The sequence below is a fragment of the Amblyomma maculatum genome, chromosome 3, assembly GCF_055883805.1.
Source record: "Amblyomma maculatum isolate TAMU_Amacu chromosome 3, ASM5588380v1, whole genome shotgun sequence".
NCBI lineage: Eukaryota > Metazoa > Arthropoda > Arachnida > Ixodida > Ixodidae > Amblyomma > Amblyomma maculatum.
Genome location: NC_139346.1, coordinates 68,032,366 through 68,104,454, shown reverse-complemented (window position 1 = coordinate 68,104,454; position 72,089 = coordinate 68,032,366). Strand labels below are relative to the sequence as shown.

The following is a 72,089-nucleotide window of genomic DNA, read 5'->3' as shown; positions in this document are numbered from 1 at the left end:
TGCGTCACTACCTCGCTGAAGCTCTCAATTGAGTAAACATCTGCTCTGACGTCAGTTCGTGATGCATATGTGTAGACGATCATAGAATCAGCAGGATGAACATATTGAAAGGGGCCTATAAAGGTAACGGAGTGCGGGGTCCGTGTCCCGTATGCAATTTGAGTAGATCTGATAGGCTAGGAAGAGAGTCCAGCCTTGTCCGATTTTCGAATAGGCTCCTCGCGAGTCGATAATTATGTATTTTGAGTTTGAGGCCGCGTAAGCAATCACGATCTCTTCTGGGTGTGTTGTACTGTAGGCTGTATAGGTGAGACCATTCACCGTTTTGCTCTTGTGAACTACAACGGTCGCGTACCATCCCCCGTGGTGAGGGTCGGAGGCGTCCACGTAGTGCACACCTGTTTTGTTGCCATAATGGTAGGCTAGGGCTTCCACTCCTGCCAGGTGCCGACCATTGTGATATTCGTGTGACATATTGGCAGGAAGAGGTCTCACACAGAGGGCGTGTCTACGCAGTTCTGAGATGCGAAACCTGCTTTCCATGAGAGTGGTGTGTTTGATACAGAGTCGAAGAGTCGAGCAAGAATGCGGCGATCCGACTCCGTTTGCATTAAACACGTGTACTGGTTGGTAAGATGCGCCTCCCGAAGCTCCCGGGAAGTATTCACCACTCCAAGGGCCATAAGACGGCTGTTTGAAGTAGTGAAGGGGAGGTCCAAGGCACGCCTAATACTTTTGGTGAAAGATGACCTCGAGGACATCCTCCTTTGTTTACGTAGGTGCAGATAAGTGTCGAATAGAAAATCCGACTGGTCACGAAGGCGTTTGCAAGCCGCAAGGCATCCTCACTTCGTACCCCCGCGTTTGTTTGAAACCCGGCGGACCATGCGGCTCACCTGGTCCCCCACCTTACGGAGTTTGGCCAATGTAGTGTCTGCCCGTCTTCGTTTGTGGATATAGAGTCTGAGTACCGGTATCTCGTCAGCTTCTTGTATGGGACCAGTGTCTAAAGAAAGAGTGATTTGTGTTGTGCACTTGGGCGAGGGGCGGAGGCGCACAAATTTTGATTTTTGTGGGAACACTGAAGACCGCAGCGGCGGGCGTAGCGGTCTATTATCGTCGGCGCTGTTTGCAGGCTGGCTTCAGTGTCCCCTATGCTGCCATGCGTGGCCCAAAGGGTGATGCCATCCGCATACAGGGTGTGCTGCACATCAATGGCACCATCGAGCTGGGCAGGCAGGTGCATAATAGCCAAATTTAAGAGAAGCGGGCAAAGTACCACGCCTTGGGGAGTTCTCCGCGTGCCGAGTAGGTAGGAACCATGCTCACTATCTTGGATGCGAATGTAGGATTGATGATCCTTGAGAAATTACCTTATGTATTGGAATGTGTTGAGGCCACAGTCGGTCTGGCTTAGGTTAGTGAGTATGATCTCATGTGTTACGTTATCAAATGCCCTTTTGAGATCTAAGGCGAGTACAACCCGGTCATCATGGGGGCATTATAGAGGGTCAATGACTTCCCGATTGAGTTGCAGGAGCACATCCTGAGCGGATCTTTGTGGGCGGAATCCGAACATGGTGCCCGCGAATACATGTTTTCTTCAAGATATTCAGATAGCCAGTGTCGCACCATCGTCTCCATGAGTTTGCTCGCGCAGGAGGTGAGAGAGATGGGGCAGAGGTTATTTGTGTTAATTGGTTTGTCTGATTTAGGAATAAAGGCTACCAGAGCCGTTTTTCAGTCGCTTGGCAGGGGGATGTCCCCACGCCAAATTGCATTGAAGTAGTCGAGGAGGGACTAGTAGGCCGAGTCAGGCAGGTTCGTCAGAAACTTGACGGTGACATTTCTTATCCCTTCCCGGGCAGTGTCCCGTTTCATTTTGGCAAGAGCCGCCCACAGACCATGGAGCTGGAAATGTTTATCCAGCTCTGTGTTCTCTCTGCCTGTATAAGAGTATGCTGATCCACGGGGGTCTTGGACTGTACACAGATACGGATCCCGGAGATTCCGTGCCGGCTGAGTCGTGGTGCCACAGAAAGTATGCATGGCACTCGCAAATGTTTCTGCGTTTCGGCTCGTGTTTGGGTGGGGTCGATGATAGCTCGAAAGAGGCGCCATGCATTGCGGCTGGACATTTGCCGCGCGGCCTTGTTGCATTTATCCACCCAGTCGGAGTAGGCGAGTTGGGCAGCGTACTCAGCCGCTTTCTGGGTGAGCTGGGCAGTTCGAGCTTTAAGCTTGCGATTTTGTGCCTGGTGTCGCCAACGGCGGACAAGGCAGCGACGGGCTTCCCAGAGGTATAGGAGGTGGTTATCCACGTCCGTGACCGCCTCTGAAAGCTGGATCTGTGTTTCTTGCGAGCGAAGGTGTGTCAGCAGCTGTTGGGACCATGCTGAGTAGACCTGCTTGGAAGTGGGTGTTATCAAGTGAGTCAAAATGTTGCCTAAATTTTGTCCAATCTGAGCTACGGGTTTGTGTTGTTTGACGTTTGAGCCGCCCTGTGAGTATTGTACTGTTAAGGATGCAGTGGTCACTACCGAGGGTTTCCTCGGTGTTGAGGCAGTCTGCATGTCTTACGTTTCGGGTGAAGGTTAAGCCCGGACACGTATCCCGTGTCACGGAGTTGCCTAACCGTGTTGGGTGGATGGGGTCAGTGTGCAGGGTAAGACCCAACGTGGACGCAAGTTCCGCCAGCTTACGTCAGAGCGACTCCTGCTTGCGATGCCCTTGCAGCTGACTGCGAGTGTTAAGGTCGCGCACGATCAGGAGAGGATCGCGACCAGCTACTCTTAGCACGCGTATGAAGAGTTCCGCGAATGTCACTCGCTTGAGTTTGGGAGAGCAGTACAAATTGAGTGCTTGCAATGGCGGGGTCCTGCGGCGGAGTGGTACGATGGTCACTATTACATAGCAATAATGTAGTTGAAGATCGAGATCCACTAAGTTCGCTGTGCATGCTTTGTGTACGAGGAGACAAGACGCGGAATTCTTTTGGAACGTCGTGTAATTTGAAAGTGTGGCGCCCAGGCCTTGCTCCTGAAGGGCAATCACGGCTGGTACAGACTCGAAGATTTGAAGGTAGAGGCGGAAATCGGCCCGCTTGCGGTCCATGAAGCCTCTGCAGTTCCATTGTGTTATTAAAGTTGAGATGGCCGAAGAGGATGTGGGAGAACTCCTTTCAGTAAGGTGTCTCACCATGAATAAAGATGCTACCTGCGGCACCGCGGAGGTGGTGACAGGAGCTGGGCAGCTGTCCTCATTGTCAGAATCAACAATCCGACGGTTGAATTTTGCAGGACAGGATACGTCCCTAATTGGCGTCGACCGACAGAGAAGATGGGGGCTGTTCGAGATATGTTTTGAGACCACCTCGGGTTTGGCACTTATAACCGTGGTGAAGATCTGGTCCATAGCGGTCTCGATCATTGATCGCTTTTTGGAGGATAAGCGTTCCCCCGTGGCAGCGATCGCTGTCACTAGGGCAGGCAACAGCTCTGCGTCCCTCTCCATTGCGTCCGAGATTCCGCGGGCTCGGAGCTGCGGACACCAATTTTGATTCTAAATTTTGAATTTTGTTGCCGGCAGTCGGGATCGAACCTGAGTACTCCGGCACAGTAGTCGGGCGTCTTACCACTGCACAACCATCGCGGGGCTTATTCACAGGTTTATTGAGGTTTCGAAATCTCAAACAAATGCCTCGGACTGGTTATCAAGGTTAGAGCCCTTGGTTCCGCTTAGAGAATTTTAGTGTGTCAAAGTCATACTCGTAGAAGTTGGCCTTGGGTAACTTGAGTCCCTTCACTGCAGTGCCCGCATGCAGGGTTGTGTTATCCGTTCGTAATTAAGGATAATCAGTAGGGGCTAAGAATGCCTTTTGTTTGTAGGTGTCAGTGTCATGGCTTTCGCCCGGTCCAGATCGGGATGAGAGCGGGGGTACGTGCATCTTAGCTCGCAACAAAAGTTTATGTCCGCGTATGGGCGTGGAGCCGCGACGGGCGCGTCCGTTCCCGATAGATCTCCCGTTTCCCGGTTGGTTAAGCCTCGGGCTAGAGGTCGACCCCTTCGTTTCCGGAGTTACCCGCGTGAGTCGGAACCCATACAAGATTGATATTGTGATTGAGAGATTGGTTGCGCTATGGCAATGCGCCAGTCATCCCCTCCAAAGACACTATTGCCAGCTCCCTCAGCGGAGGAATGGGACAAGTTGTTGTCCAGCCAAAAAAAATTGCCCACGATTACGTTACTTCCTAATGGGAAATTTGAGCGCAGCTCATCAGCTGTTTCACCTTTTCGATAAATTGCGGCAAATATTTTGAGCAAGACACGTATGTACAATTACATACAACTTTTATTAATTTTTGCACGCGTATTGTTTCAAGAAACACTCCGCTAACAGTTCTTGGCTGTCATGAAAGAAGCTTTGTGGTTGGAGAAATGGAGAGAAATTGAGTTAACGGGAGGTTGCGGGAGGCAGCGTGTGGGTCCATAGTAACGTTGCCCAACGAACAGGTAGCAGCAATTGACTGATGCCGCTGACGCCGCTAGCGAGTGAGAACGACTTGCACCGTGATCCGCTGAGATTTAGTGATTTATTTATAGGAAGGTAAAGGCGTGGTAACTGTCTCACTTGTTTTCTGTGGACACCGCAAGCGCGCCGTAAGGGAAGGGAGGAAGGTGGGAGTGAAAGTGGAAAGAGATAAAGAGGAGCCGTAGTGGAGGGCTACGGAGTAATTTCGACCACCTGGGGACCTTTAACGTGCGCTGACATCGCACAGCACACGGACGCCTCTTCGTTTCGCCTCCATCGAAACGCAGCCGCCGAGGTCGAGTTCGAACCCGGGTACTCCGGCCACGGCCGCTCAATGGAGGCGCGCGTCTCCATTGAGCGGCCGTGCTCCGGCACAGTAGTCGGGCGTCTTACCACTGCACCACCCCGGCGGGGTGATCCGCTGAGAGCACCCTCGCCTCCACACAGGAAGAAGGGGCGGACCCCCTCCTCCTCTTTCTGCATGGCGACGACGGCATTGGACGGTGTTGTACGCAACACTATATAGCAGCACGTTGTCTTTACTCGCTAGAGGCATCAGCGGCATCAGTCAGTGCCAGCGCTGCCTCCGGCGACCATCCCTACCCCCTACCCCCCACCCCCGCTCCTTTCCTAGTGTTCTCCGATCGCCGCGCGCGCTCCTGCCCCCATCGTTCGCCACTGAGTGTACCCCCCCCCTCTTCCTGCGAGGCTTCGGTTGCTAAAGCGCCGGCTCGCATTGGGGGGCTGAAAGGGGGGCGGAACTGGTTACGAGGCCAACGCCGACGCCGCCGCGAAACCCAGGAATGGGCGCCAAAGAGCTGCGCTCTAAAAAAAAGAAATTACGCAACTGGATTTCGTTATGGTGGCTAGACACCATACCCTCGTCACACGAGCTCAAGAGGTCGCCCCCGACTGGAGTAATTCCTTGCATTTTGTAGCAATAAAAATTGTTACTACCCCCGTAGGAGCTGGCGGGCTTTTTGAAATGAAAGCTCATTGGCCGCGATGCAGCGATTCCGCCTTCGCACCAATTTTCACCGCGGTTGCGCTGCTCTTTCCACTTTCACTCTCCCCTTTCTCCCTTTTCTTGCGGTACGGTTCAGGTGTGCACTCCCCGCTGGGGTGGTGCAGTGATTAGACGCCTGACTACTGTGCCGGAGTACCCGGTTTCGAACCCGACCGCGGCGGCTGCGTTTCGATGGAGGCGAAACGAAGGGGCGTCCGTGTGCTGTGCGATGTCAGAGCACGTTATAGATCCCCAGGTGGTCGAAATTATTTCGTAGCCCTCCACTACGGCTCCTCTTTCTCTCTTTCCACTTTCACTCCCACCTTCCTCCCTTCCCTTACAGCGCAGTTGCGGTGTCCACAGAAAACAAGTGAGACAGTTACTGCGCCTTTCCCTTCCTACAAATAAATCAGTTTAATCCACAGAGCAAGTGTGACATATACTGCGCCTTTCTCTTCCTGTGAACCATTATTATTATCATTATTTTTATTTAATATGCAAAAATATGAATCTTGGCCAGGTTAGGTGTAGGTGTCCACAATTACGTGGAGTGCACTCAAAAGCATAAGGCTCTTTCCTTCCCCTAAACCTAATATAAAAGAATTATCAAAACGCGGATTGAAAACATGATGTTAAACAGGCTATCGCTGCACACACAGCTTTCGCTTTACGACTAGGTTCAATCCATGCTTAAAACCCCATAATTTTTTTTCTGCTATGTATTGTGATGTATGTATTTTGGGGTCTTTTAAAACATGGCAATAGGTAAAAAAACGTGTGACAGACACATACGCCTTTCCTTTCCTCTAAACGAATTTACCTATTTATCACCACGGCCCCAAAGCTACATCTTAGTTATGGTTGCATTGACCAGAGGTCGTCGGTATCAATTCCTTAGACATTTTAAAGCTAGGTTCGACCAGCAGTTTGCGTGCATTAAACCTACAATGGCGTTTATTTAACACCGGTTCGAACCTCGGGTGACTAGTGATTGGACCAAAATTTTGACTCAAATGGCTTCTTCCGCTTAACCCCCTACCCTGCAGTGTTCTAGAATGTTGTAGTGCGCTCACATGACGGCGCCTCGTGATGCGCTTAATTTCGACACCGGCAGATGGCGCGCTTTCCAGCGTCACCTGAAGCTAGACCGCGCGACGAAGTAGAACGGGTACCGTTCACTGCTATATTTGCCGAACGAAATGAAATATCCATGACGTCTGACACATGATACATCTCTTGCTGCATTTTGACAGTATGCAGTGATCCATGGGGCAAGATAACTTTTGCAGCGTAGATAACGGTGAAGGGTGCCTTTAGGATGTGCAATGAGATTTTGATAATATAACGGTAAATGTCGCCGCGTTCTCGCGGTGAGAATACCTCAGGGCCAATTTAACGTAACCTTTTTTTTTTCACAACTACCGCCGGCTGCGGAAATGCATGTTATTAAGTAGCGTTCTTCCCAATTTATGCGCGCGAAATTCGACTTTAATGCATCACTGCTTCGAGAACCTTTTTATATGCATCGTGTCGCTTTTAACCTAACAGAGCATGCAAAGGAAAGAAACGCGAGGCACTCTTATGTAATAACGTTTATTTTAAGATTTAGAACACGTGCAGCAGGAAACTCTGGCCGAATATTTATACATGGACATAATCATTCACCATGCAGACTAGGAAGTTTTAGCGATGTTCTTTGCATGATTATCTTTCTTTTTCGTTTCTCTCCGAGTTAATTCTCTTTGCAAAAAAAATGAAGCTGCGTTGTGAGGTAAAAGCTGATCACATTCTTGGTGAGCTCAGCTGAATGCTCAGTGCAACGAATGTTGCGCATGCATCTTGCCTTCACCAGGCTGCACATCTAAGATGCTATCGGCATGCAAATGTTTTATGCTGAAGCATTCCGTGAACATATCCTCAAGAGTTTTTACAAAAGAAAACTGTGTGCTGTGTGGGTATAGAAACCCACATCTGTCTCCGTATCGGGTTAATACAGCTAGTCCAGAACTCTCATCTTCAGATGACACGGTCAGGGCTTTCATAGATTCCTGGCACTTAGTTTTCATCATGCACTTTCTTGCAACGTATCCCGACACATAAGTTAAGCGAGAGTCGTTTCTCTCTATGTGTTCGTAATCCACTGAAGACAACTCCGCTTCAGCATCTGGCAAGTTCCCAAAAGCAATAAGGGCCTCCACCTGGTCCCACACATTGCTGAGAGGACCACCTGCACTGCTGCGCTCAGCGTCAAGCAAATCATTGAATGCATATGGATCTGCATTGCAATATCTGACAATTTTGACTAAACTATAGAATGGCATGCAATTCATTGTTATGAGGAACTGAGCGGGAGTTGGATGGTCATTATAGCCTGAGACTTGTCTCACGACTCCAACCAAATTTTCAATAGAATTCTGACTAAGCCATGCATACCCTAAATTTTCTAGGTATGGCAGTAGCTCTAGAGTGCTTGAGATCGTCACACGCAGACCAGTCGCTGTTGACTCGCTTAAGAACGCTCCTGCTCCACCAGCGTAAGAACGCTCCTGCTCCTAAGACGTAATATAATTCAGAAAATCCGAGAGTGCTTTAGTTGATGTAGAATTGGGTCGCAAAGCTTCTGGCTGGAACCTAGAAGTTATAATGCTGATGAGCCGGTTGATCCTCCTGTGAAACCAATTTTCTCATACTATCAGTTTAGGTCCCTTGCGATACATGCCTTAAATTTTAAGTGGCAACGAACATTCAGCTGCAACGAACATTCAGAACATTCGCCACGGGCTAGATTCGAGTACTGCAAAAAGTGTCAAACACGCTTTTAGGGAATAGAGGTTTTTGGTAAAAGCAAAGATACAGGGGCAAGGAAAATATTGGAACCATTTTATATAAAAAGAGGTGTATTTTGTGCTAGCGATGCGTCTGTAACCCTATTCAAATAGTAAATGAAATATTTTGAACAGTTCTGTTGATATTTTGTGGGTGAGCGAGCATCTGCGCATGTCCTGCTTTTTCTTGTCCGCGAATAAAGTTTGTGCTGGCCCTGTGTGGCCCTGGAACGCTAAACAAAGACGCCTTCGGCGCATTTTTCAGACGGCTGCAGCCAGTTCTGCACACAGAAGCGAAGCTGTAATTCCGTCGACGGCCAGGTATTTTTCACTGACATTAAAAAAGCGTGAACCCTAAAAAGCCAACACGATTTTGCTGGCGATAGACGACTAAATGATCAAAAGGGGCTGTGAAGAACGAACCGCCGTCGCCGCTGCCGCGAAGCGAAGGAAGCGACTAGCGACAGCTTTCAGATGCCGCTGACAGCAGCGCTCCTGGCGGGCGCCTGAGATTTCGACATAGAGTGCTTCACGGCGGAGCGGCGCATGGATACAGTACTGAGCCCACTTCCCCCTTCTAAAACACTGTACCCTAACCCTGGTGGTTCAACATATTAAATTTGGAGCCTCCGACAGACCGACAGAAATCCCCAAATGCAAGAATTGAGAGCTTGACAGCAAGACCTCCATCATGGCCCACTTTTCTCGATGTTTCATTCACATCATCCATACGCTATCTTGAGGCGGGTTTAAGGTTTCCACATCGAATGCGAAATTTCTAGCGCATTTTCTTTCCTTAACCACGATGCTGCCCATGAAGAGTCATGATGGGTTTCCGCAGGTTCGACTGGGTGCTTCCTGTCGGGGCCCTCCTTGGAGCACTTGGGAGTTCCCTTGTTGCGATATGGCTTGGTCGCCGTTGTACGCTGGCGCTGGGCTCCATGGGCTCGCTTGCATCGTGGATAGCCATCACGAGGTTCTCGGCCAATACATGGCATTTTCTCTTGGCAAGAGGAGCGCAAGGAGTGTGCACTGGCGTCGTCTCGCTAATAGCTCCTGCGTACATTGCCGAAATCACCATGGCCAAAGACAGGGGCAAGCAGGTGAGCTGCTATGTCTTATATTTCCATCTACACTGCCACGCATGCAGATGCTTAGCGTTCTTGCCATAAACTATTGACTACCATTCTGAGCGCATCTCGAAGCAGTACACTTGTGACGCTAGAATATCTGGGCAAATGTAGTTAAAGTGTGTCTTTAGTACTCGATGTCCCTGCACTGCTGCGTATTCAAAGGTCGTCCGCTTCATGAACGAGATGTATAGAGAGGTTTATTGTGGCACCTAAAACATGCATAACTTCAGCGCAGCTCTTAATGACGCTTCTCGTTAGGAGTCACTGGCACGGGAAGGAAGCCAGGTAGAAGAGTGGTCGCGAGCGAAATGTCGGATATAACTGATCAGCAAATATGCTTGGGTTCACAGTGTACTGACAGAGTTAAAATATCCCAAATTGAAGCTCCTAAAGTCTCACCGCCCAGAGGATGGTTAGTAAGATGTTCTCTGGTCAGGATTATCCATGATGAACTTTATCTTAGTCTGGTATAGGTCGGTTATTTCCTTTTCACTACACGCGTTTAGAATTATTTAGATAACAGAACCGAAATAAAATAACCAACACTGCAAATGCGCATCGACGCGAACAGGAAAAGAAGGGACATTGTGAACTGCACACACTGGGCTGTACGCAAGAAGTCTGAATTATTTAGCATCCGGTGTTTCTACAGCGTAGGTGCTGATTGCTAGTTTACTTGGCGTTTCAGTGGTGTCTCAAAGTGCAGGCATGGTAGAAGAACAAATTTTAGCGTAACTCTCATAGAAGCCTGCGTGTCGACTCTGAGTGAGGCTTTAGTTTCCCGGCGCCCCCTGCGAACTGTGAGGCAAACCAAACACGTGACGTTGCTTGTGACGTCTCAGTGTCGTACTTTTGGGGGGGAATTTGATTGTCTTTTTACTCAACGAAAAAAAAAAAACCAACAACGACGGAGGCAGAACGATGCTCGCATAAGGCAGAAAAATGGACACCGTAACTGCTCAGCCAACTTTACTTTGCATGGATTTCTACTTTCAAGTTTTTCGTTAACTGAAATGTTACGGCATCTTTAACCACCTTATCATAGCATCGTTCTGCCTCCGTCGTCGTAAGTCTAGTCTTTCGTCTCGCGTCATGTAAACGCATTCTGGGGCTTATTTCTTCGGGCACGTTTGTGAACAAGGGCCTTCAAGTGAATTCGGCAAGCACATGGATAGAATCACATGGCTTGAGGCATTTCACTAAGGGCATAAATGAGTGAAGCTGTGCTGCATAGAAAGCCAGGCTTTACTAATTCACGTTTGCTTACATAGACGCTTCACGACAATGAAATCTAAGTGTAGAAAAGCGACCACCGCTCATTCGTCACGGTCTTCATGAAATCCTCGTGATAACAAAATGACCTGCGCGTAGGTCTCCAGACGAGACGCGGTGAGATTATAAAAGGGTAAAAGATCTTGCTAACAAACAACGTACTACATATCAGTGTAAAAGAACAAAAAACAAACGAACGGAATAACTAACGCTAGGGCTAGAACGCCATCCTGTAAGAGCTTAGGTAAGCAATTCAAATTGGGATTGCTAGTATTTAGAAGTTAATACGTCTGAGAAGTGAAAATATTTACGATATAGCTTCGCTCCAATAAATCTCGTCCTGTTCACGATTCGATTATTTTACTCGCGCTTCATTTGCCACTGAGAGGAGTCAATGTGAGGTTACAAATTTACAACTTAAGCATTTAACATGTTCATGAGAAAGATCCCATTGACAATGGGAACATCACTGTGATAACAGCTAAAACACGTTCAGCGAACGTTAGTGAGGTGATACGACGCAGTAAGCAAAACACGCAGCAAAGGAAGCGGAACGGAAGGCTTTGAGCAATGCGAAACGCGTCTTGGGGACAATAAAATCTCACCTTCACCGTTCAATTAAAACATGCAGCGATACGCCGCTCATGCAGACGTGTATCCGTAAAACAAGCGACCACTTTTGCGACCTGCCTGGGAGGCCTAGCCGAGCCGCCTAGCTGTGACGCAGCTTTGTCCCATCGTCCGGAAATGCGCACATGCAGCGGTAATCAGTTTCTCATCGAGCACACACAGTCTTCGCCTTGCTGTAAAGCTCTACCACAACCAGCAGAATGAAATACTGACTGTTTGGTACAGATAACCCATTTTGTACGCAGCACGCAACGATGAACGTTGAACCGTGGCCGATGGCACACCCACACGCGGATGAAAAAAGCTTTGGTCTGAGCCATTTCTGAGCTTTGGGCAACTACGCAGCGGATAATAAATGGCCGAGAGAGGCCGTTAGAAAGAAGTTAAAATATTGTACGTATATACAATACGTTCTGGCCCTCTGCAGAAAAGTCGACAAAGACATGACAGAACCTGATAAGGTGGGGCACATCCTCAAAGGCATAGCCGACGATGCCTTCAATCTTCTACTCTGTCGGGACTGCTCTACGGTTGACTCCGTTCTGCAAGTTTGTCGACATTTCGAGCAGGCCAAACACAAACGCATTGCACATCGCTTCAATCGGCTCCCCAACACTGCCCCTAGCTCCACGTGCGAGAATCTGCCGACCCTAAGGCAGCCTTCCAACACTGAAAATGTGACCCGCATCGTGCGTCGTGAACTGGAAGCGCTCGCTCCTGCTGCATCCAACCCGCCCTCTTCGGACAGTAACCTAGCGACGATATCCCTCATTCAAGCCGTCGTTCGTCAAGAGGTTGCTAACTTGGGCGTCCCCTATAGTCACAACGTGGAACCCCCCAGTTCGAGCCCCATCCCTCCCATGGTCGCCCACGCTGCGCCCCGCAACACCTACACGCCACGCTACCGATACCGCAATCCTGAGGAGTGGCGCACCCCTGACGACAGGCCGATCTGTTTCACGTGCTCACGTGTTGGCCACATCTCTCGCCACTGCCGCAGCCGCTGGACATCACCACCTCGACGTTTCCCTTACGTTGACCGCTACTCCGATTACGGTCACCGCCGTTTCACGCCTCGTTATGAGCCGCCCCGCACCGATAACACTCCGCCTCCTCCTGTGTCCAGTCGCTCTCCTTCGCCGCCAGCCCGCCGTTCCCGTTCACCTCTTCCTAACCGCAGTTCCTCGCCGTCCTCTGCCGGCCGCTTCACGGGAAACTAGCCGATGCAGCTCCCGGAGGTGACGCTGCATTGGTACCCCGACCTGGAAATCCTCTGCCCATTTCTTCGCCCTGTAACCTCCTCTCCCTGCTCGTGGATGGTGTTCCCGTCTCTGCCCTCATTGACACTGGTGCCCAAGTCTCGATCATGAGCTCATCATTTTGCCGCCGCCTCAAGAAAGCACAGACCCCCGCCGCTTCGCCCACCGTTCGTGTTGCCGATGGCAGTACTGCTGCCGTCACTGGGCTGTGCACTGCCCGAGTCACCCTTGCCTGTCATCACGTCCCTGTTTTGTTCACCGTCCTCAACCAGTGCCCTCACAATATGATCCTCGGCCTTGACTTTTTAACGGCCCACTCTGCCCTTATCGACTGTTCCAGCGGCCTTCTTCGTTTGGACTTACCTGTCTGCTCAGAACATCCTCCATCTACACCCCGCCTTCGCTCCACCGAGTTCGCTCGCCTGCCCCCTGACTCTGCTGTTTACCTACCTCTGTCACCTTTCCCGCCTGTGCCTGACGGGGACTATGTTGCTTGCCCTATCACCGAGGTCTTTCTTGACCGCAACGTCGTTCTTCCTCATCTCATCGTACGCGTTACACAGAACAACACCTACCTTCCTATCCTGAACTTCAGTCTGTCACCCCAAGTTCTCCCCGAAGGAATATCCCTTGCTACCTTGTCTCCTCTCACAGACTGCACCATTTGTGCACTCAATCCTGGCCCACATTCAAGCGTCCTTCCAACACCCGTACTCCCCACCACAATTACCGACCCTATTTCCGCAATGATTGCCTCTGACCTCAGCCCCGAACACGCTCAGGACCTGCACAACCTTTTGTTATCCTTCTCCGACATTTTTGACTTTGCTGCCGGTTCTCTGGGCCAAACATCAGTTGTGACTCACCGCATTGACACCGGCGATTCAAAACCTGTACATCGGAGGCCTTATCGTGTGTCCATTTCTGAGCGCCAAGTCATCCAGCAGGAGGTCGACAAGATGTTGGCCAACGATATCATCGAACCTTCGAACAGCCCCTGGGCTTCTTCTGTCGTGCTCGTTAGAAAAAAAGACAACAGTTGGCGCTTTTGCGTCGACTATCGACATCTGAACACGATTACAAGGAAAGATGTTTACCCGCTGCCGCGAATAGACGATGCCATGGACTGTTTACATGGAGCCCGCTACTTTTCCTCTATCGACCTTCGTAGCGGCTACTGGCAGATTTCTGTTGACGAACAAGACCGCGAGAAGACAGCTTTTGTCACACCCGATGGTCTTTACCAATTTAAGGTTATGCCTTTCGGACTTTGCAACGCCCCTGCTACGTTTGAACGAATGATGGACTCCTTACTCCGCGGCTTCAAATGGACGACTTGTCTATGTTACTTGGATGACGTCATTGTCTTCTCGCCCTCGTTCGAAAGCCATCTTCGTCGCCTTTCTTCCATCTTGGCACTTTTCCGCCGTGCCGGACTTCAACTGAACTCAAAGAAGTGCAGTTTTGGTCGCCGCGAACTTAAAGTGCTTGGCCATTTGGTGAATTCCACCGGCGTGCAACCCGATCCTGACAAAATTCGTGCTGTCAGTGCTTTTCCATCTCCCCGTTCACCCCGTGATGTCCGCAGCTTTATAGGACTGTGCTCTTATTTTCGCCGGTTCGTCCCAAACTTTGCCGCTGTTGCTCGTCCTCTCACCAATCTCCTGAAGAAAGGCGTTCCTTTCTCATGGGGACCAGAGCAGGCTAACGCATTCTCCACCCTCATCGCTGTTCTCACCAATCCTCCTGTGTTGGCCCATTTCGACCCGTCTGCCCCGACGGAACTTCGCACCGACGCCAGTGGCCACGGGATTGGTGCCATTCTTGCACAGCGACAACGCGGCCAACACTGCGTGATTGCCTACGCCAGTCGTCTCCTGTCATCAGCGGAACAGAACTATTCGATTACGGAACGGGAGTGCCTGGCTCTCGTCTGGGCCGTTGGAAAATTCAGACCCTACTTGTTTGGCCGACCATTCACTGTAATTACCGATCACCACGCCCTATGTTGGCTCTCTTCCCTCAAGGATCCTGCTGGCCGCCTCGGCCGCTGGGCACTGCGCTTGCAGGAGTATACCTTTTCCGTTGTATACAAATCAGGCCGGCTCCACCAGGATGCAGACTGTCTGTCCCGTTATCCCGTCGATCCCCCTTCCTCTACTGACCACGAGTCGGACCCCTGTGTGTTCTCTATATCGGACTTTTCTCACATAGCCGACGAACAGCGCTTGGACCCAACCCTCAGTTATCTTATCGACCGCCTCCGCCCACACAGCCGTGACTCTTCCCTCGCCCTGTTCTTCCTTCATGGGAATACGCTATACCGCCGCAACATGCGACCTGATGGTGCTGAGCACTTGCTCGTCGTTCCCCAACACCTACGCTCTGCCGTTCTAGAACAAATGCACGACGCCCCTACAGCTGGTCATCTTGGCCTCTCACGCACATACGATCGCGTGCGCCGGCGTTTCTTCTGGCCTGGACTCTACCGCTCTGTCCAACGTTATGTAGCCGCTTGCGACCTTTGTCAACGCCGGAAGAAACCTCCTGTGCTGCCACCTGGACACCTGCAGCCGATTGCTATCCCGACTGAGCCATTTTCTCGTGTTGGCCTTGACCTCCTAGGGCCCTTCCCCGAGTCCTTATCAGGAAACAAATGGATCGCTGTGGCCACCGATTACGCCACGCGGTACGTGATCACTCGCGCCATTCCAACCAGCTGCGCCACAGACGTTGCTGACTTCCTTTTGTACGACGTCATACTACACCATGGTGCTCCCCGTCAACTACTTACCGACCGTGGCCGCTGTTTCCTTTCCCGAGTTGTTGAGGAAATACTTCGTTCTTGCTCCGTTCGGCACAAGTTCACCACTGCGTACCACCCTCAGACGAACGGCCTTACGGAGCGTATTAACCGCACACTCACCGACATGCTCGCAATGTACGTATCCGACAGTCACCGCGACTGGGATATTAGTCTGCCATTTGTCACCTTTGCATATAACTCTTCGCGTCATGACACTGCTGGGTACTCTCCATTCTATCTTCTCTTTGGACGAGACCCCTTACTGCCCTTCGACACTTTGCTTCCCGCCGCTGGCCCCGTCACCACCTATGCCCGCGATACCATCGCCCGAGCCGACGCTGCTCGCCAGATTGCTCGTCACAATCTCACCGTCTCTCAAGAAGCTCAAAAACGCCGCTACGACGCTCACCACCGCGATGTGCACTATCCTCCCGGATCTCTGGTGTTGCTCTGGCTTCCGTGCCGTCGTGTGGGGTTGTGTCAGAAACTTCTGCCCCACTACACGGGTCCTTACCGTGTACTACGCCCTGTGACCGACGTGACCTATGAGATTGCACCGCTCCACCCAAAGTCACCGACTGCTAAACCCACTTCCGAAATTGTACATGTCGCCCGCCTCAAGCCATATTACTCCCCCTCCACACCGCACGACTAATACGCACCGGGACGGTGCCTTTTGCCGAGGGGGGTAGTGTTACCGGGAAACGCGAGACCAAAGTGATGTGCTCAGTGACAAAGACGACGATCAAGGAACGCAGGCACGACGAAGCGTTGAAAAAGAGAACGACGCTGAGAGAGCGGATTCTGCACGGCTACCGAAGTCTTGCGTCCAGTTCAGCCCATCGCAGTGCCGTCACATTAAGTACATCCCCGTAACAATATTATTATAAATGTGACACGTTTTTTCTTACGCAAGAAACAAAACCTGCATTCATTCCTGAGCGCGAATATTATGTTTACTTTCTAGTTCTTAGTTCTGGCAGATCTTATTTTCTGCGCGCTAGTAATTTGCCTCACATTTCGCAGGAGTATAGTGCCTAGAATATACTGACTAGTGTGCTGAGCGCGGGCGGCGCGGTGGCACCAGAGTTGATGCCTGCCGGCGGCGGCCGCATAGCGGCGCTGTGGTGCGAGAGGGTGCGAGCCGGTTTCTCGCGCACATTGCGCCGCGCTGCTGAGAGTTGGAAAGTAAAACCCCTCAATAAACTAAAAGTAGTGCCAACATGTGAAGTTTGCCGCCCGCCTCCTCTTCTGCGCTCTCCTTCGTCGTTCGACCCTCTCATTGGCCGAGCGCCGTCACGTGCGCGCGCGCGCTTTTTTTTTTTTGCTGGGCGTGCAGCTTCCTCCTTCCCAGCGGGGCGGGCGGCGCGCGCGCGGCACATATCGCCGTGTGTTTTGCTGCCACGCGGACTGCTACTAAATCGTTCCCGCTGGCTATTTAATTTTTTTTTTCAAGCATGTTGCGCTCTTTGGCCGGCGGCTGATAGAAGCACGGTGGTGAAGGCGAGTTCAACCAACGCAGACATCGCGTACAAATGGTGTCACGCACTGACAGTTGAAAACGGAACCGTTTCAGCGCAAAATATAAAAAAAAAAACTGCTACCACGCTTCTCAAGTTTCGCGATAGCTTACAATTCAGTCCAACCTGCAAAGAAACCACACAGACTGCAGCTTCCGCAGCCTAGTTAATTTTTTTTTTCAAGCATGTTGCGCACTTTTGTCAACGGCTGACGGACTCAAGGAGGTGAAGGCGAGTTAAATCGACGCCAAAATCGTATACGTATTGTGACACACCATGGCAGCTGAACACTGCACCATCTCAACGCCAAATATAAAAAAAATAACTGCTACCTCCCTCCCCAAGTTTACCGGTAGCTCACAAGTCAATCAAAGCTGCAAAGACTCCACACAGACTGCAGCTTCCGCCGCCTATAGTTAATTTGATCTGCAGCTGAAGTTGAAAATACATGGAAGACAGCTGCTGCCACACTTCTCAAGTTTACCGGCAGCTCGCAATCCAGTCAACGCTGCGAAGAAACCATACACAGACTGTTCCAAAATTGTTCCTGTCTGCCGCCTAGTTACAAATTTTATAAAGCATGCCGCTGAGTGGCCAAATGTGACGAACTACGGACACACGGAGATGACGGCGAGTTGAACCAACGCCTAAATCGCGTATATGTGGTGTATGACACTCACAGCTGAAACTATTCTGGCGGGAAATCCCTGTCAACATTCCGTAATTATGTTTCAGTAGTGAGTAATATTTTAACCTGAACACATTGCGACAAAATGCAAGGCTCTGGTGAGACCTGGCGCACGGCCGCCTCGATTGGCGCGCGCGCGGCGCTGATCGAGACGGCTGTGAAGGGCTCCTGCTCCGGAGAGTGCGCGCTAGTCGCGCACCCCGTAGGTGGAGCCACGGTCGAAATGCGAGAGGAGGAGTGGTGCCGCCGGAGGAGGAGAGAGGAGATGGCGCTACTTTTAGCTTATTGAGGGGTTTTATTGGAAAGGGAGCTGCGCGTTGCTTTGGCTCACGTTTAATACTTTGTTTTAGAGCTCTTTCAGGAGCTTAGGATTGATATAACGTTTTAACATGCTAATGATAATATCGAATTGCTTTGTGCAGATTGCTCGACCTTGAAAGCTCGATCGGTGAGCCACACGCTAACCCGGTAAACGCACATGAGAGCTTTCGCGTTTGGAGGATTTAAAACCAAAAGAATACAAGTCACGAAACACAGATTCGGTTTAATAGAACGAAGGCAGCATGTTTAATCAAAGGTGAAAATGCGAGTGGAAGGCAATGCTTTTTGGCGAACAGAAGCCACGAAAATGGCGTTCAATTGCAGTGGCGCAACTTCAACAGTTTCAGTCGCTCTCGCTGTCCGTCTCGTTCCTTGTTAAGTCCCTTGACAAAGAATCTAAATCTCAACAGAACATAAAACTTTAGCACAGCTGACAGTGTCTGCTTCTGATTCTCGGGGCACCCAAGAGTTGGAAACGTTAGGGAATGTAAAAGGCTTGCCAACACAAGTAAGCTTTCCATATGCAACTTGTTCTTGCTGAAAAATGATGTAAAGCTATCTTCCATGAGCTTTACAGCACTTGACATGTCTTGACTTGGATAAATGAGCCCGCCATTATCATTAGCAGCAAGAAAACAGTTCTTCACAGCCAGCTGCTGCTTGCGAGGGAGCGCCTGGATTCTTTTCTCAAATTCCTGTTCACTTAGTGCTTCGTTTCGTTCTTTCATTTGGGAAATTTGTGCCTGTGCACTGGTAAGCCTCCTTCTTGTTCTGGCCAAATTGCGAATGATGTTCTTAGACTTTTTCTTTTCATTGCACGCGCTTTTTTTCTTTGTTCTGCGCATTTGGTTTTGAGCAAGCTTGCGTTGATATTTGCATTGCGCACAAGATTCTCCTCTGGACTCAGTTGTGAGGAGGCACCTCTCGGCAAAATACATTTCCCGGCATGAAGCATACTTTGTTGAGGTAGGCTTCATACCGCAGCCACCGCACAGGTATTTCATATTAACATCTCCAATCAAAGATTCCGCTTCATTCCGTGTCCTTACAGCTTTCTTGCCATCCTCTCGGCCTCTCAAATAAACAGTGGCCACGACCGAGCTTTCATCAGCTGAAGGCTTTCCAAAGCTGACCACTCTTTCCATGAACAAATTAGATAAATTATTTGCTTGTGCTTCGCAGCAAGCATAAGCTAGACTGTCATCCACGGAAGGTATCCGCATCCATGTAACCGGAATGAGAATGTCCTCAAACGGATGACGGCCTCCGTGGTGGTTAGATGTCTGCAGTGTAGCCTGGCTGCCACTCTGTTCACCCACAATGCCCGCTTCACTGGAGCCGGAGGAGTCGTTGCAGTCTTGAAAGCCAGCTTCGAGAAAACAGGAGCCCTCGATGATTTCCGAGCCCGAATCGCCGGGTCCAGTCCCTAAGTCCTGCTTATGGCGTTTACGAGCTGGTTGCTGCTCGCATATGTTTCTTTCCTTCCTTTTTGGTGCCGTCTTGGGCACAAGGTGTGGAGTGTAGTTCTCAAAAACAGTCGGGACAGCATCGGGCTCTAGACGGGGTTTCTCTCGGAGAATGTCATTAACAACGCCGTTGACTGTTATCTTGAACGAGCGCTCGATGCAGATGTCTTCAAAGTGTTTTTCGCACACCACAGCTGACGGCGTCAACTTTCTGTCGCCTCTCTTGATTTTCCTTTCCCAAACCGCGAGCCGCACAGGGTCGGTTGGAGCAGTAAACATCGAGACACGCTCTTTGCTAGACTTGCAACCACTCCGACAAAGCGGCACAAAACACTTCGTTTCCTTGCACTGCCGCTTTGCTTTTGACATCGTCCTGCGCCACTGGCATTTGTTTCGCGAACTTCCGAAACAATTCTCGAAACTTCACGTCCAATGACAGAGCAGCCACAAGACACGCACAAAAGTAGCAAAGCTACAAAACAATCACTGAAGAAGCCCGTGGAAAGCTGCAACACACGTCAAAACCGGCGGCGACCAGTCTGCGCAGCCAGCGCAGCTGCGACTGTGGCACCCTCCCGACGAGCAGCGCCCTCTACTGACAGTAGCGGGCAGGCACCACGGAAGGAGCCACCCTCTCGCATAGCGCGGGGCGCGCGCTCAGCACACTAGCTAGTATATTCTAGGCACTATAGCAGGAGCCCTCATCATCGAGTTGATGCCGCTGGCAGTAGGCAGCTGCACGCGTTTTCTTCCAAGTTGCGCGACCAGTTGTACATAGACCTTGGCGCAGGCGCGAAGGGCGCTATTGTAGCGAAAACTACATTACGCTACCCTTCGCTCATTTCGTTGTGCCTGGAAAAGAGCGGCAGTGCGCATGCGGCGTTACCATGGCAACTAGTCGTGAGAGTCACCGGTGTTCCGCTGCTGCACTCGCTCCAGAGAGGAGTATGGTAGCGGCATCTGAGCAGATGCGCACGCAAGGGAGAACGGTAGTTTCCGCACTGCGCATGTCCGCGCTGCCGCTGAGAGCTAACCGAGGTAGTGTACTAGAATGGTACACTGTATCCAAGTGGAGCAGGAAAGCAGCTGCCGCATTCGCATGGGCAAGGCATGAAAGTGGATTCTGCCTAGAACGCCTGTGAGCTTCGGTGCGTTTAACGAAACGCTGGTTGTGTTCCATGCAAAGGAAGGACGCCAGCAGCGAAAGAGTTTGCTCCACATTCGGTCCCGCAGCATTGAACCCCTTCCATTTTTCTGGTACTATGCCACGTGCGCAAGAGACTTATATACGAGTTAAGTGGCTTTTCCAGTGGCGCTGCACTTTTAAAGAAATTTGCTTATCGAAGACACTATTTTGAGCGCCCTTGTTGCTGCTTGCTGAAGCTGTGAAGGGCTCACCTGCTTACTACTTCGCATATTCGCTGCACGGTTTCTCTCTTCTGCTTCAAAATGGCGTGAAATGTAGTGAACTATTGATATTGGTGGCATCGTGACAAGCATGTCAAACCGACACATAAGCTGCAAAGAACTTCGCAATGCTGTGGGTTTTTGCATTTTGTGGTTCCGCAATTGCCGCTGCTGTAGGCAACCGTCAAGTCGGCGGCAGATTTTGCAGGACACTGGTTTCGCGTTTTTCGGCACAAATGACGCAGTTTGCGAAATTCAGTGGATTCGTAATACAGAATGTGCTTACAGAGAACTTTTAAGAAAATGTGAGTTATGAACAACGTACGACATTATTCTTCCCGCCTTATAAGCATCATACATTTCTCAGGGAGTAGTTTGCTGACTTTGTGAGAAAGCTGGAGCGTCACCAAGGTGAACGAAAGGTGGAATAAATACCTTACGGCAATCGCTTGATATTGTTACGGAGCGGCAAGGCGATGAAATTAGGAGAATAGAGAACTGAGAAAAGATGTTTGATGACCGTGAAATGACAATTAATATGTTGGCGCGCCTAGCGCGAGCGTTCCTGCCTGCGCCACTGCCCGCTTCGTCCTCCTTCCTCGTCCGTAACATTACCCGGGGCCACCGAACGATCGTCCCGATCGTGGACGAGGAAGTTTGCCGATGTTGATGAGTCCATGGCATAACGATGGGCTTGTCTAGATGGCTGAAGAAGAGGGAGAAGGAAGAAGAGAATGGCTTGCCGGCACGATGATTCCCGATGAACCTTGGCCAATGACGCTTTCGGGCCACAGGTCGCCAAGACCAGATGGTGGAGGCCAAGACACGCACCACACGGCATGGGCAGGGGAGGATGTCCTCAAGTGTAGCAGCGTGTTGGGTCGTGGGGTCCATGGTCGGCACATCTGGTCAGTTGGGTAAAATATGGTCGCTCGGTTTTCTCGTTCTGCCTTGTGGTCATATGTGGCGTCTCGGGTCAGTCTCTCCGTCGTGTCTTGTGGTCGGGCCGGGGGACAGGAAGGACGAACGGCAAGATCTTGCTGGGTCCGGCAGGCTGGGAACCAGCTATGCGATGCCTCCTTCTGCCAGCGGTGCAAGACGTTGCAGGGTGCCGAAGCTCTGGGCAAAGGTGAGAGGTGAAGATGACATGTCCGGTACCTCCAGTCAAATATTACGGAGCGTAAAGCCGATCAAAACAGAAGAACAGAGAACAGAAAGATGTGCGGTGACCGTGAGATGACGTTTAATCAAATATTGGCGGGCCTAGCGCGAGCGTTCCTGCCCACGCCATTTCCCGCTACTTCCTTCCTTCCTCGTCCGTAACAATATCATTACAGTAACTAATTATCATTTTGTTTAATTTAGTTGTGGATTACTTGCAATCACCATACAAGAAAAGTAGCAATATTGTATTGATAGTTTATATCCTGAATATTGCAGTGCACTGCATCTCCGAAACTACACACAGCACGAACACCTATAGATATATAGAGGGGTGTGCTGCAAACTGTGCCTCCATGATCATCATCATCAGCAGCCTGACTATATGCAGTGGGTATATATACCCACTGCAGGGCGAAGGCCTCTCCTATATGTCTCTAATTAACCTGGTTCTGTGCTAGCTGCATCCCAACCCATGCGAACTTAACCTAATCCGCCCACCTAACTTTCTGCCACCCCCTGCTACGCTTTCCTTCTCTTCGAATCCAGTTTGTTACTCTAAGCGACAATCGGTTATCCTCACTTCGCACTACATGTCCTGCCCATGCCCATTTCTTCTCCTTGATTGCCACTAGAATGTCAGTAACTTGAGTTATTTCTCTGTGCCTTACTAAGGAAAAAAGTACAATAACGCATTTCAGCACGTCGCCGTCTCAAAGGATTAAAGCAGGAATATTACAACTAGCTGTGAAAAACATGCAACAATACGGGTTCCTGATTCGTTTTATGTTCCTGCTGTTAATGCGACGCAGGGTGAGAAACCTATTTACTTTACTTTGCGAGCCACGATAGAAGCTATCCGAGTCGTTATGCTCTGCTTACGTTTGTTTTGCATTCGAGCTAAAATGTTCCTTAAAAAATATTGTACACACTCATGATTTGGGCAGTGAGAGGCAGGTGTGCTCAGCTTCGAGATTTCATTGAGATTATTGCAATGCTTCAAGTTCCCAGGACTGCAGTCTCGATCCCGTCGTAACTTCAAGGCTTGCGAGATAAAACTGACAAGGAACCGAAGATAGCCCTCATGAGTAATGCTTTTTATTTTAATACGGACACTTCAGTAAACTGTCCTGGTCAGGTGCATGAACTGCATTGATGTTATGTGCTAAATGAGTGAAAGGTTGCCAAGAAAGGGGGTCATTAGCAATACAGTGAGGTAAAAAAGCGGGATACTTTAAAGCATCTACATCAATTTCAGAAGTATATACAAAAATAAAATGATCTTTGGGTTTCGCTTTCTGCTTTGATTTATTTTGATTTGATTTGAGCGTGTGCAACAGCATGCGCTTACTTGAAGAAGTGGCCCCCGTGTCGTTTGATTAGAAGAGACTGAAGAGATAGTGCCGGCCGTCTCTGGGTGCTCTGGACATGCTATACTGTGCCTTCTGGATTACGCCCTCCCTCCCCCCCCCTCCCTATAAACCTTCTAGTTAACGGGCTAAAAAGACTACGTGACACTGATGGAGGTGCGGTCTTGAACCCCATGTCTCGGGCATCTCGCAAGCCGAGGCAGCCTCTCGCCGCAGAGGCTTCCGCTCGTGTCTACACTTGTTCATCGCTGCAGCCGTCACCTCCGGGGTGTGGCGCCGGAATTTGCTCCTCTACCTCAGCCGGCGCCATCCGACCAGCAGTTCGAGATTTCTGCAATAGCCCAAGGAAGCCAAATTTTCTGCTTCAGCAGCCTAGTTTTCCCCCAGTTTCCATGGCTTTCTGGGGAAGCTGTCGACGACTGGATCGACCAGTTCTAGCGAGTGGAGGAATTCAATCAGTTAAGCCCTGCTTAGAAACTGCGCAATGTCTATTTCGCAGTTGAGGACTGCGCTAAAATGTGATATAAGATTAGGGAATCCAGTCTTCAAAGCTGGGATTCCTTTCGCCAATAGCTGCGGGATACTTTTGCCTAAAGGCCGCTGTGCTACCACTGCGGAGAACCCAGCCACTTGTACCATCGTTGTCCATACCATGAACTCAGTCTTCAGGGTTTTTCTCGTGATTCCCCGCGTCCCCGCGTCGGCGAACGCCCTCCAGAAATCGAAGAATACATAGCAACCCGTACAACCTCATCGAGCGACCGGCACACAGTCGTCTTCCCCCGTGCGCTACTCGTCACCCAGCCGCCGTGACTTTGCTGATGCGCCAAGGCGCCGGTCGCCAAGCCTACGCCGGGAAACTGAAGGTGGTGACCTCAGGGGGGCAGATTGCTGATGAACGGAATCGATGTCCCGAAGACCCCCTCGTGAAGCCTCAGGCCGATGCTGTGACTACGATGCCGCCACCTCCGCATTAACCCGAAACTCCGAATCCACCTCATGTTGATAACGTTGTTAGCGCTGACATTCCCGTTCTCGTCGATGGACACCCAGGGACAGCTTTGTTAGACAGAAGAGCAGACTTCTTAATAATAAGCAAGAATTGCGCGGATCGGCTCTTCGAGGTGAACACTGAATGGCTGGGGCCACAAATTCGTACTTCTGGCGGTCACCTTATGACACAAATCGGACGGTGCAGTGCACGAGTAACCATCGTCGATTCAGCCTTTGTAGCCATTTTTGGTATTCTGTCACACTGCTGCAAGGACCTCGTACTTGACATGGACCTTTTACGTGAGCATGGGGCCATTATTTATGTTCCCCACCATACTGTAACGTCTTCGACGCCTGAAACGATGACCGCTGACTCTGAACCACGCCACGCACCTTTACGCATCGTTGACGCGGATGTATCTATGCCGCTACGTTCGTCTGCTCTCGTCCCAGTCAGGTGCGACGGTCCGTCCTGTGCTGCCGGTGTTGCCGAACAGAGAACAGAGCTTCCATTACTTCATGGCGTCTGTGTTGCACGCGGTATAGTTAATCTGGCCAATGGTCTAGCGCACGTACTGATTACGGACTTCGGGAACGAACGCCAACGCATCGCTAAAGGCACCACGGTAGCCTAATTTGAAGGTGTCGCAGAAGCGGCTCACGACTGCTTTGTTCTTGACACCAACACATCTGCCAGCCAAATGCCCAACATCAACCCTGATGTGAATCCCGCTCTATCGCCGGCAGGGAATGACAGACTCGTCGGGCTACTCCTTCACTTTCAAGACTGCTTCTCGTCCACCTCCGCGGTAAACAGCGCCCCTGACCAAGCACCGCATAATAACCGACGACCGTACCCGGCCAGTCCGACAGAACCCATACCGAGTGTCACCGCGGGAACGCGAAGTCACTGACAAACATGTAGACGAGATGTCAACTGATGATGTCATACAGCCATCGAGGAGTCCCTGGGTTTCACCTGTTGTTCTCGTTAAGAAGAAAGACAGAAGTTTAAAAGTTTTGTGTTGACTACCATAAGCTCAATCAGGTCACAAAAAAGACGTCTGCCCGCTGCCACGCATTGATAACTCATTAGACCGGCTGCCCCATGCGCGCTACTTTTCATCGTTTGATGTTAAGAGAAATTACTAGCAGATCGAAGTCGATGAACGTGATGGCGAGAAGACAACGTTTGTCAAGCCCGATGGACTTAATGAATTCGAGGTCCTGCCGTTCGGATTGTGCTCCGCTCCAGCGAAATTTCAGCGAATGATGGACGCAGTTCTACCTGGGCCTAAATGGCAGATGTGTATAGTCTACCTGGACGACATTGTTGTGTTTTCGCCAACGTTCCAGGAACACCTCCAATGTCTCTCCGCTGTGCTACGGGCTATCAGATCGGCCGGCCTCACGTTAAAACCCAAAAAGTGTCACTTTGGTTACAAAGAGCTACTGTTCTTGAGCCACGTCGTCCGCCATCGAGGTGTTCGGCCCGATCCCGCTAAAATATCAGCCGTCACCTAATTCTCTACTCCGTGTGACAAGAAGACAGTTCGCCGTTTCTTGGGCCTCTGTGCCCATTACCGCAGGTTTATTGAAAACGTTTCGCGCATTGCCGCCTCGTCGACACGTCTTACCCGGGATCATGTCAACTTCACCTGGAAAGACGAACAACAAAAGGCATTTGACAAGTTAAGGCAACGCTTGCAGACAACACCTGTGCTTGCTCATTTCGATGCGAGTGCCGAGACTATGGTCCACACAGATGCCAGTAACGTAGGTCCCGGTGCTATACTCGTCCAGAGGCAAGACGGTGCCGAGCGACTTATCGCATACGCCAGTCGGACTTTGTCCCGTGCCGAATCGAACAATTCCACAACTGAAAAAAATGTATGGCTGTTGTATGGACGGTGATGAAATTTCGACCCTCTCTTTATGGTCGGCACTTTCGGGTCGTGAGTGACCACCACTGCGCTGGTTAACTAACTTGCGAGATCCCTCTGGACACTTTTCAAGATGGAGTTTATGGCTACAGGAGTTCGACATGACCAAAGTGTATAAGTTTGGACGTCAGCACAACGACACCGACTGCTTGTCCCGTTCACCTATCGATGCTTCGCATGAATACGAAGAAACAGAATTTGCCATTATCGCAGCCGTCGACGCGCTCACTGTTTCGCAACAGCAACGTGACGACCCGGCTAACGCACCACTTATCGATTTTCTGGAAGCGCGTACTACAGAAGTTCCCGTCACTTCGGCAGAGCGCAGTCATCGTTTTACATGCGAAACAATACTTTATACAAGGTCACCTTCGCTCCGACGGGAAGAGAATATCTCCTCATCATGCCAGAGTCTCTTCGCGAAGAAATCTTGAAGGCATGTAATGAACAGCTCACCGCGGCTCATCTGGGGTAAGCTCGAACTCTGGCCCGAATTAACAAGTTATTACTCGCCAAACCTTGCGACCGCGGTACGACATTACGTGCGAACATGCCATGTTTGCCAGTGTCACGAAATCGGCGCACATTTTTATCAAGCCGGCATGGCGCGAGGCCCGCGCGGGGTCGCGTGGAAAGCATGTAGAGAAAAGCCCCCTTCCCCGCGCGGGAGAGCGCGTAGCTTTGTACGCGTTGCCGTCACCCTCTTTCCCATTGCCCGGGGAGGACGGTGGTTTATCGGACTGGAATCCGCCAGAAAATTCCGGAATCTTCTATGGGACCTAGCCAATGACGACGCGCGGCTCGACGGGAGGAAGAGGGAGCGCTATAACCAGCGAAGCTAAGTGTGTGTGCGCGCTAGTTTTGGTGCGTGCTAACAGACAGACGCGGCGCGCCCTATTTAAGGAGACCGCGCCGCTTGTGAGTCAGTCAGTCAGTCAGTTCGTCAGTGTTTTGCGACGTGCTCGCCTGTGCTTCGGCTGGACTCCCGGGGATCACCCGCTGCTGGCAAGCCCACGGACTTTCAAGGGAGCGGCGCTCGTCTCGTATGGCGGCCACATCGTGACTCTTGAGGCGTCGGACTGCAACAGTGCCCGGTGAACAATTTGGTGTTTGTTTATGTAACTCTCTCGTGTTTGATCTGCTGTAAAGCCTCTGTGTTATTGAATACCTGTGTAATTGCATGCTTAGCGTTTGTATTTGTGAACCTCTCGTCTGTTGTATTTCAAGTGATCTTGTGTATTCCTTTGTATCGTCTCTTGCTGTGCATAAATTGGGTTTTGGTTGTTACTTCTGACTCTGATCCTTACTCTGGTTTGAACCGGCGACCGCTGGGCACCAAACGACCACCCCCTTCTGTCACTACAAGGTAGTTGAATTCCGGCTGAGCTTGCCACGCAAGTCGAGGGCATCTCCTTTGCGACCGGAACAGCTACCCCCACTCACTCTAAGGGTGTCTGGGAGTGTGCGCACCGTTAAGGGCGCATCGTTAATGATATCCCCCTAATTATTAACGGGTGACAGCCAGCGACGGAAAACACCGCCTGTAAAACCAGCTGGTTTACTGCATCCTGTTCGTGCCAAGATACCCATTTGAACAAGTTGGCATGGATTTGTTGGTTCCTTTTCCAAATTCTGATTCGGGCAACAGGTGGATAATTGTCTCTACAGATTACCTCACGCGGTACGCTGAAGCAAAGGCCCTCCAGCGCAGCACGGCAATCGAGGCAGCGAAATTTTTCATCTAACGCATCGTCCTGAGGCACGGCGCTCCGACAGTTATAGTAATGGACCGAGGCACTGCTTTCACTGCCAAGCTACTGCAATCCGTCATGCAGCTGAGCGGCACTACCCATCGCAGGTCAACCGCCTACCATCCACAAACTAATAGCTTGACGGAACGTCTGATCAAAACTCTCGCTGACATGATGTCTATGTACATGGATGTTGAACATCGGTCTTGGGATGACGTCCTGCCGTACCTCACGTTTGCGTACAACACGGCACAGCAGAAAACAACACAAATGACGCCATTCTCCCTAATGTATGGCCGCGAAGTTTCGACAATGCTGGAAGCCATGTTGCCCCATGACGGCAGGGACCTCGAAGTTGGCGCCGAGGAGTTTACTCAACGCGCAGACGAAGCGTGACAGCTGGTGAGGGCACGAATCCGGAACCAGCAAGGCCGAGACGCCCAGCATTACGATCAGCGTCACCGTGTAGATACGTTTGAACCGGGCGACAGAGTATGGCTCTGGACTCCGATTCGACGTCGTGGGCTATCCCAGAAACTTCTGAAAGAGTACTTTGGCCCATACAAAGTGCTCCGTCAGCTAAGTGACGTCACGTACGAAGTGCTTCCGGACTGGTTTTCTACTACTCGTCGCCAGCAGAAACCCGAGGTTGTTCACGCCGTGCGCATGAAGCCGTACTTTTGGCGAGAAAATTAGCATTCCACCTTACCGCATGTTTATTTATTTATTTATTTATTTGCAAGTACTGTTAGCCCTTGCGGGCTGTTACAGGGTGGGCAATGTACATTCAAGCAGCACAACAAATTTCCAACTCTTTCTCAAAAGTTTCTAAAGAACAAGTTTTTTCAAATACGCTTCGGTCAAGGTTGTTCCATTCAATGATTGTTTTAGGCAGAAACGAAAATTTAAATACATCAACTCTTGGCACATACGACATCACTGCAAAGGAATGATTAGTGCGAGTTGACAGTCTCCCGGGCGGCCGCAAGTACAAGCCGGAATCCAAATTGAGTTTATTGTTATGAAGTTGATAAAGGAACTTGAGCCTAGCAATATTTCTACGAATAGCCAGGGTTTGTAGCTCAGCAAGTGAAATAAGTTCGGTTGCGGACTGTGTTCTTCGATAGCGAGAAAACACGAACCTCACTGCTAATCTCTGAATCCGTTCAAGCTTATCTATAAGATATTTCTGGTTTGGATCCCAAATTATGCTCGCGTATTCCAGACTTGGCCTTACCAATGATTTATAAGCTTTTAGTTTTACAGAGGGTGGCGCATCTCAACTTTCGCCGTAGGAATCCAAGCTTTCGTTGGGCTGCTCCACAAATATTCTGTACATGATCACTCCAGTTCAAATCATGAGAAATCGTAACACCTAAATGTTTAATCTATTGGAACGTTTTATTTCAATGTTATTAATTGTATACGGAAACACTAACGGGGTTTTCTTGTTCGACACAATCATATTAATTGACTTTTCAAAATTGATTTCCATGTGCCACTTAACACACCACTCATACACAACTTTTAAAGAGTCATTCAAAAGGACTTGGTCTTGCAGGCTTTTTATGCGGCAGAGAAGCATGTTTCTTGCTTTATGTTTCTTTTCTGGTTTCGAATTCATCAGCTTGACGTTTATTTTTTTATTTTTTAGAGAGGGGGGGGGGTTAATGTAGCATGTGCAACAGCATGCGCTGACGTGAAGAAGTGGTTCCCGTGTCGTTCGATTAGAAGAGGCTGAAGTTGTGGTGCAGACCGTCTCTGGGTGCTCTGGACCTACTCTCATGTGCCTTCTGAATTAACTCCCCATTAAACCTTCTAGTTACGGGATCAAAAGGTTACGTGACAGTATTTTCTTTTTTGTTGTGAAATCTGTGCTGCCTGACAAACCCAAAAGAACAGTTCTGCCCTGTTGCTAATAGTATGGTAGGGTATGATTTTTTTTTTATTGCGTGTACCGTTGCCCTAATCATTTACATGTAACGTACACACAAAGCTCCCATCCCTAAGCATGGTAGACACATTTTCTAGCAGAGTTTATTCCGATAGTCCAGTTGGGGCGCAGAAGTGTTCAGTAGCAAGATTCAAACGATTAAGCAACAGAGGATTTGAGGAATTAGTATAAACTTCCAAGGATTCAGATAATCGAGAATGCTGAGGTTTTCTTTAAGATTCAGATTCACCAGCTGCGTGTTATCATGTCCGAAATTTTCAATAAGTGACGACCTTTCCAGCCGCATTGTTACTTCTTTGTCATAGGCAAGAAAATGTGCGAGATGATTTCATGGGGACCATTCATGTCCACTTGAAACGTATGACAAAATAGCTAATAGGTCCGGTGAGCAGGCTGGGCTCTTCTTGTTATGTCTCTTTACTGACACATGGACTGGCTTCTAGGTATTGTATATGATATAGAGGATATACCTTGAGCCGTGTCGAAAGTCAGCACTGTGTAAACGTCCCTGATCGAAGGGGCTAAAAATATAACCGAACGTAATAGGCGGCAATATGAGAAAGGAAGAAAGGAACAAATAAATAAAAAAACAAACAGAAAGGAAGGAAGGAAGGAAGGAAGAAAGAAAGAAAGAAAGAAAGAAAGAAGGAAGGAAGGGAAGGAAGGAAGGGAAGGAGGGAAGGAAGGAAGGGAAGGAAGGAAGGAAGGAAGGAAGGAAGGAAGGAAGGAAGGAAGGAAGGAAGGAAGGAAGGAAGGAAGGAAGGAAGGAAGGAAGGAAGGAAGGAAGGAAGGAAGGAAGGAAGGAAGGAAGTAGAGGGGGGCTTTTTTCGTCGTTAAAGGTTGCTCTGCAGAATGGTTCGAGTACGTCGTTTGTTGAGCACGAAGTCGGCTCATGTTCATACGTTTAAGCTGGAGACCAATGAGCTATTACAGCGTGTCACTTTGTGTCGCATGCTGCGACTGTAGGAAGGAGGAAAAGAAAATGAACGGGCCTTCCAACTGGCTCCTGCTGAGCCGCCTCCGCTGCCGCGTGCGTCCAGAGGAGAAATAAATGAAGAGAAGTAAAAAGAACGAAAAAAGAAAAAAGACGCGCGTCTGAACAGCCGTCCCCCGCCACTGAAGCGGCGGTGAGCGCAATGTCGGTATGCACGACAGATACAGATACACCGGCGACAATGTCTTTCTGCTTCAGAGTGAAGGCCCCTGGTTCCCAGCCCCGGAGGGCTGGCAGCAGGCACCAGTTTATTCTCCTTTTTATACCTGATTTAGTTACACTGGAGAGCTCCTTATTTTTGCTTTGAGTCATGGCGCTGTTGAAAGCGCCCTTAAGGTGTCCACCGATGCATAGGAGACCTGTGCCTTTTCACTTTTTCATCACAAACATGAATGCTCTGGGAAAGGTGACACTTCTTTGCGCATGCGCTACTCCTTGGGGAACACAGCATACGGCCACCAAATAGCGGATTATGAAACTTCGTTTCGAATCTCTTTAAGGGCTCTTCTTTCGGTTCGCCTCCGTGCTTTTCCCCGGGACGCTAAATCCGTTTCACATTTCTGATTTGTTTTGAATTTTGTCTTCATGTGCTACATAAGACACATCTCAATCCCGGCTTTAAAACAATACTGAATTTTCTGCACCACGGAATATTTACAGTAGTTTGATTAGCCATAATCGGGACGATAGCAGCAATAGCAACAGAGATTTATATTACTACTACTACACAAGAACACTAACAATATATTTGAGCCATTCGCATCGCCGATAGCGTTTCAGTGCTGAGCAAACTTGAATTTGTTTTAATTGTAATCTTTGCAGGAAAGTTTCCGGACATACTTGGGGCACTTGAAGGGCAATACATGTACCGATCTTAGTTTTTTTTTAATTACGCCGACCGTTTTCCGCATAGTGGGACCTAAATAGATAAAATCTAGGATGCAATGTTGCATTGCTCACATGCTAGCTAAGCCATACACACTAAAAAAAAAAGAGTGTAAAAGGAGGGTAACTTCGGGATTTATGCTATCTGAAACCGCATGGCTTAAATATACCCTGCGCAATCACCCGCACGGAAGACGTTAGTCTCTCTCGCATGACTTTACACCATTTCGTCCCTGCAGCTCAAGCAAAAAAAAGTTTGCCGCTTGTTTCGTTTTTTTTTTTTTATGATGGTAACCGGTTTCAAGCTGGGTGCGGCTGTGTTTCTACTTCCCGTCCGATGTCCTTTCAAGAGCTACCACAAAAGGACCCCCGTTTTTCCCCGGAGGAGGTGGGGAATCGTCGAAAGTTGGGAGCATCTTATCTTCTTACAAAAAACGGTGCCTCCCCCCTCCCCCCCCCCCCCGACACCCCTTGGTCTTTTGACTCCTACGCGAGCTTGACCGTGGAGGGAGCAAGGCCGAACTCAGAACAAGGGCGGACAGACAAGTGTGTACGCTGCAAAACAGGGAGAAAGGGGAGGTGAGGGGGGAGTGGTGGTGAGGCGAGAAGCGAAGCAGTTGCTTTTTAGTTTTGTTGCTTTTATTCTCAACGCAGCGTCACGTGTTCGTAGTTGCTTGAGCCTGCCTGCGTTCCCTGCGACTCTGCGAGTCCGAGAAGACGACGACGGCGATTGCCGCACGAGTCAGCGTTCGTGCTCTTTGTCGTTGGTACTCATCTGTGTTTTTAGAAAAGTTCGGTTGCTCTCAGCGATTATTTCATCGAGTGCGCTCATCGATGCCTCACTATGAAACGACTTCGTGAAAGTGTGAACTTCGGAAGGAAACGGCGGATGGTTGGTCGTCGCGGTGGTGGTGTTCCAACGGATCCTTGGCGCCAAATTTCAGCCGCGCATGTAAGTGACGTTTTACATTTCGTTTTACGTGTTTTTCTCTGCTATTTAACTTGGCCTGAACATGTTTTGTTATTGCTTACGTCCGCGACGCTGCTTGTTTGTCTGTGAAACGGCCTCTGAGCACGACGTCTTGGATCCCAACCTGAGCATACCACTCCCTCAGTTCAGACTGGAGGAGCGGCGCATCCCAAAATTTTCAGATGGTCACGACCTTTTTGCGGGATGTTAATGGTGCATTTTTAGTCGTCTACGACGCTCACAAGCATATCCCGCGGTCGAAAGTATGCGTCGACGAGCGCTAATGCAGTCCCGGTGATACGCATTGACGTGTTTGCATGCCGCATTATTTTTTCTCGCTGCCTACAATCGATTTTGATCGTCTGTTGTTGCTGCTTTACGGGAACGTTGCCATAAATGCGGGAGAGCATGCAGGGTGATGGGTTAAGTTTACGGTTCTTTTGCCAGCAACCTGTACGTTCGAAGGCAGCGCGCTTGATATCCTAAAGTCACGCTTTCAGAACGCCGATTTAACCCCGCAGTTTTGAGCTGATGGCGTCGAGACCAGAGGTGGGACCGAGCCGATTCGTGTACATGTATACTGTCGCAGTGAAGCAATGTGCAGGAAAGACATTTCTCAGGCTTTTTTTTTTTTTCGCTGCAGGCTCAAGTCCTTCGTCTCGTCTGCGCAAGAACGTAGACTGTCGTTTCTTCAAAGAATTTGAAACTGGTCTCTGCTATCCGTGCTGGTAAGTCCAAAGCATTGTTTCCGTCCAGAAAGGGGCGTTTAAATTGACACGCGCACTTTTGTGGCACATATTGCTGATCACTGACATCTGCTTCAATGTATACTGCTTGGGATTCTCGTCGGAGAATATTTATGTCGCGTGCCATGTGTGTGTCTCCTTGCGTGTTGCCATTTTCGCTCATGCCGTGCAATATGGTGCACGCCAGACAGTGACTTATCAATTGAGTTTCATTGTGTTTGAGGGCGTGTGCGAGTAAATAGTGTTATTTAACTTGCTGATCACTTATGTTAAGAACTGATAATAAATATTGGACTCGATCAAATCACTTAACAAGTGAAAAATCTGGGTTAGCTGGTGATCAGATGTCTTCAGCATTGAAGCAAACCATGTGTCGCCCCTTCTCTGCTTTAAGACTGACTTTCTTTTTGTAATCGGTACATAAAAAGACCAGCGCAAAAAACAAAAATAATTACGGGGACAAAGGAACAAAAAATGACATGACGGGCACTGAAATACGTTTTGTGTTCCTTTGTACCTGTTTTCTTATTTTTCTTTTTTTTCGCTGGTCTTTTAGGGTGTAAGTATGAACCAACTGGCCCAAACAGCTATTTTGATTAAATGTGCTAATTTTCGTCAGCGAGCTAAGGAAAATTTTTATATCACTAATATTTTTCATTTGGGGATTTGCTATAGTTTCTACTCAGCTATTTCCATTCTGAACTTTTCAGCCTCCTGACCCATAGAAAGGAGGCTATGCCTGACCAATAACAACACATTCTTTTCCTTCTGTAGTTTCTGTTGTCAGACATTGTGTTATACTCATTACTACAATTCACTGGTACTGAGACATTCCCTCATTGAAGTTAATGTGTAATGTCATTGTGCTAGCAGTTTGTCATAAATCTGCTATTCTAGTTTATTTAAGCAGTTATTTCGACTGTAAAGAGGTGGCAGATATTGTTACAGATATATCTGGGAACAGGAGTTGTAGCTTTTAAGCTCATTGTCAAAATATTTGAGTCATTGTTTTGGCATGTGTGGTGCCATTATTTTTTGTACTATAGTTATGTATGTACTAGTTACGAGTATCATGCTAATGTTATGAATGATACCTTTGCTGCAGCGCACCTGCCAGTAGGAGGAATACGGTGTAGAAGTGCTGTTACTCCTGCTTCTAAAGATCAACCTGCTTTCTTCAGCGCTGGACGACTACTTACGGCAAGATTTGTGTGGTATGTATTTTTCGACATAGCTGTGGCATTGTGGTCTGTTCATTGTTGCTTTATGTCTATCAAAGAACATATTTTTCTATGCTGAGGAGCAATAGCCCTGGCATTACATTGATTTTGGAACCATTCAGTGCTATTGAGCAAGTTAGCAAGGGAGGAATTTTTTCAGTATGTAATCGATCTGAACAGGTTGACTTCTTTTTATTGAGTGAGCTGTTAATGTATGCCTCTTTTCTTTTTTTCTTCAAAACCTAATATTTAAATTGTTTGCACTTGGTTCTCAACAGTAAGGTTATGTTCTCTGATGGGTGTAATTTTCAACAACTCACATGCTCTTATGTTGCTAGGTATGTCCACAATAGAATGAAACTAAAAATGAAGTACTGCAGGTGATATGTAATGGACGGTATTTTAGCACTTTCAGCTTTATTCTTTCTTTTGTGTTCTTTATATTGTTTTGTGCCATTTGTACTCAGCGTATTTTCCTTGTGTTCCACCACTACCATTTAACAAATATATATATATATATATATATATATATGCCCCCACCCCTTATGTCATGTCTATGGGCCTATAAAGGGAGAATGAATGAAATGAAATTTGCAGTACAATTAGAACTGGATTGTGCAGTACAGTGGACATGTCTGTGGTAGAGGATAATGGTTGAATGGCTAATCAACCAAAATTGACTTAACTTTTGCATTTTAATTTTAGGGGACAGTATTATATACCAGAAATGAGGGTCCCCAATATTATAGGTGAGCCCAGTTCTTAAATTTTCTGAAAGAGCAATGTAGTTCAGAATATTGAACAAGGAAAGGCATATTTGAAAACTATTGTCTTGCTTTCCCACATTGCATGTAAAAAATGTTGCTGCACTTGGTATTGTTGCCAGAATCATGTTAGCTTCTTCTGCATCATCAAAAACACAAAATATGTCTATATTATCTGAATAATAAATGTCAGCAACACCCTTTTTTAGTTATGTAATGTGGAAAAACCAACTTACAAAGCTTTTAAAGGAATATTTTTGATGCTCATTATGTTAGACCACATAGATGATTAGGAGGGTTTTAGGCCTAGGCTCACTCATTAATAGCCTTCAATTTTGCAGTTTTCATATTGCCTCTTATAAACAAAAAGAATAGATAATTAAGTCTAATCCTGAAGCTGTACCAGGTACCCAAAGTCCACATTGCTGCACAACCCACCGGCAGAGACTGCACGGGTGTCTCTTCATAGTTTATGATTTGCAATCTGTAACGGTAAAGAACATAATCTTCGAGAAATTTGTTGTAAACACTTTTTAATAATCATTCTTGTATAATATTGGTCAGCATTTACAATTTCATTAGTTAGGCATCTAAAGAGATAAGCAGTTGACAGTTCTGGCAAATTGCAGTTTATGAGAAGTTTTATTCCTGCTGCATGTGCTGCGAGCATTACATGAAGCAGCAATACATAGAATCTCAAGCTTTGTGGTTTGTTCAAGGAATTATAGGGGTATTGAAGTGTATTGTTTTTTGCCTCCTGAGCAAGATAATGTAGTTTTTGTGTAAAAGTTGCATTTTATAGCCATGCTTTACATAATTCTGCATCTGTGACATCACTGCAGTAATGCACATGTGCAGAAGGTGCTTTGGATGTGCCTTGCTATCATTGCTCTTTTAGCATGAAATGTTCCATCTTTCAGAAGTGGTATCCCACATTTTATAAGGCATAGCCTCTGTGGTATATTCATGCCTTTTTCCAGGAATGTAAACTGCACTAAAGGCAGAAACAATAGAATGGCCTTAGACATACCCCTGCAGGAGCAAGCTCTGTAGGAACAAGCTTCATTCGTTATATTCATGAGAAATGACAACGAATGCAAGAACAAAAGAACCTCCCCCCATCCTTCCCCCCCCCCCCCAAAAAAAAAAGAAGAAGAGATTTGCAGTTGTCACTTGTGATGGATGATCAGATGACTAAAGACAGTGTAGTCTCAGGAAAACATTAACACTATAGGCAACATAAGATAATGTCATGAAGGACCAGAGACAGTGTTTTCTAGGAGGGTGAGACCATAGTGACTAGAAACAAGACCACTGGTATGGTCAGGTGTGAAAGCAAACTATAATGTTTGGGTGTTGGAGTGGAAACCAGCAAACAACAAAGGTGAAAGTGAAGGTGATAAAACAAAGTTTAACATAAAAAGCTAATGATAAAAAAAGGAGAACTGCACATATGAACGAGTAGAGGGAGGGGTTTTTTAAATCACATCTTTTGCCTTTATTAGGCTAGCTTCTATTTTATTAATATGTTTTCATTCATATTTCTTTAAATTACCCTCTGGGTAGTCCAACATCAGTGATGCCTATGGCTTGACCATGTCTCATTGTATATTGTGTCTTATTGAGCATATTGTCAATTTTTTCAGAGATTGCAATGTGCTAGTTGTCTATGTGTGTGTTAGTGGCACAGGTAAAGCTCAGATTTGGAGAATTTTCATTGATCTATATATTGTGTGAGTTCACAATTCTCATTATATAAACACTTGGAAGCCTGTACTGGTGCACTATTTCATCTGTCTTCCTTTTTACTTGCCCTTTGTGCAGTGTTATTTTTATATGTGAATTAATTACTCCATAAGCATGTTTTGTGAGACTTTCTTCGTGAGTAACCGATTACAAGTTCTCTTTTCTATGCAGGTCAAATGTGTGGTACATCCCTGCCCTGACTGTGCGGAGAAGATTATCCAGTCCCTTGCTGCAACTTCGGTGTATAATGAGGTGAAATAAACACCATGGTATGTTATCCTAACCGATTGTTCTGTAAATTCTTTTTGTTCACTCTGCAGCATAACTTACGGCTTGAACACAACATGACAGAGCCTACCTCACCTGAAACATTGCTCACTGTCACACTCCAGACGACACAAAGATATTGCAATGTTTCAACATAATCTTTCCTTCCAGAAAATCTTGAAATGCATTGGTTAGCTTTATTCCTGCTTCCAGTGACCAAGTTTACGATGCAGATTGGTAATAGTACTCTTGTGTGGATAGCATATACATACCACAAGATGATGCTTAGATACCCTATGTAATATGGCATTACTTTAAACTGCTTGGAGGGCAACGTTATCCTTCTCCTGGTGGTATAAGCTTGCACCATAAAGGTGCAAAACTTTGTGCTCTTTGTCGTAATATAAATTTATACTCTAAAATGGTAACTTTGCACCTGTACATACAGGATAAGTTTACGTTGTCAAGGTGCAAACTTGCACCATTGATGCAAGGGTATGCTTATGCCATCGACAGACTAAAACATAGGCCGTTATGAAAGGTGCAACGTTATGCCTAGGTAGAATACAGTTACACTGCTTGTGAAGGTGCAAGTTTATGCTACCAGAAGCGTAATATTACACTACATGCAATGGTATAAATACTTAGTCTTCCAAGACACAGCGTAATCTTACCCCAAAAAGGTGTTAGCTCAGCGACAAGCAGTTTACCCCCCAAAAAGACTAAGATCACACCTTTTTTTTTAGAGTGTAGACTCGGTGTGGTCTACCCCTGTATGTTGTCAAGAGGAGCTCATCGCGCTACATGTCACTGTTTTTCGTCCGGTATATGTTTACGGAGAAAACTATAGAACCATGTCAAAAATAGGACAGAATAATCCGTACATTTGTTATGATGTCAGACTTGCTTGCAGTTCTCCCTATTTCTGCAAATTTTTCCGTGTAATCGTTTAAAATTTAGTTGTTACAAGGATTTCTGTGTGACGTCCCAACATGCTAACTGCTGAAAAAACCACAGAAACATTCTTTTCACCAGAGATTATTTTATGTGGCTTTTCGACTGGAGTATATGGAACTCTCTGCGCCATATATTTATGTACACTTTCTTTTATCCTGTTTATTTCGGTATTCGTTTCCTACCAGGCCTCTATACCAGCATACCACGCTCTGTGAATCCCCCCTCCGGTTGAGCGGGGCATCTTGACGGGAGTGCCAAAAGTGAAGTACTGGTAATCATAAGTAGTAGCTGCAAGCACTAACCTCTTGTCTTGGGCGCAGTGCGGCGCTCACCAGACAGGCATCGTGGCCGGAGTGCTGTACACGTACCTGGTGGGCCACTTCTCCGACTGGTGGCACCTGGCGCTGTGGTGTGCGCTGCCGTCCATGCTCACAACGGTGCTGCTCCTGCGGGCCGTCGAGTCTCCACGCTGGCTCACGGAGCAAGGGCGGCGGGAGGACGCCAAAGCGGCTCTGAGGAGCCTACGCAAAGTTGCGTCACTCGCCGACAGTGAGTTCGAGGCAAGTATTCGCTGTTCTAGCTATGCGGAGACGACGATGCTGATTGGATGCTTAGGGGGAGCTCAAAAACAATCGAGACGGTAGCACGTTGAGAGTACGAATGCCGGAAGATGTTCGGCAAAGATGAACAAGCCAATACTGACACATCTTTCGTTTTATGAGAAATCGCCGATCTGTTCAACAGTACATTCATAAACTTCGAGCAACACAACCGAGTAACGGACGGGTACTTCTGCGTATATCCGCGGGTTGTCTTTGCAGATAAGGAGCGTCAACTCGACGAGAACCCCTTACGGCTTGCTGTCAACGCCGGAGGGGCTATACGCTGGGAAACACATTCATCGTTATATTTTTTTCGGTCGGTTATATACCAACTTTGATAAGCCTGTCGCGAGCGGCACGTCTGCCAGTTTAGATATTGCAGTTTGGTTGAATATTTTTTAACTTTTGATTTTTGTCTTTTTTTTTAATCGTCAATGTAATCTGCCATTATGCTATTCATCGTGTGTTCGCTCTGCAGTTTCGCTCTGTACTTCTTTCCATCGTATAGACATTTCCTTCAAGTTTCGATTTTGTTAACGTTTCCTAGGCTCCGCTTTATTTTATACCAACGATAGGCAATAATTTGCAAGTTTACTATATTATACGCATAAATTAACGCTTGAGTACAGGTTTTGCGCATGTGACGACAGTAGCTATATGTATGTACAGCCTTTATCAAAAGTTTACAGCCCAGAGGGTTTGTTTTAAAGCGTATAATATGACTTCTGTAATAATCGTGGAACTCCTAGCCGTTAGAGAGGGTAGCACGAAAAATCTTCTTGCCTTCAGCAAGTATGGAAACCTGGGAATTCATTAGGAGCCACATACAGCATCGCTCAGAAGTAGACCGCCTGGGCTGTAAACTTTTGATAAAGGCTGTACGTCCTTCTGTACACTAAATTAACTTGAGCTGTCATCCGGTCGTTTCCCGCCATGCTCCTCTCTTTGTAGTGTTATTAAAATCAAGAAAGTATACATGCCCACCTGCCATACCGTTGTTCGATGGTAAACTTGTGCTGCTTCAGCTGTGCGCCCAACCTCCCCTGAGCTCAATGTCAGCAAAGCCGGCAGCAGACATTTCAATTGGCGATAAAGACAAAACACTGCTTTTATTATATCCGTCCGTGAGGGCATCTTGGGACAGGGGTTTTCAAGACTTTGCCGCTTGTTAAGTGTCCTGCACCTTGCATGCAATGTCATTTGGAATTCTAAAACTTACGTGCGCTTTCCATGTTACTTGACCGTCTTTTATAACGCACTTATGACACGACCACGTACGTCCCTTCTAGAGCGTCCAGCTTCATCACAACTTTTCCCCTTATAGGTACCCACACATTTGCCCCTGCTGCACGATAGATCGCTAGTTTGCATTTCTTAACATTACCTCTCAAAGGAAAACCGACTCCAATGTCAAGTTTACAGAAGCGAGCTCTGGTAGATTTTGGGATAAAATCTGAAATACATAGCGATCTTCTCGTAAACACATAGTGCAGGATGGCTGTCACTGTTAACATGGTAGCGTTATATGCGATGCTACCTTTGTACCTCAGGTTTGAATGCTTAAGCATGGTTTTCGCGTGATGTTAAAATTTAACCTGGTATGGTTCTCAAAAGCTGTGGCTTGGATAAGGCACATTTTTATTCCGTTCGCGAGATAATTTTTTTGTCAGGAGGTTTGGACATATTCCCATTGCGCTTACCCTTGTCGTGCTTACTCTCGGCTCCAAGCAAGGAAATTGTTTTAAGATATGACAGCGGAAGTTCTCAATAGGCACTTCTTTGCTTCATGCATATGTGGATATTTCTGCTGGGGCAAAATGCAAAAAATAATTATATTTATTGTCCAATTCACATTGTTCAATCGGTTTTCAAGTAACAACAGCAACGTCAGTATTTTATATCAGCTCCAAAGTGCTACAATAGGTTGTTCAATGTTCGAAACAGATGTTTCAAATAGTTATTAATACTGATCACCGGCATTCTTTAACATCTGAAATGTGCAGGATTCAGCCAACTAGTCTATTTGATGTTGCAATGCACATTAGGTGGGCGCTATCTTAACGAAGGTACTCTAGAACGATGTACTAACAGTGTTTACCGTGTTGAAACTGGGTAGATACCATCCTCATGGATGCTTTATTGAGATCGGCATTACACTTAGTGTGTAAAGAGAAAAGCTCAGTGATTGCAAACGGGTGATTCGCGAGAAAAGCATCATCATTTCCTCGTCAGGAACCATCCCAATCTTCCCTGGCACTGGTAGGTCTGTTATCAGTGAAATTGGAAGCGTATCGTCGAGGGCCACAGATGGGAAGCTGATTGGCCTATTCATTCACTGCATCGCCACTAGCTGCGTATGAACCTTCCTCGTCCGAAGAAATCTTACTGCTACATTTTCGGTTTCCTGCTTAGATAACAGGTCCCAGAATGTTCATAGGTTTTTCACATTGTTAATAGTGTTCATACCCGCCGTAGGTGATTGAGGCGATCTACCCGAAGACACCGACGCCCATCATGCACTACATACTCGCCGTGCTGGTCATCGTGTCGCAACAGTTCTCCGGCGTCGATGTCATCATGCAGTACGCGACGGGTCCCTTGCAAGTCCAGTTCGGTTCTACTCCGCACGACGAAATATTACTGTTGGCGGTAATCCAGGTAAAGAAAGACTCCGAATAAAATTCGTTGATCTGGTTTGTTCATTACAGACATTAATTGCAGCGCACTTAAACAATGAGGACGAAAAAAGAAAGCACCAAACGAACACGCGCATTCTTGTGTAGTAAGCCGGTATGTGTTATGCTGGCATACGACGGATATTCGTTTTCTTAATTCACCACGTTCCTTGAGCAGTGCACGTGAAGCACCGTCTTTCTTTAACAAAATGAAAGTGGGAGTATTGGTTGTTGCACTGGAACATTGCAAAGAGCAGGCCAACTCTAGTTGTGCTAAAATGGCGAGAATTGGGCCTAGTTGGTTATTCATATTGGTTTCACCGCGCTAACACATTGAACGACAGAAAAGACAAAACACCACGGAGCGCGAACTAACAACTGGTTTTAATGGATGAAACGGAAGTCGTTTTATACACAAAACGTGATCGTCATCAAACAAACATAAGCAACGAGGAAACATGAGGAAACGATCATCGCAGGGAACAAAGGCATACAGCTAGACACACTCATCGCGATAATTTAAGCAAATCAACTTCTTTCGCAGACAACGACAGTGATACGTTGCTGATACACATATCGGCCCTGACGGATTCTATTTCAAACGCTTCTGTGATCTCTCTTTCGGTTTTATTATCAGAATGCGAAATAACAGCGGTTTTTTCAAATTGAGGCTTACATTTGCAGTGCTGGCAATGCGTAGCCAGCTTCCCTGGATGCGCGATTGATTTGCAGTTGTTAGCATGCTCATTTAGCCTTTTGTTTATGCACCGACCCGTTTGGCCGCCATACTTCAATCCGCATGAGAGGGGGATGGAATAAACCACGCCTGTATCGCATTCGACGTGTTTCCTCTCATGGTTGGTGGTGCAACGTAGTTTGGGTGTTTCATCGAGTCTGTTTCATCGAGTCTGTGGAAAGGTCATGCAATGAGTTTTAGTGACCGTGCGTAAAAGGGTACCTGTGGGAGGCTTTTACTAATCAATCAGGCGTTGTTGGTGCGGGGAGGCAATAAGCGGAATATAAGTGGGCCTAAAGACCTCATACCCGCCGACAACTATGCATTGCAGTCTGAAGTTAACAGTTTAAGCACTGTGGCATAGTGGTATTGGCGCGTACAGTGCATCTGATCATGCCTCGCCCAGCTCGGATTCCCTTCAGCTCAAGCTTTGTGTATTTCGAAGAAATATTTTGTTCTTTTCATGCTGGCGTTATGGGATTGTGTTCCGATTATATGGTGGCTATTTCTAGAAATGTTAACGCTTCTGTGTAACTACAAGCGAGACTCCCACTAAGTTGTTATTCTCAGTAACAGCCATTGCTACTTCTCAAGATCTAGTTTCAGTATACGTATTCTATGTTGGGCTATCACCTCGTGCGCAAAAATAAATATTTACTATACGCATTCACGTCAGTACTAGGCTTTTCGAGAAAGACAACAGAATGTTCAATAGCTTGAAAACAATAAAAAGGCGGTCGAACTGCCATTTATATTTGTCCCTCTGCTACCTATTCTCCATTATTTATTGGTGATGTAACATAGCTTTGCCGAGAGGCATACTTGATAAATATCAGAACTGATGCAGTGTGCCGCCAAATCGGAGGAATAATTTGGTATATGCTTTCTACGACCAAAATGTGAACCACCGGCGAGATAAGTCAGTGTGTTAGGTGGTGTGAGTCCATGAATTGAGGGCAAGAGGTAGAGGGAGGGATAACAAAAGTTCATGCGAAAATGACCTCAAACATTGTTGTCACTGAATGCCTTCTCTCTCGCATAACTTAACATAAGTTCGTAAATGATTTTCACGAACTGCTTCCCAAAATTTGGAAGAGTGTGTGACGCAAAAAGTACAAAACTATGGCTGTGCACTGAAAACAAGTATATAATAGGTCTTAAAATTAGTCTAAAATAATTAGTCTAAAATTAAAATTAAAATTAGTCTAAAATAAAATAGGTCTTAAAATTAAACAAGTATATAATAGGTCTTAAAATTAGTCTTGGAACACTATGCCTACTTTTAATACTTTTTTTTCCACTCCTGTCAGAGTCTGAGAAAGGCTCACAGTATTGTAAAATAAATAAATAAATGAACACCCCTTCTTATTACATATATATATATATATATATATATATATATATATATATATATATATATTAAGAAGGGGTGTTTATTCATTTATTTATATATATATATATATATATATATATATATATATATATATATATATATATATATATATATTAAGAAGGGGTGTTTATTTATTTATTTTACAATACTGTGAGCCTTTCTCAGGCTCTGACAGGAGTGGAAAAAAAAGTATAAAAAGTAGGCATAGTGTTCCAAAGCAGCAGGGAAAGCATACAGAGTGCACCGTGCATAACACATCAAGGTTGAGGATATTGACAAGCTACGTTAAGACTCGTGAACAACAAAGAGGGCAGTGAAACAACAACACTACGACAATGACATTTCTTGAAAAAAAGATTCAACGCTGGCAGAAAGAGCATCAAGCGACATATTATTCATAAACTGGTGGGGCAGGTTGTTCCATGTTTCTATGGAACGAGGAAAAAATTAGAATTTGAACAAGTCACATTTAGCAGAAAACGGTCTTATACACATGTCATGGTTAATTCTTTTAGAGCGATGGTAAGGCGGCTTTAGGTACAAATCTTTATCTATGTTGATGCAATTGTTATATAGAAGGAAAAGAAATTTCATGCACGCAGTCTGTCTCCGGCATTCCAACGTCGAAATACCCGCGCTTTCACGCATATGTGTCACACTTTCGTAACGTGAGTAACGGTTATATATAAACCGGAGTGCTAGATTTTGAATTCTTTCCAGTTTTTTGTTCAGATAAGATTGATGAGGGTTCCAAACTATTGCACAGTACTCAAGAATGGGTCGTACTAATGTCTTATATGCGTTTAGTTTTACATGTGAGGGTGCAGCTGATAATTTCCGTCGTATGAATCCAAGTTGTCAGTATGCTTTTGTGCATATGTTATCGATATGAGATTCCCAACTCAATTTTTCCGTGATTGTTACTCCCAGGTACTTAACTTCTTTACTGCGTGTCACAGCAGATCCTGATAACAAATAAGTGAAGTAAATGGGAGTCTTCTTCCTATTTATTGTAATAGATGATGTTTTGCTGACATTTATTCTCATACCCCAAGTGTCACACCAAGAGGCAATGTTATTCAGTGTTAAGTTTAAATGATTTTGGTCATCTTGTGAACGAACAGTAGTATATACAACGCAGTCATCTGCAAACAGCCTTAATACAACATTCTGAGTTACACAGGAGAAAATATCATTGATGTAGATAAGAAGAAGTGTAGGCTCTAATACGGATCCCTGGGGAACGCCTGAACAAACATCCAATGTGTCTGATTTAGCATTTTTTATTTTGTCATATTGCGAACGGCCTGAGAGGTAGGTGACGATCCACGAAATTATTTTTGAATTAATAGCAAATAGACTGAGCTTCTCAATTAACTTAGAGTGTGGAACAGAGTCAAACGCCTTTGCAAAATCAATAAACACCGAATCTACCTGCAGACCAGAGTTAATGGTAGCCGCAAAGTCGTGTGTAATCTCAAGTAGATGAGTAACGGTTGATAAACCCTTCCTGAAACCGTGCTGGTTTGCATATAGAAGTTTGTTGTTTTCCAGGTAGGTTATGAGTGCTTTGTTAATTACATGCTCCAATATTTTCCCCCTAAGCACAACTAAGCGGTGCCCTCTAGTAGGCTAGACCGCCCGCAAAAGTGTTCGCTTGTGTTCGGTAAACGCACACTTCGATGATATTTTTGCATTCTCAGAAGAGGCGTATCTAATAGTACGAATATTTAAAATTCTACCAAACTTTCGAAACGTATAAACCGTATATGTAATTGAGGATACTTAGGATTTTGATGGATAACGATCTTTTGTTTTTCAAAATACCATTCCCAAAAGCGCCTTCCAATTAAAAAGACATATATCATGGCGTCTTCCCTATCAAGTCCTGGAGCATCAAGGGACAAGAAGTGGAAGCTGTGACAGATTTTATCTTCTTGGGCTCCAAGATTACCCCGGAAGGAGACTGCAGCCATGAAATTAGGAGAGGCCTGTTTCTGGGAAAGAGAGCCTTGACCGCCTAGCCTTGACCGCTAGCCTTGACCGCCTAGTAAAGAGCAGAGACATTACACTGCCAACCAAGATCCGTATAACTCGTTCTATTGCATTTCCAGTTGTGATGTATGGATGCGAGAGTTGGACTGTGAAGAAGGCTGACCGCCGAAGAGTTGACGCGTTTGAATTGTGGTGCTGGCGAAGACTCTTGAGAGTTTCTTGGACTGCCAGAAGATTAAATCGATGATATTGTCGACCATAAACCCTGACTGCTCATTGGCGGGTCAAATTCTAAAGTTAAAGCTCAGCTACTTTGGTCATCTGATGAGAAGAGAGGAGTCGCTGGAGAAAGATGCGATGTTGGGAAAGGTTGAGGGTCGCCGGAGAAGGGGTAGGCAGCGAACGCTATGGTTAGATGGCATCCTCGTGGCTCTGCAGATGAAGTTGTGTGATGTTAGGATGATAGTGAGAGACCGGAAAGCGTGGCGTGACATGGTCCATAGGGTCACGAAGAGTCGGACATGACTGAACGACTGAACTGAACTGAATTGATGTGAATAAACGGCGGAGGGAGACGGACAGTAGCATGCTCATGCACTCCGTTCTTGACTGGGGTATTGTTCTATCAAGAAAAAGCATTTTTGGCTTGCGTCGTTCAGATTACGTTTGGCTTGACGAAGATAAAATATTTCTGCTAGAAGTAACCTCCCAACCAACAGTTCACATGAGGCGATTGTGCTTGAAGGGGGGAGGGGGGGAGGAGATATTTCGGTCTAGTCGCTCCATTCAATCAACTAAAATGTATTATATAAGCTTGAAGGGGCCTGAATTCATATATGCTCATAACAGCACCACGTGAGGAGATTCACTGTTACAAGTAAAATGTTTTCGAGAACATGGTTTCCGTATACTTCTATACAGTGTGTGTGTGTGTGCAATCCAGAACAACAAATGCGGTGTCAATTGGTAGAAATAGCGGTACGATTAATAAGGTCACGACTCACAACTATGCAGACGTTGAATAATATCTATTTAGAGCGCAGTTTTATTTAAGAGTGAAACTTTAATGAAGCCAGCAAAAGCACTTTTCGGTTTTGACAAACCGGTATATTATGTCTCGTTTTTTCAATACTGCTGTCCTTTAGCGATATAGCTGTTGGCATGTCTCTGAGAACCGTCTGGTGACATAAGTTGGCTTCTTTAAGATAGTGCTTTGGACTAATTGCGAACAAGAAGTGCTTACAGGATTGTGAGTGATCGCATGCCACCAGGGTGTTTGAACGCTAGTTCGGTAGTTATTCCAGTGCGATTCATTGCGAACAACAAGACAAACAAATTGATGGTTCGTTCACTGACAAATATACGAATGCACGAGTGTGCACTCAAGCCTCTGCCTACCGTCAAGTGCAGACAGGTCATGCCAGCACATGACGTGTACCACTTTGTTCTTTGCATGCCGTTCAAACCCATTACATGTCGCTTTCAAAGCGTGTTTTTGCAACCATTATTGGATACCACTATGCACCAACTCGATGGCATTTCGAAAAACAGGGCAAACAGCCACCCTACGAGACCTAACCCATTGCATCATGCCCCCCCCCCCCCCACCCCGCATCTGAAACTTTTGCGCACCAGGCTAAACTGATACGGCATCTGTGACGTTGGCTCAAAGAAGCTTCTTCCCCGCATGGAGCAGAAGATAATCTTACTTGGAAGAGGGGAGGGGGGCGGGGGCAGCAAAGTACTTGCAGCAGGGAGTCCTCGAGTTTGAGCATGAAAAGTAGGCTGAGGCGAGAAAGTACATTGGAGCCTCTGTCACGCATTCCTTAACTGACCCCTCTAGATAGATTAGTTTTCGATGAAAAGCACGAGACAAGATAAGTATCTTATTCTGCGGCAGCTGATGCAACCGGCGCACTTGAAATAACTGAGAAAATATATCTTCAGTTTTAATTGTTCTCTATTTTTTTGCGACAAGGTCTTGCCGTCTTTATTGGTGAGTGTTTTGCAGTTTAGTGAAATTTCCTGGGACAGTCGTTGCGCAAGTGAAAAGGCGTGCATGGTTTACAAGCGCAAAACAGAAGAAAATGGATTTACCCTAAGTACTCGAGAAGCCCTCAAATGGGTACTTTAGGGTCATATAGCCGCGCTCACATGCCTGCTAATTATGTGAAAATGTCAGTGACATGATAAAATATTCACCAGTCTGTGTACGACGAATGTACGCCTCTCCTGAAGGTCTGTAATTAACCGTCGCAAGACAACTGCGGCCAAGCTTTCAAACACTCGTACTCTCGTCCAGCAACCTAACTTTGCGCTACCCCTTGATATGTTTTCATTCACTAGAAATCCTTTTCGTTACCCTTAACTACTTCTGGTTATATCTTTCGCTTTCGTGCACTGACCATGCCTGTTTCAACGAAACTTTGACTATCATGTCATTAACTCTCTTTGAATTACAGACCTGCTCAACTCAACTATCTTTTAGTAATTTAAAGTAACGTCTGCAATATCCATTTCTTTGTCTTGTTACATTGTTCTCGATTTAAGCTTAGCCCTCTTTCCCTCTTCGTTAGGATCCATCCTAATGCCACACTGATTGGCACCGGCGCGATACAGCTATTATATGCTTGGATTCGAACCGCAGTCCTCTTGCACTCGAGCCGGATGCTCGATCAATACGCCATCGCTGCATCACCTCCTCAACTTAAAAAAAGTGTAGTAAGAAGAGGTTACTATTGCAACTCTTGAATGCTGTTCTTTACTTTTCTTCGATGTTGAAAGCTTTTGGGCGCTGTACCTGCCGCAGTTGGTGGTGACTGCTGTGGCAGCTCTGCTGATGGACCAGGTGGGGCGCCTCAGGCCGCTGGCGGTATCGGTGACTTTGTGTACGACCTGCATGATGGTTCTGGGAACGATTTACTACTGTGCATCGAACCCCAACTATGCCCTGGACAGCACCCTGGCCTCTTACCTCACCTTCGGATCCAAAGTACGACATGCATCAACTTCCTAAAACGTTGCAAACATCAACACTTCATTAGTTGTCAGTTCAGAAAGCAGAATGCGCCAGTGTTATATAACGGATGCACAATTTTCAGATTTGGGTACAGAGGGATAGGAAACGTTTATTCCATGCTCATTTCGCTTACAGCAACCGAAATCTGCGAGAACGGGGAATATTTCGATTGCTGTATTCTGCAGCCCAAAATAAGCATTGTAGAAATTTTACCTAACATAAATAAAGACAAAAACATTTCCGTAAATCAGATCAAATTGCTGCCGAATGTTTACAAAAATCCACCTCCTTCCTTTGGAAACCAATATAAGGGATTCAGAGTTTATTATTCCTTGAATGCGTGCGGACACAAATTCACAGCGGGTGAAAGAGATTGATGCAGAGAAGAATACTTTAGCCATCGGGCTTCCATTGTGAGAGTGCATTAACCAATGGCTTCATCCATGATCTGCCAAGCAAACTAGCACGCTATTGATTTTTAGCTCCCATTTTCCTGAACTTCGAGAGGCTAGCTGCTTACCACATCATGCTTTCTGTCGATTGCGATATTGTCCATCTCGCTGAAATGAGATGTCAAGCTTGATCAATCTTTTCTAATATAAGCAAGTTTAGGCTTCACATCGGAGATGCGTTTGAAACTGAGCTGACACGTGCTGTTTTCCGCGTGTTTGGGCTGTATCGCGTACGCGAGCAGCTTCAAGAAAACGACAATTTATAGACCTGTCGTGTTTGCGCGTCGTGGATGGAGAAAAGACATACGCGCTACCGTTAAACTGTTAACTTCGTTTATTACTAGATAAGAGGGTGCCACCAGCGTCGGCCGAGGCGTAGGCCGAACTGCCGGGCGAAGAACGAAGGGAACGGAGGCCGGGGATGGGGCTTGCTTCCCAGAACCAGAGGAGGGCGAGGGAGCCCACCGTAGGGGGCGTCCCGCTGAGCGCAGGCAGGCGGCGAGTCCTCCCGGCGAAGCGCAAAGCGGGGTGCGGGCCTGTTCATTAGTGCGCACTGCTCCATTCACAACGGAACGGACGAGCACAGCACTTGGAACACAACACTTCCTTCCCCCTTAAAAAGTTGCCTGATAGCGTGCAGGGGGTCGGCGAGGACACGTGGAGACACGCTGGCTCTGTGCGCACAGGGAAGGACCACTTGTAGGTTGAATGTTGCCCGCTGTGCTTTGTAGGTCTGCCCTGGGTGCAGTCTTTTCTTCTGTGGAGAGATGCCAGGCTATGTCGGAGGATGGTTGAGATGTCCTCGCTGCTGCCGGACCGCTCTCGGAAGGCGTCGTAAATCCACGCAGCTGGTTGAGGTGTCGGCGTGCCACCCTTCCATGTATGCTGACAAGCCAAGAGCGCAGGCCTATGCGTCGCAAAACAGTAGCTTCCTCCCAGCGTGGTTTTCTGAGAAACTGGCGGGCGAGGACGCGCTGCCCCTCAACAAGTGTCCCGCAGCGCGGAATCGGTTTTTCTTCCCGGGTCGTCTCTGTTTCTGGCTCGGGGAGAATAGCTGTGAGCTGCGTCCGCATTTCGCGCTCGAACATCATTTTCGCTGGGGTCTGGCCTGTCGTGTTTTGTACAGTTGTGTGCTGCTTGAAAAGAAAACGTGCAAGGCGGCGCTGCAGCGACCCTGTCTGGTCTCTCTCAAGGGCACGTTTTAGCTCGGCCACGTAGCGCTCGACTTGTCCGTTTGTCGCTGGGTGGTAGGGGGCCGATGTGACTGATGAGATATCGTTGTCGCGATAAAACTTGAGAATCTCTGCAGATACAAACGGTGTTCCGTTGTCCGACACTACCTTGCGGGGAATTCCGAACGTTGCGAACAGTGATCGGAGGTTGTCAATGACTGCTGCCGAAGTGGTCTGTCGCAGTTCCCTTATTTCAAGCCATTTGGTGTAAGCATCTACGAGCACAAGGAAAGTGCAGCCTTCAATTGGGCCTGCAAAATCAATGTGAAAGGTGTGCCAAGGTGTGTGTGGCTTTTCCCATTCTGGGAGAGGAGCTTTCGGCGGATTGCTCCGGCTGCTTTGGCAAGGCTTGCAGTTTCGGACTGTTGTTTCAATGTCGTGGTCAATGTTAGGCCACCACATATAGCTTCTGGCACACGCTTTCATGGCAACGATGCCCCTGTGTCCGGCGTGGATGAGAGAGATAGCTTGCGCGCGTAGCTCTCTCGGAATCACAACTCGGGATCCTAATAGGATGCAGTCGCGGTGGGTGCTCAACTGCGGTAAGCGTCGAAGTTGTCCCCTTTGAGTTTGTGCACGTTGCCTTGTTGAACAGCTGTGTAAACTTGGCGTAGAGTTGCGCATTTCTGCGTAGATGCTGCAACTGTGCCTGCTGTAAGCGGAGGTTCTGGCAGTGCTTCGAACATAAGAACGTCTCCGGGCGGAGGCGGTTCTTCAACTGTTTCGTTCAGTGGCAGGCGGCTGAGCGTGTCGGCATTCTGATGTTTAGTCCCATTGCGGTAGACCAGATCGTAGTCGTACGCTGAGAGCTGTCATTCGCGGAGACAATGTCGGTGGCATGGGCTTTTGTGGCCCCAGAATGCCCAGTAGCGGTCGGTGATCCGTTATAAATATCACCTTTCGGCCGGCAATGTACTGGTGAAAATGTGTTGCCGCGTAGACGATGGCCAGCCCCTCTTTGTCCAGTTGCGCGTAGTTGCGCTCCGCTTGTGACAACGTACGTGAGGCGAAGGCAATCGGGGCCTCCCTTCCGTGGTCATCAGTCTGCGAAAGAACCGCGCCGACTCCGTACGGAGATGCGTCGCAAGACAAAAGCAGTGGCTTCCTTTCGTCGTAGTGGCTGAGGACTGTACACCTTCGAAGCAGGTGTTTCAGGACGTCGAATACCTGCTGATGGCGGGGCGACCATGTCCATTTCATATCTTTCCGGAGCAGCTGATATAAGTCGTTGGCCACAGTAGCTCTTTGTTCTAAGAAACGGTCGTAGAACGTTAAGAGTCCGAGAAACGCCTGTAGCTCCTGCTTGTTTGTTGGTGCCCGTGCTTCGGTGATCGCTCGCACTTTGTCTTCGGTCGGGTGGATGCCTTCTGCATCAATTCGGTGTCCTAGAAATTGCACCTCTGACACCGCAAAACAGCATTTTTCTTTGCTTAAACGCAAATTTGCGTTCGCTAGCCTTTCAAGAACGTGCTCTAGGCGCGCTGCATGCTCTTCCGTGCAGCGCCACTGATTATTACATCGTCCAGGTAGACACAAACTCCTGGGATTCCTTGAAGTACTGTCTCCATGAACTTATGAAATGTGGCCGGGGCTGCAGCTACGCCAAAGGGCAATCTCTTGACCTTGTACAGGCCTTTCAGTGTGTTGATTGTCAGTAATTCTGACGTTGGTTCGCTCACCTTCAGTTGTTGATAGGCCTGGGTGAGGTCTAGAGTGCTGAAGACTCTTGCGCCGCGTAGTATACTGAACACTTCTCCAGGTGTCGGCAGAGGGTAAGACGACGCTTTAGTCGCCAGATTTACGGTGCTCCGGTAGTCTTCGCAGAGGCGTATGGTTCCGTTCTTCTTGCGAACTACAACCAGTGGTGTGGCCCATTGCGAATGTTGTGTCGGCTCGATGACACCTTGCTGCTCCAGTTTGTCTAACTCCCTTTCAACGGAAGCTCTGAGAGCATAAGGTACCGGCCTGGCCTTCAAAAACTTCGGTTGCACGCCGCTTAACAACTCCAGTGTGACTGGTGGCCCTTCATTTCCTGGAATCTCTTCAGAGAATACTTTTTCGTATTTCTCCTGCAATTGCTCAATGACGTTGTGGCTCGGCGTTTGGTGTATGCCGCATATCGTCACCCCTAATGGAGAAAACCAGTTTCTCCATAGAAGGCTTGATCCTGAGCCCTTCACAACAAGGAGAGGTAGCTTATGGGTCTGGCCGTTGTAACAAACCCGCACGTTGGCAGATCCTAATAGTGGCAAGTTCTGTCCTGACCACGTTCGCAGGTGCGTGTCGTCTTGTTGCAAGGGTGGTGCGTCTGATGGCCACGAAGTTCGGAATGTGGCCTCACTGATCAGAGTACAGGCTGCGCCTGAGTCCACCTCGAACTTAATCAGTTTGTGGTGTACTGTAACTTCGGTAAAAATCTTCGGACGCGTGCCGAGATTCACGGTGTTCAGGTCGTACAACACTGATGATACTGCTGGTGCTGCTCCGTGGGCATCAGATGGCGGCCTATTCTCTGAGGCGTCTACGCTGTGGTTAGGCTGAGAAGGCGACTTTATCTTGGCAAGCTTCCGCTTCGTAATGCATGCCTTCTGAATATGCCCTTGCTTGTGGCAAAAATTACACGTGGCTGACTGGAATCGGCATCCCTGGGCGTTGTGTTGGCCGTCACACCGCCAGCAGCGTTGTACATTTTTGACCGATTTTGCAACAACAGAAGGTCTGCGTACCTGGTTGCTTGTTTGATGTACCGGCTCGGTGTTCCGGCGCATCTCTCTCTGCTGATGACCGGCGCTCTCCGCTCGCACGGCGATGTCGTAAGCTTTGTTAAACGTGAGGTCCCTCTCAGCGAATAGGCGCTGCTGTAGTGACTCGTCACTCAGTCCGCACACAAATCTGTCACGTAACATGACGTCCAATGGAAGCATGGTGGTGTTAGCAGATGCTGTGTCTTCATGCTGCCCGGTAGCTGTCCTGGCTGTGGTCAGCGTCCCAAAATTGCAGTCAGCTGCAAGCTTCTTGAGCGCTGCTACGTAGGCGCTCACAGTTTCGCCTTCCAGCTGATCTCGTCGCTGGAAGCGGGCTCGGCTGTAAACTTCAGATGGCCTCGGGTCGTAGTGCTTTTGAAGGGCTGCAACGATTTCTTCGTAAGACACTTTCGCTGGTGTGCTTGGCTGAATAAGGGCGCAGACAGTGTCGTAAGTCTGCTCCCCGCACAGCGTTAGCAGGTTGGCCCTCTTCAAGGCTGGGTCTGTGATGTTGTTAGCTTCGAAGTAGAACTGGAGGCGTCCAACCCACGATGACCAAGATGAGCCGTTGAATTCTGGTATTAACCCTCGCGTAGCCATGGCTTGTCAATAGCGTTGCGTAGCGCGGGTCAAATCCACTTCCTCGTCGCCACTGTCGTGTTTGCGCGTCGTCGATGGAGAAAAGACATACGCGCTACTGCTAAACTGTTAACTTCGTTTATTACTAGATAAGAGGGTGCGACCAGCGTCGGCCGAGGCGTAGGCCGAACTGCCGGGCGAAGAACGGAGGGAACGGAGGCCGGAGATGGGGCTTGCTTCCCAGAACCAGAGGAGGGCGAGGGAGCCCACCGTGGGGGGCGTCCCGCTGAACGCAGGCAGGCGGCGAGTCCTCCCGGCGAAGTGCAAAGAGGGGTGCGGGCCTGTTCATTAGCGCGCACTGCTCCATTCACAACGGAACGGACGAGCACAGCACTTGGAACACAACAAGACCACAGCGTGAGAGGCGTTTCACCTTTTTCACGCACCCATGAAATTTGACGGAGATGACGCTACAACTGGCAATTTAATACGCATGGAATAAAACTGCGATGGCCGAGGGGTCTGAAGAAGCGACAAGCGAATATAATTAGCTAGATGGTTAGACGGCTCGAATCGCCCACGACGTAACAAGTGCGGTGAATAATTTTTTTCTTCTCCACATCTAGTGGTCGAACTTTGGACGCGTGGATTGTATTCTCAATACCGTTCTATACCTGGCGCATTAGTAAGGATAAGAGAAGTGAAGGCCACCAATGATAACTGCAGTCAGCATGTCTGACCTATGCGGCTGGGGTCCTATACTCGAAGGTTCACAATTTTGTCGAAATTGTGGCGTACGCGTGACATGCGCAGCAGCGTGATGTGATGTTTCATAAGCACAAAATCCGGTTCAGCGTGCATCCTAACAAAAAAAACAGCTATAGAAAAATGCCAACCATCTGCTACTATATATTCGCGCCAAGTATGAAAAACAATGATTCTCCAGGAACCGAGCCGCTCCAGTGCATTCCGCGATGCGGCTTCTTCCAGCTTCACTGAGAGCGAGTGAACATTGTTGCGGCGTTGCGGTTTCAGTGCATCATGGCATGCATGCGGTCGCATATTTTGCAGCAGCTACGGATGAAGAGGCAGGGCGAGCTTACGAGAAGCGAGCAGCATTACAGCTGAAGAGCAAGAACGGCACCAGCACGTTAGAAGTGACGTGGCGCGGAATGGGAGAGGAAAGTGGCACTGCTCCTTATAAACGCTGATGGCATCTGGCATTTACGTATGAGGACATTTGAATGCCGATGATAAAACACGTATTCCTTATTGTCAAAACTATAAAATGCAAAGCAATGAAGGAAAATGTTTTTCTGGCCACATTCTAGACAAAACAAGCTCAATCAAACGTTGATTAAAAAAACATGTTATTAGAAAAAATAGGAAAGTGGTCAGCCTTTGTGCATATATGAGAAAAATATAATAAGGGAGTAATTGCTCATTCTAAGAAATATACTTGGGGCACGTCATATATGGTAACTAAGCATGCACCATGTACATGGCACATACACTATTAACATGAAAGATGATGTCAGTACTCATGCTTTATTTTTCCATCATGAGAAGGCCCTTTATCTCATTAAAATTGAAATGAATACATAATACTAGCCAACACCAGGCAGCTACCTTTCTCGGGCAACACAAGTGGACACCGATGAGAGATGCAGCAAACTTGTGTGCACTTAGAGACAGCCTGCCTGTCGTGCTTTCCACGTAAACATCAATAAATAAAGCATACAGCCTTGCAGATGCTATTTGAAAATACTCATAAACGTGTAATAAAGCCAAGAAGCTCCTTTCAATCCGTTATTAGATGAAGTACAACAATGTTTCTTCGTAATAAAGCAAAGTTTATTGCCAGGATGTCTGGAAAGGTGACGTAGGCAACAATAAAATGACTTCACCTCCTATACTACATTGCGGAAAGGATGTTGTATACAGGCAGAATGATGCTTGGTGGAGATGTCATACTGCAGTGACACAATAGCTGTGAGAGAAAGCACTTGCTTTATTTGCATAACACAAGTGATCAACTTCGTTAATGTATGTGTACTCATCGACTAACACATGTGAGAAAATACTTGAACATTTGCCTTAAAGCCAAGAATATCAGATGGTCGTGCACATAGAGTTTTCAGATACAGCTAACTGGCACCACTAATGAGCACAAAGTGATTAAACATGGTTAAATCTAAAAGTACTACAAATAATAAGAAGGTTATTCTATTTCCTTGCATACTTTGGAAGGCCTAGGTGAATTTTACCAATAAAAATGGCGAAGTAAATAAAATTGGCACCCATTTCCTTGAATTTACAGCAGTCAGATTGCAGCGATGAAGTAGTGAATATTATAGTGGCAGAAGCATACAAATCAGGATGTAATAAAGAAAAAAATTAAGAATTCAAGGCTGATATGGCCCACAGCACAACACCGCCGACCAGAGCAGCGGCCAGAATTCGAAAGCATCGCGGTGCTCTGTAAAATTCCCCGACTCGCGCAGCTCAACAGCTTGAGCTACACTAGCTGGAGATAGCAGACCGCCATTGCTGCGCTTTGCAGCAACCGCGTGGATCGTTGATATCTCCGAGAGCGAAACGTTTACAATGGGTGGACAGGTATATTGCCCTCGAGAAATTGTAAATTTTTGTCGTAATTACTGATCCTCTGGGTAGTTGCACAGCTGAAAAGTAGCCTATTGTCGTCGTTGATGTGCTTTCTGCAAATACAACAAGATGTATGAGCTTAATTCACAACTCAGAGAAATTGTCTCCCAAACTGCGGTGGGTAAACAGCCGCTATACCTCACGTCAAATTCGGCGCATTTTTATGCACCCTTCTCAATATAGTCGTAAACGCGGCCCCAAAATACTGCTATTTACAGCAGAGGCAGCACGACCTTCACGTCATGAAACGGCGTTTAACATCACCATATAATGTGTATGCATGACATGTTTTCCGCTCCAAAACGTGAGCCAGATTTCAGGAAGAGCCCCTTCACAGCAAGCAATACATTTCACCTCACTCGTAATAAAAGCACAAATGTTTTCCTTCCTACCAAGTATATCTTCTTTTTACCTCCGCAATTACTTATATTACGTCACCGAAAGAAGCCATCGCGCCACAAATTTTAAACACCTCACTGCGCCGAGAACCAATCAGAGTAACAATTTGGCGCTGAACGGCGGCCACGTGTGTCAAGAATAGGACCCCTGTTCACAGCACAGTCTTAGTTCCCTGAATATTATATTGAAGCTAAGCTTATGCAGCTTAACAGTGAAACCTTGATTTTCGCCAGGTTGCAAACGTTTCCTTTTGCGTTATTTAATCTAGAACAAATGCGTTAAATTAAGGACAAGATAATATTTTTCTCTGCTGGGACCAGAGGTTATAAGTTTCAGATGATATATACAGAGGGCCACGCTGTGTGATAGATTGCAAACGATTGAACAACTTTTTTACGTTCACTCCTTCAATCGTCGTTGCTCGCTCTTAGTAATCTGCTATGGAACTAGTGCATCTTTTTTTAGCATGCCCTCAACATTATTTGTTTGAAATTTTCTGACTTTTTTAAAATCATCAGTTCATCGAATTTTTCTTCTCCAATCGACTGTATGATTGCTCCATTTCTTCTTTGAAACATTCCTTTTGCAGCATAAACCGCACTGACCGATATCTCGTGAAAAGAGCTGCAATAAAGGCGCTTATCTAATACTCAGCTGTGCGTTGAATCTTTCCTCCATTTTAACGTGCTATGCAAGCGAGGCACATTGGTTCGTTATTTCGATGCTACCAGAGATAAACTAGGCAGTGCAATAGTAATATAAACATAGTAATATATGAGTTAATGCTCATGATTGAACTTCCGCGAATAAAGTGTGCCGTTACAGCTGAAGCCGTCCAGTGTTTGCAGGCTGGTTGTAACTCTCAGCTGCATCATGTCACATATTCATGCCAAACCTGTACCTCTCAACGCATGCGCCTGATAAGATCGAAGTGGCAGTTTAATACTTTTTATTTATTTATTTTACCCTCAAGGCCATAGGGATCACAGAGGGGAGTGGAGGGTACAAAACGTAATAACAAAAAATTGAAAATAACGGAGACAAGTCGGTCGACTGCATATATAATGTTTATTTATTTATTTATTCAGGGTACCCCTAAAGGCCCTCCAAAGGAGGGTATTACATAGGAGGGGGGGGGGATACAATTGTAAAAAAAAACGATGCAATTGGCAACAATTACAATAAGAACCGTTATATAACATCAAAAGAGGAAAGAAAAACAACACCAAATATTCTACATATTTCCGTCACAGCGAAGTAGCTCTTGGAATTTTTTTATGTTAGTTTCTGTAGGGATGTGCGATGGCAAGTTATTCCATTCAATGATAGTGCGAGGTATGAATGAATTGGCATAAGATAATAAATGACACTTTGCGCGTTTAACTTTAAAGGCATGATCAAGTCGTGGAAAAATGACATCAGGTGACTGAAACAAATCACTGCGCAGTAGTGGATGGTGATAAAGCTTGTGGAAAAGTGTTAACCGAGTGTGTTTACGACGACATGATAAGTCTTCCAGTGCAGCACGTTGTTTTAATGCTGTGACGCTAGTGAAAGGTGAGTAGTCTGAAAAAATAAAACGCACAGCATGGTTCTGCAAGGATTCGATGTTGATGATAACATAGGCTTGGTCAGGCCCAAATAGCCGCAGCATATTCAATTTTAGGGCGTATTAGAGTGATATAAGCAAGTTTTTTAACATGAATAGGAGCGTGTTTGAGAGTACGTTTAAGAAGACCAAGTGAACGGTTAGCAGCAGCTAGGGTGAGGTCGATATGGTGATGCCATGTTAGATCAAACTGAAGGTGCACGCCAAGGTATTTGTAAGTGTTTGTTAGTTCAACAGCATTGTCATTGAGCATGTAAGTGGTTGAAATGCGAGCGGTACGACGGGTGAAAGATATAAGTTTAGTTTTAGAAACGTTTAAAGTCATTAACCAGGACGAGCACCATGAGCTTACTGCGTTCAGGTCCGATTGTAGGAATTGGCGGTCACTGTCATCAATAATGTTACGGTAAATTACGCAGTCATCTGCGAAAAGAAGAACTTTAGATGTTACACAGGCAGGTAAATCATTGATATAGATTAGAAAAAGCAAAGGACCAAGCACACTTCCTTGGGGTACACCAGATGTCAAATAAGTCGAAGAAGAGTTAGAATTATTAACTGAGGTATACTGAGATCTAGAAGAAAGAAAGTCCTTAATCAAGTCGAGCACATTAGGGTGGATGTTAAGCTGTGCTAGTTTTAGTAAAAGTCTGTGATGAGGGACCCGATCGAATGCTTTTGAAAAATCCAGAAAAACTGCGTCGACCTGAAAGCCTGCGTTAAGTGATGATTGTAAGTCATTAACAAAACCAGCTAGTTGAGTGTCACATGAAAAACCCTTGCGAAAACCGTGCTGATATTTGAAAATAATGTTATGATCTTCGAGGTAGTTAATGACTTGGCTATGAATGATATGCTCTAGAAGTTTGCAAAAGTTGCTGGTTAACGAGATGGGTCGATAGTTAAGTGGGGAGGAACGATCACCTGATTTGAATATAGGTATTACCTTTGCTACACGCCAGTCATTAGGAATTAGTCCGTTCGATAACGACTGCGAGAATAAACAGGACAAGATAGCGGAGATGCTTCTGGATGTATTTTTTAGTATCTTATTGTTAAAGCCAAGGTGATCCGAGCTACTTGTAATTTTGAGATTGTTCAATAAAACTGAAATACCTGCTTCGTTAATAACTGTCAGGCATGCAGATGTCATGAAATGTAGTTAAGGTAGGAGATGAGCTAATGTCTTCGTTGGTAAAAACTGATGAGAAGGTAACGTTAAGAACCTGAGCACAATCGGATTCATTGATTATGACGCCGTTACTGTCGGAAAGCAAAATGTCAGGGTGAAAGCTAGGATTTACGATGCGCCAAAATTTACGAGGGTTGTTGGTTAACAGAGAGGACAAGTCATGATTGAAAAACTGACGTCGAGCGGATTTTAATAATAACTGGTATTCTCTGTCGCATTTCTTATACCTTTCCCACGTGCCTAAACTACCACCTTTTTTGGCCTGCCGATAAAGTCGCTTTTTTTTTGTTATTCATACGCCCCAGCATGTGATTAAACCATGGTGTATTGCTGCTACATCTAATGGACGTAAGAGGCACACAGTTTTCGATAAGGTTAGTAAGGGTAGTTTTGAATAAATCCCAATTTTGCTCAATAGTGCGCAATAAATAATGATTTTTGAACTGGACAGCGAAATAATCTAATTCAGTGTTAATTCTTTCATAATTAGCTCTGTTGTAACATCTGATTTGTTTAACAGTAGTTTTCTTTTCGTTAAAGGAACCGGTAATGCGTCCTGGTATTACGTCAGAAATGCCGTCTAAATGAATTATGTCTGAACAAATATCAGGATTATTTGTTAGTAATAAATCAAGAATGTTTGCGGTGCTCGATGTGCGACGTGTGGGATTGGTGATAAGTTGTGACAGTGAAAAATCAAGACATGATTGAAGAAACATATGAGCTTCGGTTTCACTCGCTGTGAAGGATTGTGTAAACCAGTTTATGCTAGGGAAGTTGAAGTCTCCAAATATGAGCAGTGTAGAGTTAGGGAAACGCGTACAAATTTCACACAGGATTCGATTAAATTCAGCAGAAAAGCAAACAGTCATATTAGGAGGACGGTAGATAACACCAATGATTACATCAATTGAAAAGCACTTTAAAGAAACCCATACACATTCAAGAAAAGAACTAACCGTCACAGGTACAGCCAACAAATCGTCTTTTAACGCCAAGAGTACACCACCACCTCTACGGTTTTGTCTGTCATTTCGAAAAATACTAAAACGTGTTTCGGTGACAAAAATGGTGTTATCGGGAACTAAGTCAGTGAGCCATATTTCAGTTAGCGCTATTACTGATGCGGAGCATGAGTCGATCAGCGAAGATATTTCAAAAACCCTTGATACAACACTTCTGATGTTAGTGTAAAGAAAAGCAATGGTTTTATTGGTATTACATGATGATCTTTCTGAAGAATTGGAAGCTGGTGCTTTATGTGGGCTATCGCAGTACGAAAAAGAACAGTGCCTTCAGTGCTGGCGATCGGAGCGGGGAGGTGGTTTCAGTCTTTGGAGGTACGAAGGGAAGAGATCCCAACCTTGTGCACGTGATCCAGTCGCGAAGATATATACGAAGGCGGGGGAATGAGTACGGTACGAATCTGGGGGCAAGTGTGTTATATGTTATGAAAACAAAAATGCGCGAAAGTTTGCGACCAAACGTCAAAGAAGGGAGCTTTAAAATGCGCTTCATTGCTGAAATACTAGCGGTACGATGATAGTTGTGCAGGATGAAACGAGTGGAGTTATTCAGAACCATTTCAAGGGCGTGAGTTAGGTTAGCACAATGTGGGTCACAGATGGACGCAGCATATTCTGGTTGAGTACGGACAAGTGTTATGCACAAGAGGAGTTTAAGAGAGCTAAGGGCGGAAGAAAAATTATGACGGATATACCTTAGCATGCGATTAGCACTGTTAATTATCGTTTTTAACTGAACCTTAAGAGGAAAAGAGGGAAATATGTTCACAAAGAGTTATTGAGTTAATAAAAGTCGTCACTGTGATCAATGAGTGAGTGAAAGGGCGAATGATTCAATGCATGAACGAACGAGCGCCCAAGAGAAAATAAACATGTTGATCGCGTCGTTATCTGTGCCTAATGATCCATGATTCTCAACAGGAGTGCTCTTAGGCTCAGTCGGATGTGATGTGTTGGGCCATCAAAAATGGAATAGTCTGGTTTATAATTTTCTGAAGAGGTAATTCTTCTTCCTTTGAACGCACATTCTATACCGCACAAGTCTGCATACCGCACTTAGCTTTCTGCTACCGCGAGCCGAAGAGAAGCCGTTCTTCCTTAAGGCATCCATGAAGCAGTTAGTGCTCGAAATGAAGCTGAAAGTATAACTGGAGCTTACTGAAAAAAACTTTAAAGCCTTTTCAATTCAAGAGACCATTTTGTCAAGCTAGTTGGTGCATGATAGAATGTAATAAAAACAGCGCGAAAACAAAGACGAAGATGCAGCGCCTGTGTTTTGTGGTCACATCTTCGTTTTGGCGCTGTTTTTATTAGCTTGACATATTTCGTTTTTCAAGTTGAGATGGAAAACACTTCAGCACCTAAATTCATCGAAGACCGCTGGGACTAAAAGTATGGAAAGGAGGCGGAGACAGTTTTAATTGCGAAAGCCAAGTCTTAAGAAGGGGCATCTCCACTAGCTGGCCAGGAGGCTCTGGCGACGTGAGTGACACGGTTGACGGCCGGGTTTTGGGTAGGCGAACGCGAGCTGAGCAGCTCTGCTTCCCACCGCTAGCAGTTGGAGAGCTGCATCTTCCGCGATGGGATTCTCCGTCTTGATGCACAATGGAACGAAAGAATAAAGTTCCATTTTCCGAGTTACGTCCTTGAATAAAGAAGAAAGCCAAAATGCCTTAGAACAATTTTTATTTGTCTGCCTACTCATTCTTAAATAAACGACAAGCTTGCGCTTACCAAAAGAGCTTTCACTTTCTGGCGAGCCGTCACGGTAATCGTCATCCGTGTTTTAATAATGTAGGTTTATATAGCGTGTCTTAGTACCAGAGCACAGCGGCGCCTTTGCAGGCGTCTTTTATCGAGACGCAGCCGACACTACTGTGAAGGAACCTTACCATCTTGTGTTAACAGTCGAGTTCCGAGCAGAGTCACAGTGGGATAGGGAATATTCTAGTTTTATTGCTTACAGCTCAATGGAAAGAGTTGTCACAGCTATCCCAAGCATAGATGTTACGGGCACCGCTGTACAACCAATGAACATACGCGTACGTTTGCAGATCGTCTTCAGCGCCGCCTTCTCCGCCGGACTCGGCCCCGCGTCCTGGGTGCTGGCCGTAGAGTTAGCACCGCTGCGCGGAAGCGGCTTCGATTTCGGCAGCGTGTGTGCCTTCTACTGGGCCTCGGCACTAGCTGTCATCAGCCTGTTCGCCACGCTTGGCATAGACCCCATCTCTCTGGCCATCCTCAGTTGGGTCTGCGGTGGGGTCACCTTCGCGAGCGGCATCACCGTTTTCATCTTAGCCCCGGACACCGTCGGCATAAGCCTGGAGAGCATCCTAATGGAGGGTCAGGGCGACAAGCACGGAGCGAAATCGGACGTTGTTGGAGAAGCCAGCTACAGCATAACGCCGTACCTCGGGAGAGCGGAAACTCTCGCAGAACAAAAAGAATACATCGCACCGGCAGCTGCATTGGCCGAGGATGATGGTAAGCCTCAAAAAAGGCACAGGAGCAAGCCCGACGATATGCACCTCAGCGGTGCCGCCTCATCATCGCACAGCGCGATCGTCTCGTCGCCCTCAATCCAAGAGCCCCACAGCGGGCGAAAGAAGTAGCGCGAACTGCGAAAGGAAGCGCCTTGGATGCATGGCTCCCGATGCCATTGATTAATTTTGTAGTTTTTGCCGCTCCCATTGTAATTCATGTACCAGGGTATTGCAAATCCGACTACTCTAAATAGTATTTTGGTTGCAAATTGTAATACCGCGTTTCCGCGCTTCATTTTTCATCGTTTTTATATTTTACGACATATTGTTCTGCGTGAATAGCCATCTGCTGAAAACTATTTATTACAACCCGGCGACACTCATAACCGATCTTGTTTCTGGCAGATGAGATAAACCAAAATGATTATGCATGAATCGACCAATGTTACCAGCGATATCGCTCTTAGCATTTTTTCGCGCCTTACTGCTGCCTAGTCAAATCTTGCAACATATTCCGCACATACGATAACACGTTGTAATATATTCTAACACGTAATGGAAGCTACATTGTGCAATGTCTCCATAGTACTTTCTTGTTTACAATTGATTGTATTCTTGCCCTCTTAATAACGACTTTGTAAGCTTATGCTGACGTTTAATAATATTTTGTTTAAAAACGCACATTTCAATCACATGCGAAGTTTATAAGTTTGCTTCTGTCTTACTGCCTTATCTTTTTCTGGAAATAGCTTTTCTTAGCATAGAAAACCAAAGAAAATAAATGCACTTGTACCTATCAAAGACCAATTTTAGAAGCGAAATTCATTATGAACATGTGTACTTTTTCTATCGCGGATTCCAGATGTTCCGTTATGTCTATATCGGCTTCAAATCTGTGGTTTGATAGAGTAGTTTGATGTAGACGCCGTAAGAGTGAGCCGATACATACAAACAATTACGACTAATATACTGTCTTCAAAACATGCGCCAGCGAATCCGTTTTCAGCTGCTTAGTCAACCTGCTTCTCTCTGAGAAACGAAACTTACTTCGAAAGGACCACACTTAATGGCAGTCCTTATGAAGCAACATAATTCATCGTCGCTCACTATCCAGCAATGTACCCAGATTTTAGGCCTTTCTTATCCACGTAGGCTGAGCGGCCTCTTCCAAGGACAATCTACAACAGCCCCTGTTCACCGTCTTCGCGAAGGATCTCTAACTTCGTCTCCTTCTAGAACACGAGACCGGGCACAGCTCGTTCAAATAAATATTTCTGTCTTCCTCTTTTGAAATAGCCGTAGAATTACTTTATTGAAGGAACGAAATCGCAGAGATGACTAATATTTATGGTAAAAACTGAGAAATGAAAACATCGCACATAGGGAAGAAAACGATTGACAGGAGTGACTTAGAAACGCGTCGTTCCTGTCCGTGTTTTCTTTTTTTTCTCTTTTCATTTGCCCTATATTTTTCCATCATGAAGGGGAATCTATCTCTATTGCTTAACTTGGAATTCGTTAAGATGCATTCTGAGGGTTCTGTCTAAACTAACGTGCGTGGAGCCATGTGCTCCTCATAGTCCAGGAAAGGAGAGAAACGGATAAAAATATTTCAACACAAGGCGAAAGGGTTCACAGAAGCTGAATTCGAGGATCCCAACTGAGCTCGCGACTGCCTCAACTCGCTCAACTGCAATCGCTTGGTGTTGCAGGTCCAAGCTGGGGATACGTTCCTCGCGGCTCTGATTATTGATTTGTAACCTTAGTAACCATGAAATTAGGAGACGCCTGCTTCTGGGAAAGAGACCCATGACTAGCCTTGACCGCCTAAGAAAGAGCAGAGACATTACACTGCCAACCATGATTCGTATAACTCATACTATGGTCTTTTCCAGTTGTGATGTATGGATGCGAGATTTGGACTGTGAAGAAGGCTGACCGCCGAAGAATTAACGCGTTTGAATTGTGATGCTGGCGGAGAATCTTGAGAGTTCCTTGGACAGCCAGAAGATCAAATCAGTCGATATTGTCGACCATAATTCCTGACTTGTAATTGGAGGGTCAAATTCTAAAGTTAAAGCTCAACTACTTTGGTCATCTGATGAGAAGAGAGGAGTCGCTGGAGAAAGATTTGATGTTGAGGAAGGTTGAGGGTCACCGGAGAAGGAGTAGGCAGCGAACGCGATGGTTAGATGGCATCCTCGAGGCGCTGCAGATGAAGTTATGGGGTGTTAGGAAGATAGTGAGACCGGAAAGCGTGGCGTGATATCGTCCATAGGGTCACGAAGATTCGGACACGACTAAACGACTGAACTGAACTGAACCTTAGTTCAAGGGGCAAGCCGTTTGAAAATACGAGGAACATCTTCATAAAATCACGGTGTCACCGTTCGACCTTCGACTGTGTCGAACTATTCGACTTTCTGTCGATGGCTGATGGAAGCTGAAACTAGCAGTAATGTAACATGTCAAGCCGACTCGAACGTTATTGGTCCCGTAATTGTGTGGTAAACTCTGGTGGCATCATTGCTGTTGCTTTGCTACTGATGCTCTTTTCTAAACCCCGTAAATCTATCACTCTTGGTTTGGTTTGTTTGGTTTGTGGGGTTTAACGTGCCAAAGCAACTCAGGCTATAAGAGACGCTGTAGTGGAGGACTTCGGAAATTTCGTCCACCCGGGGTTCTTTGCGTGCACTGACATCGCACAGCACACGGGCGCCTTGCTTTTCGCCTCCATCGAAAAGTTTCCGTCGAGGCCGGGATTCGATCCCTCGTCCTTAGGAACAGTAGTCGAGCGCCGTGACCACTGCTCCACCCCGGCGGGGGTCTATCACTCTTTAATAAGCCGTTAATATAGAATATTATTTCAGCATGTAATAACTATATTATGTCTGAAGAGCGATGAATATACTTTGGAAAGGGAATGCGAAGAATTAATAACTCGTGCAGCGCGTGCAGGTAGTAGAATTTTTTTTTCATGGAGGTGCATATAAAATTTAATGAATCCTCACATCGGATATTGATTCCTATTCTCCGTGCTAAACCAAGGATCAAAGACGAAATAAAATCTTGCTGCACTTCGAAAGGTGTCAGTGTTAGCCGTTCATTCATGAAAACGCGGTATGGGACTGCTGTGGATAAAGTCGGTAGAACGCTAAAACAAAAACAAACTTAAGGCCCTTTTATGCTGCCAGAAAGGACACTCGAGTGGGTGGTGGGCATGGCACTTATTGCATTCTAAGTGAATATTGAGGAATAATTAGACCGCTGTTTCGCGTTTTACCGCCGTCATCTCGGATATTTCCCAGCTGTCGGAAGGGAAATAATATAGTACGAAATCTGTATCGCTGATAGCAAGGAGGAAGTAGATGTCAATATGATCCGTTTTTAGTCAGCTCTCATGTATCGCTACAGGCATAAAAAAAGGCATATGATAACAGCCTTCACTCTGCCATTTTTGGCTCTCTTCAAACTCTTGAGCTTCCTCACCGGTTTCTCCTCTCCATTCATGCCCTTTTAACAAATTGAACGTTCAGTGTGTATGTCCTTGTGAAGCCTTTTGGTCACCTACCTCGCCCCTACATTATTTAATGTGGCCTTTATTCCACCTTTTTGAGCCCCAGAGACCATCCCTTCTATCCGCGTGCTTGCGTACACTGATGATGTAACATTATGATACTGCCCCTCAGATACGTCTGCCCATCAGACGTATCTCGTGTCCATCGGTCCTCCAGCATGCGCTTGATGTCTTGACGTTCAGCCTCCTTTATTTGGGTCTAACTTTCTCGCAAAGTAAATCGTGTTTCATTTGAATTGGAAATAAAGCTGGCTTACGCAAAGCTCCCACTATAAATATTATGATAGATGATTCCCCGATTCCTCAGGCACGAACTGTTCGCATTCTTGGTCTTTCCCTTCATTCCTCAAGGCCTGGCACCCCATAGCTGAATGCCACCTGTAAATCCGCTCACATTTCTCTAGGTCTGATTCGTCGCATAGCTATACGCTCTGGCGGCGCGCGTGCCCCCACGGCCCGCCAACTTCTTCGCTTTATCCTTCAGCCGCGGATAATCTACCAGACACAATTTCAACGTCTCACCCGCAGACAGCGGGACTCCCTTGAGGCCATCAATCGTGAGGCTATGTGTCATAACATGCCTCCCGCGTCTGAAACCCATACCTGTGCTTCAGAAGTACGCCCAACTAAATACGCTCAGTGAAATTGATCAGTGTATGGCACACAGAGCTCGCAGTCGTTTCAACTTCAAGACACTACCTCCGTGGTTGTACTGCCAGCTCACGGGTAATCGCCCCACTGCTTCCCCGTCGTTATCATCCGCACATCTGCCTGAAGGGTGCATATTGTATACCGATGCATCACATACTGCATAGCGAGGAGTTACTTCTGTGTATAGTCCCTCTTACCGCATCTGAATTCTCACGTGAAATATACATCTGAGAAGTATCAAAGGTAATCTACTAATGTTTAGTGGCAGCATCAATCGCAACAACGATCGCACCGTTTCACACATGTCAAGGGATGGTTTACTAAAATCTTTGTGCGCATCTGCGTTTACACAGAGTATACGTGAGCCAAGAAGCATTGCTAGAGAATCCATGCTACTTGATACAGATTTTGCAAATGTATGTCTTAAGTTTTTAGTTATAACTTAAAGTATATCATTAGGCTCGTGCACTCGTCAAATGAGCATGCTGCAGCTCTTAATTGCGCAATGATGTTTCTAACAGGCATCAAGTTGGAACATTGTCACATGCTGCGATAGTTGGTTGCTAACTCTATGTTCACTTAGGTTCACCTTATATTAACCTTCCATTTTGAATCTAAATGGGACAGCTTTCGGACGATATTTCATTCGCGAGAATAAGTTCGTATCTGATAGCTCTTGCACCTTACTGGCCGCAAGTTTGCTTTTGCTTTCAAATTAAGTAAATACGGAAGTTAGCCAACAAAAACAGCAGTCTGCCCCAGCATTTCGTTATTGAAGACTGGTAAAATGTCGCGAAGAACCCAGCTTACCTACCCACAATATTTTAACAGCTTAAAGATATGCAGGAGGAACATCTAATAAGTAACAAGTGTAAATTTATTTTTAGATGGTTTCCCTGCTTTTAGTTTCAATTCGGGCATAATGCAAGTTAAGTAATTGCACGGCACAAACTTTTCAAATGAAGCTTTCACCTGTTGCAGACGAGGCAGAAGTACTGGGATGCCAGCCTTTAAAAAAAAAAGAAATTTTGAAATTCAAACTTCAACATGCCAGTTCAATAAGTCAAACAATCACTGAATACATTGTAGCTCTCTTCTAATTTCATACCAAGCGCATCTTGCGTAATGTACAAGCTGCGCGCGCAGGACTCGCGAAAAATCGTTTGAACAGCTAGCGTTAGGAGAGAGGACATGACCGCGTTAAAAGGCATCTCTCAGCAGCTGGGGTTGCCGCACTCGCTTCTTAAGCTTACATTCAAATGCAGTAATAGATAATGCCACAATTGTGATGTGTGCGAATTTGATTAGCCATGTTGATAGTCAAGTCATGCGGAGCTCTTCACTGCGGTATTTAGCGGAGCTCGAGAGGGGACAGCCTGTGGTGAGGCTGTTGCAACAAAAACTACAGCGCTGCTTAAAGTATTGCTGATTTGAATTACAAACAGTTCGTTCTCGCTGCTTCAACAATTTGTTACTATCGTGTCGAATTCAAATGAAGAAGGTGTGAATTATTACCGATTAGGCCAGCGCGTTTGCCTGTACACGAGCGTGCAGTCAAAGCGCCTCTCAACGACCGCTTGATCGCACGCGCGACATAGCACCATGTGGCGCTCCACGGAAACTTACTGAACTTATCACGTTTTTCTCCCTACACAGTGAAAGCGTGGGTATTGATTTTATTCCCCAGAAAGAGAGATGGTGATCAGGATAAGCTTTACGGCGCAGCCAGTATTGGTGGCGCTTGTTAGTGGCAAGCATTTCGCATGAAAGCTGGTCGGGTCGTTCCACTTCGGACAAAAGTCCGCCTGCAACTTTGCACAAAAGTCCACTTTGGAACAATCAAGATTATTTTCGGCCGCTGTCGACGTGAAAATATTCGCCACGCACCAGCATCAGCAGCAGGCCACATGTGCGAACTGCTTCCGCGCTTGCTGCATCAATGAGAGAGCCGAGAATTGGCACCGCGTGTGCGTCCAGCGACAACTCAGAGGGCTATGGAACGAAAAATGGTTGGGATAACATTAAGAGGTAGGAAGCGTGCAGAGTGGGTCAGAGAAATAACTCATGTTAGTGACACTGTAGTGGAAATCAAGAAGACGAAATGGGCATGGGCAGGACATGTAGTGCGAAGAGAGGATAACCGATGGTCGTTTAGGGTAACAGACTGGATTTAAAGGAAAGGAAAGGAAAGCGTAGCAAGGGGCGGCAGAATGTTAGGTGGGTGGATGAGGTTAAGACGTTCACAGGGAAGTGGATGCAGCTAGAACAGAACCGGGTTAATAGGAGAAATATGGGAGAGGCCTTCGATCTGCAGTGGGTATAGTCAGGCTGATGATGATGATGATGATAATGATAATGATGATGGTGCGTCCCGCTGCCGCCGGTAGGTAGCTTTCTATGGCGCCCCTACATGCGGTGAACCGGGATTATTATGGCCTGTGATTTCAGCTTTCGGCGATAAGAATGTACTGTAAGCACAACAAACAAATTGTGTTGAAGTTCTTTTTTCGGCAGGGATTGTTTCTGGAATGCGATCCTGAGCACCGGCCCATGGAAAGCAGGAAAGAACTTGTTCCCCCCTGAAAGCGGCGTGAAAAAATAACACAATTGACCAAACATTTGGTCACAGGCATCTGTTTTTTTTTTTTTTTTTTTGGGGGGGGGGGGGCACAGAAGACTCTCTAGAGCGCACAAACATTGTTGCCTGCTGCAGCCCAGAAGATTGGCGACGCTTGCTTGGGCACGGGGGTTCGGGAAAAAAATGAATTGGTGAATAGGCAGCGGCGTGCTGAAGTATAGCCGGAATTGAACGTCACGGCCTAGAATCTAATAAGGCCGGTAAATGACCTTGTCTCCCAGAAGCGAACGTCATGACAGTCGATGGGCGATAAAGGATCGCAAATGAAACTGCGCACACGGGTTTGACAAAGGTGGTGAGGGAACATGACGTGACTCTACTCAGATCAGCGCTCGCAGCTTCATTTGCAGGTACATTATCGCCAGTAGACTACTGAGATGCGCTGGCCTTGTCATGATCTTGGGACTGACGATCTAAATGGCGACGGCGGCACACGTTGTCTACAACCTGCGCACTGAAGGTGTTTCCTATCCACCGCCGCTGCGGGATCATGGCGCTGTCGCCCTGCCCCTCGATCTTCATCGGCTGGAACGGCCGCCAGCTTGAGGAGTTCATTGACGAATTTGCTGTGGGGCTGTGTTTTGTGTGGCTGACTGACTGGCTTTAAGACATACAGGCGGGTAAAGCCTTCGGTCGCGAGTTTGGAGATCTTTTATACATCACTTAATTGTGATATCGCTTGTGAACGCGTTAAACCATACTGGCTGCTGCCCCGATGTGATACGTAGGCCTCAGAATAGGAAATTCAGTTACAGTAAATACACCACTGGTGGAAAAATTCCACAGCGCTAGCAAACTCACAAACCGACACACGCAGGACAGGCGCTGACTCGACTTCTTTTTTGAAACAAAAAAAAAAAGAATCTTCTTCAAACAATTTTGACCATGCTCACCAAACAAATGCCCCCACCCCGTCAGCAAGGTATGCATGTCACTCTAGGCCTTCCATATATCTAAACAAAATTAAGAAGGCTACTTTCGCCACTAAATAGTGATGCTCAGTTAACTGATGCTGCCGGTGAGAGGTCCACCCTTCGCGGCTCTAAAATAGCATTTTGGAACTTAATATAGATTTTTAACCCTCCATTGATCCACCCATTCAATCCCAGCCTTTCTACATACGAGGCTTCGAACAACTCCCGGGCGAGAGTGTCCCTGCTGCTGCTTAAAAGCCTATTTCTGTAAGCTTTGGTTCGCACTTTGTCTTGAAATCGCACTATTGGCAGTGGGCGGGTAGATGTACCTTGGGACTGTTTGTCAGGGAACGCTTATGCTCTACAGCCCGGTAATTCCCACATCGCCTCACTACCAATTGTGCAATTTCAAGCCGAAATAGGAACCAAAGTTCACAGGAAATGGGATTTTAAGTAGGAGCAGGGACACTTTCGCCTGTGAGTTGCTCAAAACCTAATATGTAGAAAGGCTTGAATCGGAATGCATCAGTGACTCTTCAGTATGATTATTTAGTGGCGAAAGTTGTCTTCTGGAGTCTGTTTAGATACACTCTTAATCTGGTTCCACATAATGTTCCAGTAAGTAAGCGGAATTGTTTTTAAATGCGCGCTTACACACAGAGCACTGTCCCACATATGTGGGGCAGTGTTCCAGATAAAAGTAGACTTTATATGTGGAACAGGGTTGCCAATATTTTTTTTATGTTTGGTGTGGAACATACATGTAACTGGAACAGCGTTCCACATAGAGGGTCTGCCCTGAAGGTAACGAGACTGATCACGACTTTGCAAGCATAACATCGCGATTGGAAAACCGCTTTCGTGGAATCATGGGAAACTCTTCTACTTCACAGCGTGATGAATTCAGTTGACTTCGAACAGG

At 46.7% G+C, this 72,089-nt stretch overlaps 1 protein-coding gene and 1 long non-coding RNA gene across 2 annotated transcripts; both read left to right on the top strand.

Annotated features, from left to right (window-relative positions):
- Window positions 1–32,428: 32,428 nt before the first annotated feature.
- Window positions 32,429–37,624, top strand: LOC146194910 (uncharacterized). Its single transcript, XR_014705506.1, has 4 exons — window positions 32,429–32,867; window positions 33,529–33,613; window positions 34,737–34,845; window positions 37,533–37,624. It is a non-coding gene; the product is annotated as an uncharacterized LOC146194910 (long non-coding RNA).
- An 858-nt stretch (window positions 37,625–38,482) lies between these two features.
- Window positions 38,483–63,516, top strand: LOC146194909 (facilitated trehalose transporter Tret1-like). Its single transcript, XM_084596670.1, has 5 exons — window positions 38,483–38,524; window positions 38,906–39,145; window positions 41,663–41,845; window positions 48,796–48,978; window positions 62,959–63,516. The coding sequence occupies exons 1-5, from the start codon at window positions 38,483–38,485 to the stop codon at window positions 63,514–63,516; spliced, it is 1,206 nt and encodes a 401-aa protein (XP_084452796.1).
- Window positions 63,517–72,089: the final 8,573 nt, after the last annotated feature.

Coding starts and splice junctions, on each gene's coding strand:
- LOC146194909 (XM_084596670.1), top strand. CDS start 38,483: ATGTCAAAAATAGGACAGAATAATCCGTACATTTGTTATGAT. Junction 38,525..38,905: donor ATCCGTACATTTGTTATGAT/GTCAGACTTGCT, acceptor TCTTGGGCGCAG/TGCGGCGCTCACCAGACAGG. Junction 41,846..48,795: donor TACTGTTGGCGGTAATCCAG/GTAAAGAAAGAC, acceptor TACCTGCCGCAG/TTGGTGGTGACTGCTGTGGC.